The 62307-nt window shown below is 41.5% G+C and overlaps 1 protein-coding gene and 1 long non-coding RNA gene across 3 annotated transcripts; one reads left to right on the top strand and one right to left on the bottom strand.

The window, feature by feature from the left end:
* Window positions 1–1960: 1960 nt before the first annotated feature.
* CTNNB1 (catenin beta 1) lies at window positions 1961–34753 on the bottom strand. Of its 2 annotated transcripts, XM_030551181.1 has the most exons (16): window positions 34567–34751; window positions 12731–12790; window positions 11971–12198; window positions 11502–11755; window positions 11169–11407; window positions 10881–11082; window positions 10428–10572; window positions 9719–9822; window positions 9303–9641; window positions 8650–8808; window positions 7810–7929; window positions 7119–7269; window positions 6920–7041; window positions 3962–4022; window positions 2991–3210; window positions 1961–2714 (listed from the first exon to the last, which is right to left on the bottom strand). In XM_030551181.1, exons 2-15 carry the CDS (start codon window positions 12741–12743, stop codon window positions 3002–3004), a joined length of 2346 nt encoding a protein of 781 aa, XP_030407041.1. In that variant the 5' UTR covers window positions 12744–12790; window positions 34567–34751; the 3' UTR covers window positions 1961–2714; window positions 2991–3001. The 2 variants fall into 2 exon arrangements, with proteins under 2 accessions (XP_030407041.1, XP_030407043.1); XM_030551183.1 differs by lacking the exon at window positions 2991–3210 and having other exon boundaries at window positions 34567–34753.
* Window positions 34754–36607: 1854 nt separating this feature from the next.
* On the top strand, window positions 36608–43164 carry LOC115645922. Its single transcript, XR_003998866.1, has 3 exons — window positions 36608–36741; window positions 38552–38613; window positions 43071–43164. It is a non-coding gene; the product is annotated as an uncharacterized LOC115645922 (long non-coding RNA).
* Window positions 43165–62307: the final 19143 nt, after the last annotated feature.

Genomic DNA, 62307 nt, shown 5'->3' with positions numbered 1-62307 from the left:
ACATAGTGTTGGGTTGCTTTAAAACAAAAAAAAATAAAAATAAAAACCACATGTAAATTGGCATTGGGAGCTGGCAAGAGATGTCTTATGAGTATATTAGCAGTAAGGGGCTAAGACTCCTACATTCCTTCCCGTATTTCCATAGTTTTGGAGCAAGTCCTGCTGCAACCTTAAATGCACCTAGCTAGCTGGATGCCCCAGCTCCTTTTTTTTTTTTTAAATACACCTTTAGCATAGCAGAGGCTGGCTTGCCACCCTCAGGGCAACTGTAGTTACCAGGAATCAGAAATTGTGACACTGAAGCATAGCCTGACCCCCTGCAGGGGGTAAATGGTAGTAACAATCTTCAGTAAGTTGTCTAATGTTTTACCTCTGCTTAAAAGTTGCCAACAGCACCCCTCCATATTTCATTGCAGTCAACTGGAGGAAATCTTTTCAAAATAGTCCTGCAATACCAGCATTCCATCAGCAAGTCTGCCTACTAGTGTGTCCTTTTCCTGAGAGTGGATAAATTATACATCTCAACCTACCAGTAGGTGATAGCTGCTCTCTTGTCTAAGTCTAGCTCTTTAAGTCCTTCTCAAACAAAAAGTGGTCACAAACATCCCCTTTGTTTAACACCTCCTTGGTATGTTACCCCTGGAAAAAAAAAAGTTGACATTTCTTTCTAAAGTTAGGACTTTTTTTTTTAAGCCATTCCTCAGTTTAGGTCAGTGGCAGACTAGGGGTTGAAACCATGCAAACCCTTTATCTTAGACTTGGCCCTGAGGTATGGGATTGCTAATCCCTTGTCATTTTACATGCTTTTAGGGGCTAGTAATTAACTGCACCCATCCAATCAAAAGCAGGCTTACTACCAGTACAACTCTAGCTTTATTTAAAGCAAAAAGAGTAGAGCATGCAGCAGTTTACACTTAACTCATTTGTAGGGGAGGATGCACACCCTTAGTCAACACTAAGAAACTGACAAATGGGTTTATGAACACTGGTGCTAAAGTAAAATCTGATCCATCTTGCTCAAGCTACACAGTTAAGAGGGGTATTTAGGTGTAAAATGTTTTGCGGACTCCACAGTGGGAAGGGGGAAAAAAATGTACATATTTGGAGGGGGGGTATCTTCATGTATGTGCTGTAAATGGGAGTGGTGCCTGATTGTGAGAATTGCCACAATAGCAAAGCTGTGGGCTGATGCATCAGCTATGAAAATATTTCAGAAAAGATGTTTTAACTCACCATCTTTGTTTGAAAAATTTTACAGACAGGTTTAAGTTAAAGTTTTTATTAGGAAAAAAAAGTTTAGTGAAGCAAGCTCCACCATAAGGGGAAGCAAATATCTAAATTCAGATCAAGGCAGAGGCATAATTAGGACACATCTCTTCCCTCTTAGATGATACTTGCTTCTTGGTGTAGGTAGTCTATATTTCTCTGAAAACAGTGCAAAAAAGTGGCAGCGCTAGCTTTTAGTCACAGACCAAAATGTTTGTGGGGCTGGTCCTTAAATTTAGGCGATGAATGCTGGCTCAGTTCACTTAGCAGCATTGTGTCTTTGTAACACACAGCACATGAAGAATTGCAGATTCCATTTGCCAGAGCAAAGCAATTAAAAAGCCAGACTAAAGCCAGGGGTGACTGAATACGGAGCATCAACCCTGAAACAAGTATCAAGTGTTACAGCATATACAGGTATCAAGATCTGATGCAATTGTGCAGTGGTAGGTTAAAAACTTTCAGGGGAGTACTGCAAATAGTTTGCTTAGTCACCCTATGCTAATTCAGTTAGCAGCACACAGATTTCCTCTAAACTGAGCAGACTATTGAAGTTATTTTATATAGTAAGGGTAACATGGCATAAATCAGTCAAAAATAAAGTAGTCAAATTGCTGCATTAAGTTAGTTTTGTAGGGAAAAACCATGCAGCTATAAGTTATGTATTTCCCATTTCAAATAAATGGAGACAGGTGAGTGAATTAAAAGTTTACTTTAATTCTTAACCATTTTATAACTGCTTTTGCTCATGAAGCATCTGTATCACAGCAGGCTACAATAATTTTGGGATAAAAGGCAACTGGTAAACTGTCCAATACATGGTTCCAAATAAACAGTTCTTACTGGCCCCTACCCAGACACATCCCAGATAAAGTTTTTGATCAAAAACATGAAATAGATCCACCTGCTTATTTTAAGCATATTAAAAAGGAAACTAATTGGACCATTTCTATTTCTCTATTTTATACAAAAAGGCTACACAGTTACATTTTATTCAGAATACAATTAGTGATTATGAATTAGTGTTCTACACCATTACTCAATTCTTAAAAGTTAGAAACTGCTGTAGCATATTCACTATAACTTAACACTACAAGAGACTTAAAAAACCCTACCAGTTACAGCAAAAAGAAAGAAGTCTACTTTCAAAGCAAGCAAGGTCAGTACCATTACAGAAGTTAAAAAAATTTAACAAGCAAGGCTAAGGTTTGATAAATTCCATCTTGATTCTTTCTTGTGCATTCTTCGTTTGAGTCACTCCCAAAATCCATTTGAATTATTACTCCTCGACCAAAAAGGACCAGAACAAAAAGTTTACTTCAATTGTTCCCATAGGAAACTCAGCTTGGTTAGTGTGTCAGGCACTTTCTGAGATACCAGCCCACCCCTCGAGCCCTCTCAGCAACTCTACAGGCCAATCACAATGCAAGTTCATTCAGACGAAACAGCTGTGTAGGAAGAAAAACAAAGAACTGTCAGTGCAATAGAGTTATTTGCCCACATGTTAAGACCGCATAAAAGCTGGAGAACAAGACACTGAAGTTAGTCACTTCCACACTTCACAGCAGGAGTCAGTTCAAGTGCACAGAAAGTATGAGCTTCAAGATACTCAAAGTTCAGTATTTTAAGAAGAGCTGGACCCATTTAAGCCATTCCCTCCCTGCCAACCAAGTCCTCAGTTCAGAAGGTTGTTTTATTCTAAGTTTTGAGTTTGAGCTTCTTACCTAAGGATGATTTACAGGTCAGTATCGAACCAGGCCAACTGATTACTGTCACCTGGAGGCAGCCCATCCATAAGATCCTGGGCATGTCCCAGATCTGGCAGCCCATCAACTGGGTAGTCAGCACCAGGGTGGTGGCCACCCATTTCATGCTCCATCATAGGGTCCATACCCAAGGCATCCTGACCATATCCGCCAGAGTGGAAAGAACGGTAGCTAGGATCTAAGAGTTAAGGGTGGCAGAGGGGAGGGAAAAAAAGCAGAATGTTAACAGATGTTAGATGCATCAAAAGCTGCAAATATCAGGGTGAGAGAAGATAGTTGTAGCCTTCTAGTTCAGCCAAACTGAACACAATTTATTGCTTGGTCTAATAGCTATCTGACTGTATGAAACAGCCTTTCAGTATGGCTCTGCAGATCAAGCTTACTGCAGTCAAAAGCATGAGCAAAATTCCAGCCAAGCCATTAGTCAGCATAAACAGTACTGAAACCCAACACAGCAATACTGCAAGAGAACAAGCCTGCTAACTGCAGATTTGCTTCTTATGTGGCTAGTCAAAATGATTTATAATCCTTAAAACAGACATGATAGTGTTCTGATAGTCTCTACAGATTTGGAGTACAAGCACACTTCGTTTTAAAGGAAAACTGCAGTTTAATTCATATTTAGAATAAATGGGAAAGTTCAGAAATATTCTTCATTGAGAAGAAGCTCATTGAGACTTTGCAGCACAAGGACCACCAATTTCTGTTTAAGAGAACACAACTCCCAATGAATCAGACCTAGAATGTTGCAGAGCTAATTACTTGCTATTTAGGATGGCAGTTTCCCGTCTTACTGCCAATTTGAAGTATTGAAGCCAGTTGAGAAAAGCAAATCGCATCTCCTGTATTACTTGCAGTTCTCCTTTAAGGGCACTGAATTTAGCCAGGCTTACGTTTATTAGGAAGTGAGAGAAATGGAACAGACATACCATCTGGACGGTATCCAAGAGGCTCTCCCTGGGCACCAATATCAAGTCCAAGATCTGCAGTCTAAAAGGTGGTGTGGAGAGCAAGAAAGGCAGGCAAGTTTGAATTATTTTTTTTTAGTGACAGGCTTTCATCCATCAGTTGTACCACATGAAGGCATTTATTTTAGACCCAATATTTAGGTTTTCTAGAGTTTTCCAAAATTGACATCACTGTAAGCTGGATTTCAGACACTCTGTGTTTACCACAAATCCTACAGCAAAGCTTTGCTTAGAACCAGAAAACAAGCCCTATAATTTGAGGGCCATCTAAGGGCTTGTCTGTGCTATGGAGTTAGTGGCATAACAGCAACTCCCATAGCATAGATGCACACTACAGCAATAGAAGAAAAAAAAAAAAAAAAAGATTCTTCCATTCTATAGCAACTTCATCTCCCTGAGGAACAGTGGCTAGGTCAAAACACAAGAAAGCCAAGGTTGATGGAAGCAAGGTCTACACTGGGATTTAGGCTGGCATAATTGTTTTACATCCCATAGCAACACAGCTAAATCAACTTAAGTACAGACCATGCTGAAGATAAACCTTTAACAGTCAAAATGTGACCACCTATGAATAATACACACGATAGCAGAATGCAAGACCTGCAGATTTGATAGTATTTGGTTACAGAAGGCTTACAAACAAGAGATTTACTACTTTAATGAACAAGTAGTAATTTAGTGGTCAAAGCCAGAGGCTCTCAAACAGTGGTCTGTGGACCACCATTGGTCACTGAGCTCCATTCAGGTGGTCTGTGGATAGTTCCCTCTAAGTATGCACCTAGGTGTCTGCACATGAGGGAATGAAAGGCCACCCACCTAATTAGTGGAGCCATGCAGGTGTCACTCCACGAATTAGGTGCCTGGACCCTGGAGAAGATGCACATGCAAGAGGAGGGTGGTGGCCGGGGGGGGAGGGGAGGGGAGTAGGGGGCAGTGGAGGAATTAAAGACATGAAGAGCGATGGTGGCCAGAGAAAGTTGACTTCCTCAGCTCCACGGCTGCAGCTGCTGGAGAGAGCAAGAGCAAGACACACACACCCTCCTTCCCAACCCCAGCCCAGGGGGGAAGGAGGGCATATCCATTGCATTAGAAAGGTAAGACTACCGATATTAAAAAAAGATATGAGTTGTAGGCTTATTTGTATAAACAAGAATTTTTTTATAGCGCTTTTATCCAAAGCTCTTTACAATCATTAGCTAGCAGTATAAACAGCATTTGGAAAGATCATTAAGTGGTCTGCTGAGACCCTCAGAAATTTTCAAGTGGGCCCGGGGGGGGGGGGGGGGCAGGAGGGGCATGCAGCAGCACTTGAGAACCATTGGTCTAAGCCATAATAAAAAGAAGAGAAAGTCTTCTTTTGGGCAGAACCATCTAGAGAACTGTTGAACTTCTTCAGGACCACCCATGCTCCCCTATCCTTGAACAGTCAAGGCTGCTTCAGAGTGTGTGCTATATACATACACACCCCCGCCCCCACCCCCCTTGGGGCCAGGTATCAAAAATCATTGGAATTATATCTAGAAAACTACTCATTTGAAACCCCAGATATGCAAGTAGATCACGAAATGTCTAAGACGATGCGATCAGGTTTCTCTATTTCTTTATGGCTTGTGGACTCCTGTGCCAATCCGAGATGCTTTTGTTTTGCTTATAACCTTTAAGCTGGACCTCAAGAAACTATTATTGATGCTTAACTGTTGATCTTTTTAAATCTAGCAATAGCTTAAATTCCCAGAAGTATTTAAACAAAATTAATTTTTTTATAAGAACAAAATTGGATGTCCCCCCCCAAGAAGTTTGTGCACGTTTAATTAGCTGGTGGCAACAGCTGATTGCCTTTTTCTTCTGAGCTCTTCCCCAGAAGGGGGGTGAAAGGGCTTGAGGGTACCCCACAGGAAGGAATTCCGAAGTGTGCCACCCTGGGTTCTCAATGGGGTTTTGCAGTTGGGTGGTGGCAGCATCTACCAATCCAAGGTCAGAGAAAAGCTGTAACCTTGAACGTTTAATACAAGCCTGTAGTGGCAAGTACTAATTTTTAAGAGTCCTTGCAGGCCCCCACCTTCTGCACATGAAGTGCTACAGTGGGAAAAATCAGCCTTAGCAGCAGCAAAAGCCATGAAGAACCTCAAAATAGGGAACTTTAACTTGCCACCTCACTTGTTCTGAACAGGCCTTTAAAATAGAGAAGGTGTGGGTGATACTATTCTATTTGAAAAACAATATTCATGTGAAATGTGGTACTGAGACAGCACTCATCTCAGTCCTCTGAAAGTGAATAATCCAGAGGAACTAAAGCCACCAGTTTTAAGACAAGAACTACGCTACACTGCACAATTTAGATCTGGTAATTAATGTAACTAAAATGCCCTGCCCCTAAGAAGAGGAAATTAAAAAAAAAGTATGCCCAGCATGGCCAAATTGTTGTAGTTTGTACAGTTGGCAGCAGCAGTTTTTGCCAAGAAGTTACTTGACCTAAACCACAAAGTAGAATAGACCAAGAAAGGAATTATATAACTGGTAAAGATTTTTTACAAAAATCTACCGAGGCCTTTAGAATCATCTGGCCTGACAATATCCCTTCAAGGTATACCTAGGGAAGCAAAGACTGAGTCAGTTGTTTCATTAGTGTTTCTCAAAAGAAACAGACAAGGGAGTGATAATTTCAGCTGTGGGGGAGCAGGGGTGAACCACCACACACACAGGGTCACCATAGTATACATATGTAAGCCTTTCCTCTTTGGGAAAGAAAAAACCTGCTCTTGGATGTGCTGTGCTCAGACAGGGGAAATGAAGCCTGGTCCTGAACAGTCTAGACGCCTCTCCAGTAGTGAAAGGGAGAAAAAAAGATCTTCCTGATGCCATCAGATCACATAGGAGTGAAGCTTTTATAGGATTAGGAACAAAATGACACTAACTCACCTCATTCCAAGCCATTGGTTCAGTTCTGAAGAGAGAGCTCGTCAACTCAACTGAAAGCCGTTTCTTGTAATCTTGTGGTTTGTCCTCAGACATTCTGAACAGCACTGCAGCTGCATATGTTGCTATTGAAAGCAAGCAATAGATTTTAGTGAGCCCTTGTCATCGCAGTGATTAAGCTTTCCTATTTTTCTTCACTTACCAACACCTTCATTTCTAGAGTGAAGCAGTTCTGTTAGAGGAGCAGTTGCTCCCTCGGCTTCAATGGCTTCAGCTGCCTCCTTATCTTGAGCCAGTTCACAGAGTACTCCTGCAGCTACTCTCTGGATATTCTCAATGGGAGAATACAGCAACTATAAGCCACACAAGAATGTCAAAGTAAGTGTTTGGGCTTTGATGATCATGCCATTTTGAGGACAGCTACAGAACTAGAGAGACTAGATGTAGCTACTTATTAGTGCTACTAATCAAAGGGGTCTAACAAATTTGATAAGCCAGTCTCCTTTCCCCAGCAGTAAGTAGTTAGTTTAATATCAATACTGAGCTAAATCTTGACAAGGATGAGGTACAAGCTGTCTTTAGCAGACTGCAAGAGGGAGCAAGTTCCAGAGCCAAAGTTCACTTCGAGGCGGTGAGCCAGGCAACAGAACAAAGTGAGTATTCTGGCAGAAGGCAGCCACCATGCCACCCTAATTGAAGGCCTCATGATGTATCTGGTTCCCTGTTAGGAAATGATCCCAGGACTCCTGACTGAGTCACCCAGGCAACTGATTTGGGCTCATTCAGTATAATGCTGAACTGATAGGACATTTTTAATGTTGGATCTGGCCCAAGGTTTTTTCAAGCCAGGAAGACAACTCTCAAATGCAGGCATTTCAAAAGATATCACTTACCTGCACAAATAGTGGAATGGTATTTAGACCCCTGATTACAATTCGATTGTGAACATCTCGTGCAAGAATATGAAGGGCTCCAGTACAGCCTTCAACTATCTCCTCCATACGCACACCCTCCTATAGGGAAATATACAAAGGCATAGTACTGCACTTTTGAGAGGGACACCATTTTAAACGGTTAGGATATTGAGCTTGTGCATTAATTCCCTTATCTTGGTAGATAGTGACAGAGGGCAGGGGGAAGAGAATAGGCATATACAAAACCTCTAACTTGAAGATTCTCTGACCATTAGAAGTGTTTTTGTGCACTCAAGTCATACACAAGTCAGTTATTCAATGTTTCAGATTCACTTTGGTGCATGGTGTGTGCATAGTTCTGGTAAGACAAGATTGTTGAGTAGCAGGTGGTATCCCTAATTCTGGTTTGTTGGAAGAGAATCTCTACTCTTCCCCCAATTAGGGAACAGGTGCATTGTCTACTCCTAATAACCTTACACTAAGGTCTCTTGTTCAGTAAAAATGAATTAAACTGGCTCTCCCAGACTCCCCATGGATCCAATATTGGAGAGCCTCAGCTTTAGGGTAGACTGTCTGGACAGGGGGTGTGAGCACGTACATGGACACTTATCCAGATTTGTCCAAAATGCTAATTGGACTGCAGAAATTAGGTGCTCATAACAGACTAATAGTGAATGTTAAGATTAATTTACAGCGAGTCATTAAAATAGCAGAAAATGGGTTTTCTGCAATGCCTAGACATTTAAGCAGCATGCCTTGACTTCTAAGAGGGAAGCATCCCCAACAGTGTCTTATTTTGCAACTCTCTCAACAACATACCACAAACTGCTGTTGTGTTCCACCCATAGATGTGCGACGCTGGGTGTCCTGATGTGCTCTAACCAGCAACTGAACTAGCCTTGGAATGGCACCTTGTTCACGCAGGGGTGCATGATTGGCTGGACAGAGAGCAAGATTGCGGATCAGACCAACAGTAGCCTGCAATTGGAAAGAAAAAATTTACTGCAGTTAGTCTTAATTCTGACATTGCAGGGATTTGCTTGCTACAAGAGCTAGCTTCAAGCTGTTAAAGGCCTTGTCTACACTGCCACTTACAGCACTGAAACTTTGCTCAGGGGGTGTTAGACACCTGAGCAATGCAAGTTTCAGCACTGTAAAGTGGCAGTGTAGATAGTGCTCCAGCCCTGGCAGTTATTCCCCTCGCAGAAGTGGTTTTATTACAGCACTGGGAGAGCTCTCCCAGCACTGGAGCAGTGATGTCATCTGTGTAGACATTCCCTAAGGTTAGTCTTCGCACCCATCCTAGACATGGGTTACTTGGATGTTCTACTGTAGCTTACCTTGAAGGCATAATATTCAAAGCAATCTCAAAACTCAAGTGTCAATTACACCACATTTTACTAATATATTGTTCATTTCACTAAACATGTTACTAGAGATTCAACAAGTGCCATCTTAAAATTTATGTTTACCTTGATCAGGGGCCAGTGAGATGGTGGGTGTAAGAGTTTAACCACCACTGGAAGTCCATAGTGAAGACGTACTGCATTTTGTGCCATCTCAGCTTCCTGATGTCTGCTAGTGAGGTGACGAAGTGCACAAATAGCAGGTTCTGTGATGTCTTCCCTGTCACCAGCCCGAAGAACAGTGCGCACAAGAGCCTCAATACCACCAACTTGGCATACCATCATCTTGTTCTTATAGTTGTTGCAGGTGAGGTTAGAAAGGATGCCGGCTGCACAGGTTACAACATTGATATCATCTGACCCCAGAAGCTGAACAAGGGTTCCAAGAAGACCTTCCATGCCCTCCTGTACAGAGGGAAAAGAGTGTTGTAAATCAACAGCAAGTGTTGCTTATGTTCTTGATCCCCAGCAAAACCACTTACCTGTTTAGTTGCAGCATCTGAAAGATTTCTGAGAGTCCAAAGACAGTTCTGAACAAGCCGTTGGCTTGGATCTGTAAGGTGGAGTCCCAAAGCCTGCATCCCACCTAGAACAAGATGCAAGTTAATGCTTCAGTGTTAAGCCTGCAGCCTTTCAGAGGCAGTAATTCTCTAGATCCTGATCTTGCAAAGGGCTGAGATGGAAAGCACCTTCAAATCCACCTGAATTTAAGGAGGTTATGGAAGGCACTCAGACTTTTCAAAGTATCTTCTACCTCCAGTGTTGTCATAATAAAGACTCCTATACTGCAACAGTGAAGAGTTTGCAACAAGTCTTCAGTCTCTCTAAGCAGTGTCCATATACTTAACTGTAAGTCTTCAGCCACTTTAATTCTGGCAAATGAACTCTTAGCATATAGTACGTTATGACAACTGCTCAGTCATTTAATTGTATGACATTTGTCTTGTGAACGTGGGGAAAATCAAAGCTATACAGTGGTCTACTAGTATTCAACTATGTTGGTGGCTCTTACAAGAGAGCTACATCTCTAGTCTAAGCCACTAATTTCTAGGGAGACGTATTTACACATTTAGTTTGTATAATTCTTTCTAAAACATCAATTCATAATCCTGTGGGGTGGCATGTATTGGTACTAGAGTACGATACACACATGCAGCCATTAGCATGGATACAGCTAATCTTGACACTTACCAGCTTCAACAATAGCAGGTTTGTTACTAGAGCAGACTGAGAGCACCTTCAGCACTCTACTTGTGGTCCACAGTAGTTTCTCATATGTGTAGGTCCTCATTATGTTTACTAGAGCCTGGGGTCCACCACTAGCCAGAATGATCAACTGCAAAGGAAGTTTTATTTAAAATGAAAGTAGTGACCACTTCTTTCCATTGTCATTCATTCAGTCTCCACATGCATGGGCAATAACCTGGAGGGCTAGTGGCCGTTCGATGGCCTCAAAATGTTTGTCACCCTTGCTGAAGCAATCTCATTGTTACCTGGCCTCTTTTCAACTCTAGATGTGGTTGGTTCCTACATGTGAAGGGAGATGTATCCTCCATAATGACATTAGTGTCATATGTCTGACAGCCCAGAGACTGACCATTAATAGTGAATCTGCTCATGAAAGAGTTGGATGCATTCATTTACCTTGCTTTCTTGATTGCCATAAGCTAAAATCTGAAGACAATCTGTTGTGATGGCCAAGAATTTAACATTTGTCTTGTTGAGCAAGGCAACCATTTTCTGCAGCCCACCAGCTAGACGGACAGCCATTTTGGCACCTTCTTGATGCAACAGGAGGTTGTGCAGAGTAGTTATAGCATAGAACAGCACGGAGTCCACTGGGGAACTAAAAAAAAACCAACACAAAGGAAGTGAGCACCTACACCTATCAGTATTAAATACAGGTGAGTGTTGCAATGATACATCACATACCCAAGCATTTTAACTAGAGCAGGAATGCCTCCCGATTTGAAGATGGCCAACAATCCTTCACGGTGATGCGAGAGGTTGTGTAGTGTGCCTGCAGTGCAACGGGCTGTTTCCACATCATTTGTATTTTGCATGGTACGCACAATAGCGGATACCATTTGAGGAGAGCGCATGATTGCATGGCGGGAGGCTTCCTTTTTGGACAACTGATGAACCATAACTGCAGCCTTGTTCACTACCACCTATATGAAGTATGAAGCAAGCTTTTAGTTTTAGCTAGTCATTTTAAGGACACCTTGCAAATTGGCTACATTACACTAGAGCACACACATATACCTGGTCCTCATCATTCAACAATTTGGTCAGTTCTGGGATGGCACGAGTTGCAAGTTCTGCATCATCTTGATAATTTATCAAGTTAACGACAGCATGTTTTAACATCTGGGATGGCTCAGCCAGGCGCTGCACATTAGTTGGATGAGCAGCATCAAACTGTGTGGAAGGGATCTGCATGCCTTCATCCAGTGTTTCAGGGAACATGGCTGCACGCACTCTCTGTGCTCTAGTCATTGCATACTGTCCATCAATGTCTGAAACAGAGGTAAGATTTGATTTAATGGACTTTGCTTAATTCTATAAACTTAAATATTAAGTTGGCTAATTGATGTCCCTTGTCTTGTTAGACTTCCTCCTCTTTATATGCTAGTTATCTGTCCAGTCTTAAGCAATCTTGATTTCACTAGATGAGCGTCAGTTTGCAAGTCATTCAAACAAGTTAATGTAACAGAATGGAAAGTTTCCTTACCAGCTACTTGTTCTTGGGTAAAGGACTGAGAGAAACCCTGCTCCCACTCATACAAAACTTGGGTGGTGTCAACATCGTCCTCTTCAGGATTCCCCTTGCCACTCAGAGAGGGAGCTGTTGTTGTGGCACCAGAGTGGATACCAGAGTCAAGATAGGATTGCTGCTGCCAGTGGCTGACTGCTGCTTTTCTATCTGGCTCCATTGCCATATCCAATTCCATCAAGTCCGCTGCAAGAAGTAAGTGTTGAATATGTAGATTACTTGTTTATTAGGCAATTTTAGTCCTAATAAGATGCAGCATGAATTGTAACAACTTTGAATTTATTAGAAAAAGCTGAAACAGTTGCTTCAAACTATGAGGTTTTAAACTTTGCCAGTTCAGTTACCTGGAGACCCAAGCAGAACATTAAGCAGAAAAATGCAATCCCAACAGAACTGGGCAATAAAACTCTTGTTGATGCATCCAGGACATATAGGGATTCATTCACCAGTCTTGTGCTTTTTTGGTGGTGGTGGGTGGGGGGGAACCTTGTTAGCACTTCTTAGACTGAGAGGAAAGCATGTCTACAGGTTTGTGCTCTTTCTAAAGAGAAATCTTCCATATACAAAATATTTAGCAGTAGATGGAACAGTTACAGTCCCAGAGTGATAAAATGGGGAGGAAAAAAGAGCTAAAGGGCTAGGACACCACCCCCCCCCCGCCCCAAATATTTGTCAGAGCCAAGCAAAGTTCAGTCTGAGTGTGATATGTTAGATATACCTTGGGTTGCCATGTTCCTTGCTGGGCTCCCAGAACTGTAGCCTGCAGAACTTCAGAGACCTTAACCAGAACAAAACAAAACCAAACCACACAAGAATTACAAACTTGCTAGCTTTAGTTAGTTTCTAGTAAGAGAAAGGAGTTTATGTTATGGGATCAGCGTAGGATGTTAATACTGTATCTCAGTCTACAGGTTAGGAGACACATCAGGACTGTACACAATGCACTCAATTACTCATTAGCAATCCTGCTTATCTAGAAATGGAAACATCAAGGACTACACATCCAGGCTTCTGCTAGCAACCTCAGAATATTTACTCTTAAAAATCCAAGAGGAAAAGCATGGAGCACAGGGTTGAAACCATTTTTTGGATTTCTCTATTTCTTAGCTATAAACTGGAACCAGATTATCATCATCTTTGGAGAAGGGGGGTAGAAAGAAGAAGAGTACTTTGGCACCTGCAGCTCTGGACCTAGAGCCACTATGTAAGCCTTAACCCCTGGTAAGGCTGTAGACCTGAAAAATGCATAGACCCAATGTAAGCCATCATTATGCAAGGCTACTAGTGGCCCACTGGCCAGCCTTCACCACTATTCCACAGGTGGAGAAAAGCCATTAACTGCATCCCTAGGACACCCAGAGACTTCTGCACTCCAGAATACCCAACTGATCATTTAAGACAAGTCTGAGTCTGCTGTGTGCCACGGAGTAGCACACAGATTTATGATTTAATCTGTTCCTACTGCTCACTCCCCACCTCAATTTGGTTTGCTAGGAAAACTAGTTTGATAGTGGACAACCAGAAGAAACTTGCATGAAAATTAAATGCTGAAGAATCACAAACTAATGTTTAACTTCAGAAATGAGAATTTAATCAAGACAATTCTTGATCTAGACCTCACAATTCTAACAAGGCTTGAAACATTAAAGCCCATCTATTCCCAATGTCATGGAGAGTTGACTGAAGATAAACTAGACATGCAGCTAAAGTCCTCACTGGTTGAGTTTAATTAACATAGTAAGATTTACTCACCCAATAGCTGCTTTCACTGCTCCATAATCCCCATCTGCCAGTTTACATTAGCTTCCCCACTTGACAGGCAGCCATCTATTCCTGAAGTGTAGACAAACTTATTTGGCAATCACTGAACTGTTTTTTCCAAGCTTATTCTGTGGGTAAAGCTTCTAAGAACACCTCTGTTTGCCACAAGAGATTAGAGGAGACTATTTCACTCTTCAATTTGCACCACTGTCTAATAAGAGATTAACATGAATGGGTCTGGCTATGCTTTAAATTCAGTTTTAAAAAAAGTTTAACCCACTAAGCCAGTTTTGTCTAAAACATTTTATAGACTATACAAATTGAAGAAACTTTACCTTATGACCTCCTTTTATTAAAAAGCCACTTAAATTAGCTCTTAGAAGTAATCCTATCCTTACTTCAGGAGCAGATGGTCACCAAAAGTGATTACCCTGAATATGGCACCAACTTTTCAAAAGAGTAATGCAATTCACAGGAACCAAAAAATGGTAAAAAGGCTGAGAACCCCTGACTAACTCTGAGGTCCTCCCACCAGTATGCTATAAAAAAATCTACAGCCCACCTGCAGCATAAATGACTGGTTTTCTGCATATAAAAGCCAAGGCCTCTGTTAGGGGGTAACAAGTAGGGCAATTGCCTGGGGCCATAGGGGCCCCAAGGAATCTAAGCTGCTCAAGTTTTGGCTTCAGCCCCATGGGGTGGGGCTTCAGATTTCTGACCTGGGTCCCAGCAAGTCTAATGCTAGCACTGCTTGGCAGGCCCCCTGGAACCTGCTTGTGGTCCCACAGAGGGCCCTGGACCCCTAGTTGGTCTACACTACTCCTAAATTATTCAAACACAACACTGGCTCCTGGAATTCAACCCTATTAACTGTGATGCAAGTTGACCATATTTAGAACTTCATTTTATACACTCTTGAAAGCACTGCACTTCAATATATTTGTTACAGCTAAGCAGTGTTATGTAAGTATCACCAATGGCATAAACAAACCTGAGCACTAAACCACCCTACATTTTGCTTTCCTCTGATCAACTGCTACACAAACCTCTGTTTTGCATTTGGTGAAAATAGTATTTTCAAACTTCCCTGGACAACTAATGCTTAAGTATTTTACAAAGATTGATTAAAGATGAAGTTCCTTCAACTGCATGCAAGAAAGCTCCTACAAAAAGGGAGCTTCACAGCCTCTGCCTTGGGCCAGATTCCCTCAGCCAAAGTAAAGCTTCTATGTTACAGGAAATCCACCATTCTGATGTTGCATAGCATTTTGGTATGTGCTCAGACTGTTATTTCCAAAAGACAAGAATAGAAACTAAAATACAAGTTAAGCCAGAATGACTAGCCCAGCAACAGTCTCATTTTCCATCTAATCTAGTTTAGTGTTGAAGCTTCAGAAATATGAGAAGCTATATATTAAAGTAGTATCTGGAAAATTGACAAGGCTAACAAAATATGTTCAACATAGATCAGAGGTTCAAGTCAAACCATCTACAAGTAAACAATCAGGAAATATGTTCAAGATTTTAAAAAAACTGCTGGCAAATGTACTTAACCAGTCAAGAACACTAGTGGTGAGCAGCTGCAGCATGTTGGGCCTGTTTTATTGAGGCAACTTATTACCTCAAAGCCTTTGACTACCAGGCAATGTGTTCCTACAATTTCATTTAATAAGGAGTTGAGAAAGATTCAGGAAAGCAAAAGCAAGACAGGTGGCTGCAGTGTAGAGTGCATGCTTACGCATGCTAGAATTTTATATTGCATAAGCCTAGATAATGTATAGTATAATTAAGTTAGTACATTGGTATGTATTTTGCTGATCACTTCTAAAGTTTAACTGGCTCTGATTTGCTCCAGTTAGGACTAGTTTTCTAGGATGTGCCAGCACCCAAGATGTTCTGCCCAAGATCTTTAAGTTACTTTGTTGCAGATCTGTCCCAACTTCCTCCTACTAAAACATCTTTATCAGGAGATATTTTCACCTACTAAATTAGTTTATCACATATTTGAAACTGGTACAGAATGGAGTTTCTTCTGCAAAAATCAGATAGTTATAGCCTGGGCAGACTGTCCCCCCTTCATTAGTTTAATTACAGTTAGAGTCAACAATAGGTTAGGCAAAAAGCCTTCTTTCCCCCTCCAATTCTATTAAATGTCCATGAATCATTACTGGTAGTAAGTAGCTGCAGCAGTTAGCATGAAGTGCTGAACCTGTTATAAAAAGACAGCGTTGGCAGTCTTGGCTACCCAAATGAACAATCCTCTGCTGACAGCCTGGTTACCACCCTGGGTTCTGCAAATGAGTCCTTATTTCACACTATTGGATAGGACACAAGAGTTCACCACCTCATGTACTGCTTTGCATTGATTAACCTCCAGGCTCTTTCCCCTGCAGAAGCACAGAAATGCTATTGTCCATCTTTGCCCAGAATGCAAACCACTTAGCATTTGGTAGGAGCTGGTTGCCTAAGGGCACAGCCCAGTTGAGTTATCCCTCTTGAAAATCCCTTGATTTTACTACATTGTGCTGTTCATGCAGCAGTGCCCTAAGAGCGCTTATTAAATAGCCAAATCAGTATTATGAACTAGTTACAGGTTTTGCTTTTTCATATAGCTAGGGCCTTGAAAGTTTGGCAACATGCTACTGCTCAGAGGCAATCAGCAAGAAAGTTTTGAACTAGAAGCCCATCTTCCAAGAATCAGGATGGATTAACCTTTACCATTGCAAATCTGATATGCATAAACATGGAATCTTCCCCCTACCCTGTGTCTTGTCCATTTAGATGAACAGCTCTGTGGCAGTTTGTAGTGTCTAGCACAAAAATTCATCTTTGTTGTTTGCCCCAGGCACTACTGTAAAAACCATCTCATTTAAAAAAAGGCAAACAGCAGCTGAATTAAAGCAGCAAGTGTTGATCATTAGTGAGCTAACATTACCATTCATTTTTGTATCTAGAATTTTGAAGTCTTTTGTACTACACCCCCTTTTAATTGTTGTGTTAAAAGTGAAACCAGGTAGTTTAACAGATTTTTAAACAAGGTATTTAGGCATTGTTACCCACAGCACTGCAACACCCAACTGATTTGAGACGTAAATCCCTAGGAAGAGGGCTTAAGCTCCTAAATCAGTTACACACTGCAATAGCAGCAATGCCTAAAAATCTAGGCCTTTGTCCATCTCAAGAGGACACAGAGGGTTACTGCGTTTAGAGTTAAGTTGAACTAGCAAGGGTACTCAGAGTTTGAGCATAAAGGTAAGGAAGATCAGACCTGCAGTTTGAATAGTTAAATGCTTGAGTTTTAGCTATATCCATCCTTACAGCCTAGGCAGTGATTTAGTCTTTTCTGTTTTAGTTGGTGCGCAGTTTTAGGAAAAAAACTTCAAGTCATTGCAAACTACTACATTGCATGACGTTTTTGCTCTATTTTGACTGCTCTACAAGACAGCCATTTCAACTATGGAAGTTCCCTCCACTCTTAAGAATCATTAATACAGCTCTACACACTAACACATTGCTATTAAATAGTCTTTCCTTCCAAGTTTCAGCCATATGGGACCAAAAATTGGTCTTGGGACAGTGGGTTGAACTAGTTACTGGGCATTCTTTATACAGTAACTCCTCACTTAAAGTTATCCCAATTAATGTTATGTTGCTGATCAATTAGGGAACATGCTCATTTAAAGTTGTGCAATGCTCCCTCCTAACATCATTTGGCAGCCACCTGCTTTGTCCACTGCTTGCAGGAAGAGCAGCCTGTTGCAGCTAGCTGGTGGGGGCTTGGAACCAGTGTGGACCAGGAGCCTCCCTATCAGCTCCTCACTCTCCCAAGTTCCCTGTGCTGCAGCTGCCTAGCAGGCTATGAATCAGCAGTTCAGCTGTCCCTCCCCCCACTGCCATGTGCTGTTCCCAGAGACTCCTGCTTGCTGTGCAGGAGAAAAGGGGGGTTAATGTCAGGGTTTCCCCCTGCCCCTGCTTACCCCTTCGCTATATAGAGCAGGGAGAGAGGAGACACACACACACACACAGCTTGGGGCAGCAACTCCTGTCTCAACTTCCTGATCCACTTAGACAATGCACTTGAGTGGTTACTGGTCAGCTTATTTAAAGGGGCAGTGTGCATTTCTCCCCCACACACACACACAAGGTGGGAGTCTGTCTGCTATGCCGTCTCCCCTCCCTCCTGTTTGTGCTGCCATGATGAGAGGCTACATTAACAATGTGTTAACCTTTGAGGGCTCAGCCAAAAGGCTAGTTCATCATTTAGCAGCAAGGCATTCCCTGGGAAATATCCCCCCCCCCCTCCACCCTCTAACTCAGGGGTAGGCAACCCATGGCACAGGTGCTGAAGGCAGCACACGAGCTGATTTTCAGTGGCACTCACACTGCCTGAGTCCTGGCCACTGGTCCAGGGGGCTCTGCATTTTAGTTTAGTTTTAAATGAAGCTCCTTAAACATTTGAAAACCCTTATTTACTTTACATAAAATAGTTTAGCTATATATTATAGACTTGTAGAAAGATCTTCTAAAAATGTTAAAATGTATTACTGGCACGCGGAACCTGAAATCAGAGTGAATAAATGAAGACTCAGCACACCGCTGCTGAAAGGTTGCCGATCCCTGCTCTAACTTCACCATGTCAACCAAGCTGCACGCTCATTGTAGCTGTGAGGAGTATTACATTGTTTAAAAACACACTGTGTATATCTACATATATAGTTTGTCTAGTGAAAAAAATTCCCTGGAACCTAGGGGAAACTGGGTTCGCTTAACAGTTTTGCTTAAAGTCACATTTTTCAGGAATATAACTACAACGTTAAGCAAGGAGTTACTGTACATCCAATTCTAAAGATATTTTATATTAATTTGGGTTGCTATGTAAAATTTGGAGGGAAGTGGCATGCACTCCTATGCCGAGTGCAGAGGATCACCACACAACCAAAGCTGAATGAGTCAATCTTGTTTTGAATGCTTCCAAAGGTAACAAGTTATCCCTGGTTAGTTCTTCCCTTATTTTCCTCAGGAATTTTAGCAAGCAGTGAAGCAATCCTACAAGTTGCCATTCTACATCAAGAGATCCTGTTTGGACAGCAGATGTTCCCACCAGCTACTTCAAACCTAGTGTCACTGAGGACAGACAGCTTCTGTCAATGAAGCTCAGTGGTATGAGTGATGAAATGTTTCTCAATACAAACTTAAGTCATTTCCTACTAATAGCTAGTGTCATATTAAACTAGCATACAGGCAAGCTCTTTAGTAAGACTTCCCAATAATCTTATTGTATTCCAAGTGCTGGATATTCACAAGTTCTAGTTTTTCAAGTGTGATGTTCTGTACTCTATTTCTCTGTTGGTTGTCCACCAAAGTAGTATGTTCCACCAGGAATTACAGGACATGGATTCAAAGGCTTTTTTGCAAAAAGTTTGTCACTACCCTAATGTTAATCAGTCTTCAGTTTCATTTTTTTCCCTGCTGAATATTTCTCAGTCTGAGCAATGAAAGGACCAGTCAGTTTTACTTTGTGACTACAGGAGAGATATGCATACCATTCTCACACTATAGGGTTTCCTAGGATGTAGCACACCTTGAAAGCTTCAAGCTTGCCTGCCCTTGTGCAACATCCCTCTTTAGACTACAGCAATTGCTTACGTGGAATATAGAGTATTCAGTGTACTTGTAGCTGTCCTTAATACCCTGCAGTGTGTAAAGGCATTTTCAAGCTTACAATTAGTTAGTAATTCAAGGTCTACCTAGCCTCAAAAACTACAATTAGAGAGCTAGTTTGATACTATGTAAATTTTAAAAAAGGAATTTTAGTCAGAAGATTTTTGTACCTACTTAGTCCCCCTGCCTTTTCAATTCCAGCCTGAGACCACCTCCCAAGTTTTCCAGCATCAATATTCCAAAAGGTACAGAATTCAAGGACAATCTCTTGATTTTTTTTCAAGCCTTAAATGTCAAGATAGCAGAGGGACACACACAAGTATTTTCTTCCACCTTTAGCAGATCACCTTTTAAACAAAGAAAGTTTTTCATCTGTGTACAGGAAGTATGACAAGTGTTTTATTCAGAAAGTTGAGACTTTCCCCAAAAAAGTCATTCCCTTTTTACTTGAAGTCAAACCTACTAACTCAGAGAGCCATGGAGTTTTACATGCAAGATACTGGATACGTCCAGATTTCTAATGCAAGAAGTAGTTTTATTAACCTTGCATCATGAACATTAAGGATACAAGCCTTGTTCCTTTATGGCAGGGGTAGTCTTTTTTGGGGTCAATGAGTGGGGAGAAAATAAAAGACAGCAAGATTTCAGGGTCAGATCTAAAACATCTGGGGTGGGGTCTGACTGCCTACCTATTATTGACTACCCCTGCTTTAGGGTCTGACCACTTCGCAGCTGGGAACAAGCCTCCCAGCCTAGGTAGACAGACTCTTGCTTGCTCAGTTCCAGCTAGTGTGCTAAAAGATAATCATGTGGACATTAGAGCTGGGTCTCCTGGGTCTAAGTAACCTCTACACTACTACTTTAACATGCTAGCTCGATATGAGCTAGCATGTTGTCTATCCATACTTGAGAGCCTCACTGCCAGCTGCAGCATACCTGTAGAGCCAAAAGGTTTTTTTTCCTTAAGTGGGAACAAGTCTATTAGCTTTAAGGTTTTGGAAAAGCTCTTATCAAACTGTCAAACCCCTTACATTTGTAATGAGCATCCTTTCTAGATAGTGAGATCAAGGAACTGAAAGGCACTACCACTCATAATGCACAAAGAAAAATGTAGCCCCACACTGACCAGTCAACAGCAGTTTGTCACAGTGAAGTTGCATTTAGGAAGAAAAAGCAACTTAGATTTGAATTAGCAAAATTAAGCCTACTTACTGTTTATTACAGCTACCAAGGCTTTATTCCCCCTGTATAAATCAGGTATGCACACAAAAAATGCAACACTGAATTATGGTGGGTCACTGACATGTTTCTAGTTGATCTGTTTTCTGGCTGCAGGAGAAGAGAGCACCTGCTACCAGAAAGCAGTCTCTGGACCCTACTTGGTGTTTCATTTTTGGATCAACCTCTGGATAAGATATTCCACCTCCATTTATGAGAAGCTTGGTTTCTTCTGTTTCCAGAGCCTTCCTGCTCTGAAGTTGGGGTTTAAGAGGGTAGAAGTCTACTGTTAATTTTTTTGGCCCTTCCACTAAGGACCCAGTTATTTGCCTCCAGTGCTTAGATGGTTGAGCAACTGCAGTGAAACTGACTGATCTTGTTTCATACTGCTGCTACTAGCAGCTTGCAAAGCAGTGAGTAATGTCTCAAGGCACCAGAGCAGCTCTATTTAGAGTGCCCTCCTTGCAACCATAAGGGATCACCACTCTTTGAAAGATTAAATATGGTAGAAACTGTTAGTTTTGCAACTCCCATTTTCCCTATTTACCAGGGAACATCCTGCTGCTCTTTGATAATTTTGAGTTCTGTAGATGTGCACTACCTTCTTTACAGGACCCAAGTATAAACCCCAACTGGAAATAAAAGTAATACTTGGCTCAGAAGTGTCTGACTTGCTACATTTCTCAAATACAAGAGAAAAGTATGATCCCTTATTGACTGATGAATGGGTTAGTTTATTAATGCAAAATATTAAGTCCCAAGATTTATCACTGACCCTCATATTGTCCCAAAATAGAGGACCTCCAGAAACCACTGGTTCTTCATAAGTTAGCAGCAATGCTGATTAATAGCCCCCATATCAGGCAGGTAAAGCTCCAAGGTTATATGCAAACTAAGTCTCTCCATATTATCAAACAATCCCAGAACACTTATCCACATAACAGCTGACTATATGTAGTCAAATAATTCTTTAGTCATGTCTATCTATAAAACATATAGATGCAGAAACACTACTAGGAGCCTGAAGTTAGATTTTAAAAAAAATATGGCTGCCACATCCTTAAATGGTTAATTAAGACTGCCAGAAAGCAAGCAGCAGTAGAACAAGCCCAGCTGCAGAAGCCTTGTCCACAGTATAGATCGGGGTGGCAAACTTTTTGGCCCAAGGGCCACATCGGGGAATAGAAGTTGTATGGCAAATGCTTACAAAATTGGAATGGGTGCAGAAGGGAATGAGGGCTCAGGTTGGGGGTGCAGGCTCCAGAGTGATGCCAGAAGTGAGGAGTTCAGGGTGTGGGGCTCTGGACTGGGGAGTGGGATGCAGGAGGGGTGAGGGCTCCAGCTGGGGGTGCAGGAGGGTGCTCCAGGCTGGGAGTGAGGGGTTTGGAGGACAGGAAGGGGATCAGGGTTGGGGCGGGGGGAGAGGCTCAGGCGTGCAGGCTCTGGGTAGCACTTACCTCAAGCTGCTCCCAGAAGTAGTGGCATGTCCTCTCTCTGGCTTCTATGCAGAGGGACGGCCAGGTGGCTTTGCACACTGCTGCATCCACAAGCACCACCCCTGCAGCTCCCATTGGAGCCCTGGAAGGGGGCCCCCCTACCACTGTTTCCAGGAGCCCTGTGTAGCAGCCCCCAACCCTACTCCCTGGCTGAAGTGCTTGGGGAGGGGGGCACAGAAGAGGAGGAGGAAGAAGATACCATGCTGTGGCTTCTGGGAGCTGCATGGAACAGCCCTGACCCTGAGCAGGGCAAGCCCAAACCCTGCTCCCCAGTGGGAGCTTGAGGACTGGCTTAAAACAGCTGGTGGGCGAGATCTGGCCCATGGGCTATAGTTTGCCCACTCCAGTATAGATCCTACCCATGCTAGAAGAGCTAGGAGCTCTGTAGATTTCCCTAGTACAGACAAGGTTGGGAGGAAGCAAGGAGCCACAATAAATGAAGAATCAAGGTTAAAGTCAGAGCAAGTAGTGAATTCTAGCCAAATGGCTGAAGTACACAAAGCCATTTGATCCAAGACAGTAACCAAGTCAAATTTTGAATTACTTGCCATTCTTTGCCAGTTCCGGGTGCTTAAATATCTAAAACATAATTCCATAAAGTTTCTGGTTGTTAAGATGGAGCCCCTTCACTGAAACTGCAAAGCTCACCCACAACTCAGTTGAGCAAATGTTTGCTTTTTTGGTTCAATCAGAACCCTTAATTAAAATGGTCGAGTATTCTGTTCTCCAGCAAGGAATTTCAGGCTGGAGTTATTTTGCAATTAGTTTCAGTAGTTATTACTGACAGCCTCTCCTTTTGCATTGTAAACCCAGTAAGACAAACTAGTGTTTGAGATACGCCCATGTTAAATACAGACATCTTTAAGGGAGCAGTAGCACCAACCCATCTCAGCTACTAAGATTTGGAAGAAGTGTACTTCGAATTAGGATAAACTCAGTTACCAAAAGCCAAATATAGGAGAAATAATAAAACCTGCAGGGTTGTTTGTGGTACTCTCCCAAGTATCCTTAGTTGAAGTTTTGTTCTGAACCAAAATACAAAAACAATTACTGCTCTAGATTAGCAGTCCTATAGACACTTGCTCAATAGTGCATTGCCTACAAATGGCTGGCTCCAAGATACAGGGCAATACTTTAAACACTGCTACTTAGGCTAGTACACTGAAGTCATTTCAGTAGCCTCTATAAACTTAATACTTTTTAAAGATTAAGATGAGCAGTTTCTTCACTCACAAAACCAGCTATCTGAAGTGTTCCTGTTGCAACTAGAACTGCAGGTGCTTCCATAAGCATGAGAGACTATGACAAACTAGGGTGGATAAAAGTCAAAGACTATAAAATGGGAAGTACAAGACATTTTAGTTTCCCAATTAGTGTTTCAGATTTTAAAGATTTTTTACTAAGTTTCACTTAATACTTATCTATGTCTGAAGATAATTCCAGGGCCTCAGTATGCTTATTGGGAGATCACTACAAACTCCAACACCATGCAAAGCCACCTTCTGAAGTACTCAATTTCCAGAAAAAAAAAAAAACATTGACTAGCTACATAAAGTTTGCTGTTTGAGGAGCACAAGTCCCATTGCCTTAAGTCACTCAGGTGTCTGAAAATCCCATCTGAGCCTAAAAGTTAAGCTCCTATTTTTGAAAATTATGGCCTAAGTACTGAAAGTCTAAATATCTTTTAATTACCACCACTGAAACAAGTTTAAAAAAAAACGAACAACTGACAGTTGCCTCTATGCAAAAAGTTTTAAACAAAAACACAGTTTTAGCCATCACTGCTGCACACGATTATTCCCTTTTAAGTCAGTAGGACCCTTGATTCAAGTTATTCCTACTGAAATGTGTCCACTATCAGGACCTTCATTATCAACTGTTTTGCCTTCTCAGTTTTTAAAATTCAAATAAGATATTCCAACAGTGGTGGCATTTAAAAATACAGGGTTTTACAGTTTAATTCATTATAATTGTAATCTAAAGTCACAATAGCATGTTTACACCTGTTGGCTTTAACCCCATCCAGTTTCTGTCAGTGTGAATTGTCCGAAATTATGCATTGTACACTAACTCAGGAGTTGATGACCATTAAGCTTTCAGAGGCTGAAGATGCTAGCAATCCGATATTATTTTCAAGTTTACCTAAGCAACATTCATTTAGATATCCCCTATGAAGACTCAGGATTGAGAGGTTTGAACACTACACACAGTTAATACAATAATATAGCTAGGGACCTACCAAATTGACAGCCATGAAAAACGCATCATGGACCGGGAAATCAGATCTCCCACCCTGACATCTGGTTTTATGTGCTTTTACCCAATACTATACAGATTTCACAGGGGAGACCAGCATTTCTGAAATTGGGAGGTCCTGACACAAAAGGGAATTGCATGGGGCCACAAGGTTATTTTAAGGGGGTAATGGTACTGCTACCCGTACTTCTACACTGACTTCAGAGTTGGGCAGCTGAAAAGCAGTGGCTGTTGGTTGGGTGCCAAGCTCTGAGGGCAGCACCCTGCCAGCAGCACTGCAGAAGTAAGGTGGCAATACCATATTATGCCATCCTTACTGCTGTGCTGCTGCTGGTGGTGCTATTGCCTTCAGAACTGGAGTTCTGGCCAGCAGCTGCTTCTCTCCAGCTGCTCAGTTCTGAAGGCAGTGCCACCAGAGCAGCAGCACAGAAGGAGTGTTGCAGTACTTATACCCTCCCCCACAATAATCTTGTGATAACCAACCCATCCACCCACCCACGCAGCCCCAACACTGAAATTTAGGATTTTTAAAATCTTATGACTGAAATGGTCCATTTTGGTCAAGGAGTTTGGTAGGGACCTAAATATTACTAAATGAAGCCCATTTTAATAAAAAATTTTAGTTAATATTTGATAGCAGTTGACTTAATTCAGAAGATAACCACTTGTGAGGAAAATTCCAACTTCATTGACCCTTACATTCCTTCAGATGTTTTGTACAAGAAACCACAGCAGGATTGACACATTTATATATAATATATGTTTCAGTCTAGTGTCAGAAGTGATGAAAGGCTACAGATAAAACATTACTCCAGCTCAGAAAAAAAATTGCTATGACATCCTTTACCCCATTTTAGACAAATGAGGTTATTTAAACCTGATGCTTTTAGTTTAAGAATTTAAGCTGACATTTAAAGCTAACAGCCACTATTAGTCAATTGGAGATACAAGATAGGTGAGGTAATCTTTCATTGGACCAGCTTCTGTTGGCGAGAGAAGCTTTTGAACTTCCACAGAGCTCCTTTGAAGATACCCCTAAAATCCTGGGACTGACCTACCTACAATACTGTATACTACTGTATTAGTCAGTAACAGATTTCCATCCAATTTGAAAGGATGGAAGTGCAAACCAACATTTAACTCCCATTCTTGCATCCAATATGCATAGGAACATGTGAAGTCCAGTTCTGTGCTACTCAAGCTAGGCTACTGATTTTAAAGTGAAATTGAAGAGTTTGTTGTGTTGCTTGCTTGCAAAATTTCAAGTAGTAAGAAAGACCAGTCTTCCGCCACTACAGCTGTTATCCTACAGGAGACTTGTACATCTGGGATAGCTGTGAAGTAGCAGTGTCACCACATGACCATTTTACACTATTTCATAAAGTTGGAAAAGTACTTTCAGTTTAAAGTCAGCAGGATAGATTCCAAGGGCTTTTGATACCAGTGACTGAGGGAAAGCCATTAAGACAGCTAATGCATGAAAATTCTGATCCCTTCAATGCAGCATCAAATTTGGTTGCTAGGTTACTCATGTAGTATTTAGAGGCAGCTATTCAAAAACTGACTTGGTACAAGCTAGTCAATATATAGTGCAAGAGCAGACATCATCAAGTTTATGTAGAACATTTGTACGGAAAGCAGTTTTCTACCAGTAATATCTAGTTTTAATTTTGCAGATTAACATCTTCTGTCATTCTAGGTTCACACTGAATTTGATGCCTTGAGGTCAATACCAACTAAAAAAAATAAAACCACACAGGCTTGAGAAAACCCAGTCTGAAGCTTTGCAAGAGAAGGGGGCATTGATAGTGATGCTACATTCTCTCTAGAACTTTTAACCTCAAATGTATAAAGCAACCTTCCAATTATGCAAAGAGCTCAATTTCCAGTTCTGAATCTGTATTAACAGAAGTCAGATAGTCATTCTAGTGGTTTCTCCCATGATTACAATTCTCAGTCTGCCCAAAGAATTCAGTTTGATAAAATGCAGTTATTTTAATTAGTATACTTTGCATTTAACAGAAACATTTCACAGAAACATTTCACTGCTATTTGAAGCCACTAAGAAAGGACTTTTCCACACTGCAGGGAATTGAACACCCAATGAAAAATGACTTGCTATCACACTAACAGTTCAGGCTTCCAAGTCCTTGCTTCTCCTCCATATATGTGGAAGGAATCTATTAATGGAGAACTTCAGAGACAAAACTCTCCTTCCTACCCCAAAAAAAGATTTGGATGCCTTGTCCACAACATTGCAAATAAGACTGGTTTAAAGCTGCCATCATTCCAGCAATCTAAGAACTAAAATTGTAAAATCAGATTTTACAATTAATGCAATTCCAATTCTTGTTCACATGCTTTTGTTACCTAATCTTAGCAAATACAGCAACAGCACAAGAGTGCTTTGAATCTTCAAGAAAACAGAGTCCTGTGGCACCTTATAGATTAACAGACGTTTTGGAGCATGAGCTTTCATGAGTGAATACCCACTTCATCAGATGCATGTAGTGGAAATCTCCAGGGGCAAGTATATATATGCAGGCAAGCTAGAGATAATGAGGTAGTTCAATCAGGGAGGATGAGGCCCTGTTCTAGCAGTTGAGGTGTGAAAACCAAGGGAGGAGAAACTGGTTCTGTAATTGGCAAGCCATTCACAGTCTGTTTAATCCTGAGCTGATGGTGTCAAGTTTGCAATGAACTGAAGCTCAGCAGTTTCTCTTTGAAATCTGGTCCTGAAGTTTAGATATTAGGAATGGCAATATACAAAAACCTGTAGGAAAACACTTCAGCCTCCTGGGCCACACTATAGCAGACCTTAAGGTGGCCATCCTGCAGCAAAAACACTTCAGGACCAGACTTCAAAGAGAAACTGCTGAGCTTCAGTTCATCTGTAAATTTGACATCACCACCTCAGGATTAAACAGACTGAATGGCTTGCCAATTACAGAACTAGTTTCTCCTCCCTTGGTTTTCACACCTCAACTGCTAGAACAGGGCCTCATCCTCCCTGACTGAACTACCTCATTATCTCTAGCTTGCCTGCATGCATACACACACACACACACACCCCTACCTGCCCCTGGAGATTTCCACAACATGCATCTGACGAAGTGGGTATTCACCCACGAAAGCTCATGCTCCAAAACGTCTGTTAGTCTATAAGGTGCCACAGGACTCTTTGCTGCTTTTACAGATCCAGATTAACACGGCTACCCCCCTGATACAAGAAAACTGAGTTACTCTCATCCACAAAACAGCGATTGAAAGCCATAATTAAATCCTGCTAAGTAGTCTTGACTACATTTTCTAGAACTGGATTAGCTGTACTAAGACTTAGAGGGTCTTCCCAAGCAAATCATTTTAGGTTTTTAAAAAAAAAAGTATGATTACCTTGCATCAATTCTATATACAGCAAAAAAAATATATAGCCCACAAAGAGGTGAGAACAGACAACAACTATGCTGTGGTCAAGATGCACCTCTTCTGCCCCTCCTTCAATTATGCTTAAAATTTTCCAATCAAGATAAAATATTTGACAAGCAGAGGACAAGGGATTCTGTAGGTTGCCTTTAGAGTGGTGTTATACTGTGTCTAGAAACTGCATCATGGTAGTTACGTGTTTGTCTTGGTAAATCCTAGAGAAAATGTGTTCAGTTTACACAAAGATTGACCACACCTATACTATATAACATCACACTTGTTATATGCCATTCAACCAAATCAGTAATAAAGGCCCAGAAGATGTCTGCCAGATGTTTTATCTACCTTTGGTTAGTAAGCAAGTAAAGGTGGCATCCTTCCAGTGCAGCAAGGTCCAGAGACAACATCTTGGTAATGAAGGCAGACCCACCCTCAGCTACTGAGATTGCCACCAAGAAGTTATTCCTGGATTGCCCTTTCACATCAGCCTCTAGCTCCAAAGATACAAAACTCCCTCTATCGCCTCCCCAGCTGTCACTAAGTAGTTGTCTTTTACCCCACTTGTCTTGCCACTAAGCAGGTGGCTGTGAAAAGAGGCAGATACTCTACCACTTTGTCAGCCTCCTCTTTTGGCTCCTCCTCCCAGCATGGAACAATCATGGCCACAGCCTGGAGAAAGCTACAGGCAGCACCAAGAGCAGACAATAAACATGTAATTTTGGGGTGCATGAACAGTCTTGTTAACTTGCCGTTGTTTGCCAAAGTGATAAGCAGCAGCACTGAGTGTTCAGATGCCAAGAAAACACTGTACCAGTTCTCATTTGGGAGAATGATACCCATGAGGGACAGCTTTTCACTTTCAAGGGGATTTTTACCAGCACTGCAATACTGGAACTGTAAAAATAGTAACAGATTTTACAATCTACATGTGGACATCTAAATGCCAGCCCTAAATAACAGTTGCCTAGAACTTGTGACCAGCTATTGAGGCAGATTCTAATCTGAAGTGTAAAGATTAGTTGCTATTTCCAGATACATCATAGTAATGTGCATGAAGAAGCCAGAAGCCAGAATCAGGTTAGGGGTGCTTCATCATTGCAGAGTTTGCTTCTTAGTTTATGAAAAAGAATTTAGTAACAGTGCTTTCTGAAATGACTGTACTTTAGCAACTTGAATAAATTGCTTTATCAGCAACCAAACACACTATGGGCTTGTCTTCACTACCAGGGATATCTATGCTGCTGCAATTGATGCAGTGGGTGATGATTTAGTGGGTCTAGCGAAGACCTGCTAAATCAACAGCAGAATGCTTTCCAGTTGATTCCAGCTCTCAGAGAAGAGTAAAATAGTCGACTAGAGGGCACCTCCTGACACAGAGCAGTGAAGACTCCAGGATAAACTGACCTAAGCCAGGGGGTCGGCAACCTTTCAGAAGTGATGTGCCAAGTCTTAATTTATTCACTCTGATTTAAGGTTTCACATGCCAGTAATACATTTTAATGTTTTTAGAAGGTCTTTCTATAAGTCTGATATATAACCAAACTATTGTATGTAAAGTAAATAGTTTTTCAAATGTTTAAGAAGCTTCATTTAAAAATTAAATTAAAATGCAGGTCTCCCCAGACTGGTGGCCAGGGGACTGAAAAAAATCAGCTTGCGGGCCACCTTCGGCACATGTGCCATAGGTTGCCTACCCCTGACCTAAGCTATGTCAACTCAGGCTACAACAGTCAGATAGCTAGAATAGTGTAACTTAGGTCAATTTATCCCAAAAAGTGAAGACAAGCCCTATATGGTTGTACCCCCACTGTTATAACACGTTCACAGTTCAAGCTACTTTAACTATGCTGGCATAAACCATTCCCATAATGTTAAGCCTTTGTTTATATGCCCACCTTTCAAAAACCCTCAACCAAGAAATTAGTAACTTTGAGATTACATGTAATTTTGCTTACTGTTGTAAAGGTCTCAGTACTGAGCAGTAATCCCTTAAAGTCTGAATTATCAATTTAAGTTTTGATACTCAAGTCACTGCAGTATCACCACATACACAAAGACCAAATTTAAGACATTCCAGACCCAAGACTAGACATCCATGCCAACAGTTGTGCCTAAATTGCCATGTATAGGAGAAGAAAACATTTTTTAACAAGGCTTTGTATGCTGAACTCTACACTTTATAAAGAAATGTGTAGAGAGAGAAAAAAGTAGACCTTGATACCTAGGTCTCCATCCATATAGCAGCGTGACAACACTTTAATACCTTGCACCAAAGTCCTGCTGCAGCACTTCTGCATAACGAAGTCTATGACCCGACTCAATCCTGTGAGTTAGTGCAAAGAGAGATGTGAGAAACTCCAAGACAGAACTGAACTACATTAAAAGTAGTTATGTTTCCCGTTAGTCTCAGCAGCTTAAAATAGAAGAAGTTAACCCATTATAAAGTTACAACTAGACTAAATAAAACACCAGAACACTGATAAGTTGTACAGTTAGGGCACCAACTGTCCGATTCCATGAATGGAATAATTTGGAAATATAAGCACTCCTATAAAACTTACTCCAGTACTTTGCCTCCCTGTGACTTTACAATCTGTATGTTAGTGAAATTTGACACTACAGTACCCAAAGAAAATTTATCAACACCTTTTGTTTAACCTAGACAGTTTGCTTTTAGTATTTGCAAGTCTCAATGTGGGACGTTTAGATTTTTGGCCACTTGAGGGCACCTGTATTGTTCCTAAACCAATGAGAAATATGAAGGTATTTACTACAAGAACGAGAGTTCAAAGATCCCCTTAGAAATCTATGTTATGGGACAATACTCCAATTTTGTGAACAACCTTTTCTTGTAAGATCTAGCTATATTTTATCTTCTGTTGACAAGTGTGCTCCGAATGTATATGATGGGTACATTTAATAATTCATGCTAAATGTAATAGGATCATCATGCAGATTGACAAATATATTCTTCCATTCTGATTCACATTTCACCATGAATATATAGTTACTGTTAAAGTCTACCTAGACAGACCTGTTCTAATGTTTGTTTGGTCAGGGACCTGCCAACTATTCAGTTCAGTATGACAGAGATTGCAGTGACAGTGCTCCAGCTGAACTAGTAAGTACTTAGTCTCATTTTATTCATAATTTCCTGAAACAGACTCAAGACGTTTTAGAATTAAGTTGTGTGTCAGTGACACTGTGCATTGCAGCCTGTGCCCAGTCAGAAGCAATAGTGTCTAGACTACCTGGATGTTATTCAATTATTTTACTTCCTTCTCTTGCTTTGCTGAGGAGACATTAATGCAGACTCAAAGACAAAAACAAACAGTTTTACCAAGCTACCATGGATTTTTCATCTATTCACACTGTACTATGTTAAATAAGTTTAATATATCACACAAGACAAGTATCCCTATCAACTTCTAAATCAGAGTCACATTTTTGTTATGATCAGTGTTATAACCACTATTCCCTTTTAAGTGCATCTATTTTTCTAGCCAGTGTATCACCGGGGACAAAAAGTGCTGAACCTCTCTGACATGGAAGTTAATTTCATTGGGAGTTTATTTTGAAAAAAGTCTAGCGTAGAATGCCTAGCAAGCACTGGAAATACTGATTTTGCAGGCATTGATAATGCTGTGAATTATTGAAGAATAGCAGTACTGTATCAGGATGTGGCAAGTTTATAAAAGTCTAAATCTTTTGGGAGTAACAGTATACTAAGAATTTGGTTTTTAATGGCAATGTCTAGCTAGATAAGCATTGCAAGAAATGCACACAAGTTTAAAAAGGAGAAGCCATTTGCCTCACCCACTCTTTATTATGACAATTGTTTCACTTGATAAAACTGTGCACTAGTCCAGGGCAGCAGGTAATTAGATTTTTGTAAGACTGACTTTAGTTTGATAGATGCTGTCATTTGCAAATTAAAGTTTACAAATCCTAGATTTTCAGTTATACACTAATAAGTTTAAAAAAATTAAAACTAGAACACCAGAACTAAATGCAAATCTTGAATTTGTAAAAGCTGCCACCTGCAAAACAAAAAAAAACAAACTTATTTTACATGCCTTAATAAAGCAGAAATCATTCAAGACCAGCTTAAGACACTGAGGCCATGAGAAATTGTAGTCAGGAAATCAGGAATAACTTCTTGACTACAGTATGTAGATTCCTATTAAGTCACAAAGCACAAGTTATTAGTTTACTACAGTGTCACAGCAACCCCTGTATTAACTTAAACTATCAGCATGGACAACTTTATAGTTATTGCTATGTCTCCACACGCATTATGATTTTTTCTGGCTTTAGTGACCATATTAAGAATTTGTTGTTGGATAAAACTTGGTAGAGCCCTACCAGTGAATTTTATCAGATGAACAGTCAGACACCTAGTTATAACATTGAAAAAGTATAAGCTTATAGTTTTTGTAGGTAGAAATTGGTGTAAGTTACCACACATGGGCATCCGCCTTACATGTGAATGGACAGTACCTAATTCTAAAATGTCAATGTCCATATTCTCCCCTCATGCCCCCCCTCCCCCGACCACACACTATCTTGAACTCTTTAATGAAAGGAAGAGCAAACAAACAATCATCAATTTGGATCATTTCACGCAGTCAATCCTATGTTTAAATGAAACCTGTTAGTCCTGAAGCTTAAATTTCAGCAAATCTAACCCAGAAAGCCTGTTATATGTAATCACTTTAGCATTATGCTAGTACATGCTAAGCAGAAAGCCTAGCCCAGTCTTTATTGCACAAGAGTTGAAGGCATGAGTTGTATGAAGTTTAGAATTTGAGTTAGGTGAAACATATGAGTTATGATTAAACTGACAGGGTGCTTTTAATTTGTGACACAAGACCTAACACAAGGTAAGGCTTGACCTACATCTTTACTTAAGATTTCTCTCATTCTAGAGGCCATTCTCTATCCCACCCTTTCCTGTGAGCAATTTCACATGATTTTCACCCTCTACCTGACCATTTACACTAAGTGAGACACAAGTGGATCAACTTAAAGATTCAAGCCTCTTCACTACTAAATTTTGAAGACTGCTGTTTTTATTTATTCTAGCAAAGTCAAACACCGGCCTCCTACTCTTACAGTAATAATTTGTATTTAGTACATACACAATTGTATACAACGGTGAGCCACATTTAGGCACCTAAACAAATTTTTATTTTCAACCGTGCCAAGTATCCAGAAGCTGCCATTAATGTTAAAGGAATCTGCAGATTAGTACTTTTGGAAGTTAAGTCACTTGTATTAGACGCTTGTTTTTGAAAATCTTGGCCTATTAATTTAAAATGACAACTAGTAATGTGATAAAATATGCTAACAAAGTTTAAGACAGGTAACCTGGCCAAATAACCATCTTAATTTTATGCAATCTTAAATTCAGTCAAGGCTTTTGGAAGTCTCTTGGACTTTGAATGCCAAGTCATATACAGGTGATAAACCCTAACACGGAAGGGTACACATCTTGCAACAACATTTAAGATCAGAGGAAGTTCTCCTGTTCATTCTGGTCACTTTCTAATCTGAGTCTACTACACTCTCCTAAACGAAGTTCCTATTTTACTAAAACCCCGCCTTGATTTCCTTCTACTGACCTCAGCATACCAGCCCAGCCTCTTTCCATTCACAACTTGCATGCATACTTTGGGGGAGGGGAAAGACCACAGATGTCTGGAAGATATAGAGTATCAGAACAAGAGTCCTTCCATACAGGAGAGAAGAAAATACAGCCAACAGATTCAAAGTATTGTTATCTTCCACCCGCCCCCCCCCCAAAAAAAAAAGCACTTGAATTTTTAGAAGTTTCATATAAGCCAATGGGAACTACAGCAGAATTGGTCCACAGACTGCCTCCCCTCGGAGGGATCAGCCCTGGAGACTAACCCCCACAACACACTACATAATCCGAAGTGGTCTAGTGCAAAACCAGCAAGTCTCCTTCCCCCGGTAGGACAGCCCCAAGCAGCTTGGTACGCTCTTTAAATGAGACTCTAGCTACTTGGGGTGTTTTAAACTCGCTTTGATTACACCCAGCTCCGGAGCAGCTTGAACTCAAGACACCCAGCAGCGGCATGGATACGAACAGGAGCCTCTCCTGCAAACACACATGCAGCTGAGACAAAAGCCCACAATGCAACAGATAACAGCCCCTGCAGTCAAGCAGCGGCTTAGTTATTGGATAATTACACAGTACAAACAAACCCGAACCCGCTTCCCTTTCCCCCCCTTCCTGCTATCGGAGCCGTGCTCGAAAGCCCGTCGGCGCCCCCCAAATCAGCCCGACGCTGCTCCAAGCCCGGCTGCAGCCCACAGGCTCTGCTACGAGCCTCCCATCCCAGAGCCCGGGAGCAGAAAACTCGCTTCGCCCCGCCGCAGGCAGGGGCCCGCCAGCCTCCCACAGCCCGGCACCCGCCTCCAGCCTCCCCAGCCACTCAACGGTCCGGACCGCCCCAGTCAAGAGCCCTCGCGTCCGAGCCGCTCCCTACCCGGGTCCGGCATCCCCCTCCCGCCCCAGGGCCGGGCCCAGCGGGGACCTCCCGGCGCCGAGCCCTCCCAGCCCCAACCCTCCGCCACCGGCCGCCGCTCTCCCTGGAGCGACACCCCCCGCCCCCGGTTTCCGCACTCCGGGGGCGCCCCCGCCGGGCTGGGAACAACCCGAGCGCCGCCGGCCGAAGGGAGGAAGTGGGAATTAACAGAAAGCGCCACTGACACTGCGGGCAGGCAGGAGCGCAGGGTTCCCCCAGCCCCGGTCTCCGGCCGCCGCCGCCGCCTGGCTCCGGCTCTTGTCCGTCCGCGCCGGACACTGAGCCGCCGCCGAACCGAGCGAGAGGCTTAAAATGGCGTCGCTCGCAAGGAGGTTCTTATAGGGAGCGGCAGCCTCGGCTGTATCCTGCCGCCGCTGCCGGGCTCGGCGCGCAGCATTCCACAGGCACCCAGCGCCAGGGCAGGGGGAGGAGAAATAGTGCCCGGCTCCCAGGGCGGAGGGAGACAAAGAGCAGCTGTGCGCCGCCCGCGGTGGGTCGCTCGCCCCTATGGAGCGCGCTGGGGGAGGCGAATGGAGTTGCAGGGCAGAGGGGGTGGGGGGGTCTGGAAACACTGCGGGGGGGGGTCGCTGTGGAGAACAAGGCAGGATGGGAGCAGTGATCCAGCAGAGAGGGAGGTGTGATGAGGCCGGGATGGGGAGGGGGGCGGCGGAGACACCTTATTCTGGAGGTTGGGAGAGAGGTTGGTTCCTTCCTGCCTGGGAGAGAAGTTGCTGCCGGGGAGGGGAGGGGGCAGCAGTGTGGTATTGTTCTTAAAGGGGCAGTAACTACTTGGCAAGCGATCAGCCTTTGGGTCCCCTCACTCCCCCCCATAACAAATTATAATCTGCGAGCTGAGGTGGGGGGGGGTTTACATGCAACTAGCTACAGAAACCGGTGTACAGAAACCGGTGTAGTGTTTCCCAAATGCTTCCCAATAATAATCCCGCCGCTCCTTTGCGTTTCCGGCAGCTGTGAAAACTTTTTGATTTACAACAGAAAAAACAATACAATTTTAGAGCTCGGCTTGCAAAAAAAAGCAGTCCACGCCCCTCGCACACTCTTCTCCCTGCTGGATGCGCACGGTGCCCTGCTTTCCTGTCCGCGACTCCTTTAAACAATTAGTGGCAGTGAGCCTGGGGAAGGTGGGTATGAGACTCATTCACGTAGGCGGAAACGCGTTCTGCAATTCCTTTATAAATATTTGTCAGGAAGCAGTCGCCAAAGAAAGTATCTAGTTATGAAATGGTTTTTATGGGAGAAAACTCGGCTTTTTCGCCTTCTGAAGGAGTTTTAAAAACAGGAAAATATGAATTACACAAGTTTTTCCACTGCATGCACGATCTTGCACATGTATTTCAGCCTCTTCGTGCACGTTCGTGTATCGTAAACTGTTTTACACACTTTTGCATGTACCATCTTGCACTGGCAAAATATGCTTAACATATTAAAAAAATATGAGGCATACTCCAGTACAAGATCACGGTTACAAATAAAGAGTTGATGGTAAAAACACCACCACCACCATCGTACTTGGCTAGAACAAGGCGTGCTTTTATTTTAATCCATGATTTTGTATTAGCATAGTATGTTTCACCTATGTGGGTTATGTTTGTTTTTGTATATACCCACGGTGTTGCATTGGGGGTGTTTCATATAGGGTTTTTTTTGTTTTTCGTACATCATATTGCACGACCAACAATTCTTTTATAGGGCCTCTTTCTTGTATCTTTAACTGGATATAATGCACATAGGCTCTTTCTGCTCCTACCTGATCGTGTACCAGCAAAGAATATTTTTACACATAGGCGGCTCTTTCTTTGTATGCGAAATCTTGCAGTAGCTGGATGTTTTAAATAGGCAGTTGATTTTGCACTGGCAAGACTTATGGTGCGATCTCTCCGAACGTACGATTTTGCACCAACAAAGTATATTTCGGGCAAACAAAACTGCCTAAATATGGACTGTGTTTGCAGTGTCGCCTCGCGGAGCGCTCAGACTTGTTGGTGTCGGAAGGGAAGATACTTTAAAGACTTCTCCTTGGGAAGGAACGAAAGTGGATCGCCACTGCGCCCGCTCTCGCGTTTCCTGTGCCAGGGCGTCTGGATCATTAGGGGCGCGTTGTCCTGACTCCGCTCGGCCCCGTGTTTTCCTTGGGTCCTGTTGCAGCCGCCCAGGCTCCGCCTCACTCATCCCAAGGGGTGGGGTTCGGGGCTGGAATGGCGAGCAGCGCTTGGGTGCCAGGAGGCCACGTGGGGAAGCAAAGGCGCCTCCTTTCTCCCTCGACTTCCCTTTTTTCATCGCACGCCTCGCACGCTTTTGCCCGGGCAGGTGACGCCGGGCACCCGCAGGATAGAGCCAGGGTAGGACGAGAGCAGAGGCTTTCTCAACTGGGGGCGACTTACGTTACTGTTATAAGTTAATGGGCTTTCAAGGTATTGGCTCTTTAAGGGCCTGTTTTTACTTTCCATTTTAGGGCATACAACAATCTTCAGCCTGGTGCTGTGAGCCATTGCCCTGTTGGGGCCATTCTCCCACAAGCTGTCCAAGTCCCAAAATAAACCCTTATAGCCTCTGTGTGTGTGCATAATCCTGCAGTTAGGAGCTTTATGCCTCCTATTTTAAGGAAGTACTGGGGACCCACTTTCATTAGCTAATATATAGCTCCTATTGCACAGCAAAGATGCTTTGAATACCCAGACTGAAAGATCCACCCCAATAACTTCATAAGAAACAAAATACAAGAATCAGGCAAAATACATTGTTCTTGGATCATAACCTGAAGGTTTGAGACTCAGACTCTGGCTGACTTCCAGCAGGAGGAAGCCTTTATTGTTCATAAGACTATTCTACATTAGTGGCATTGCAGTTTGTATCAGGCCTTTTCATTCTGCTTTACGGTAGCTCTCCAAGACAGCATGGTTTTGGGGGGGTAGGTTGGAGCTAGCAGCAAAAGAGCTTGGTTCTTTGTGAAACTCTTTTTTCCCTCAACTACTTTGCTGCATGACCTTGGGAAAAGCCTGTATTGATCATGTATGCCTTGGCCTCACCATCTGTAAAATGGGGATAATATTACTGACTGACCCATCTTTTCAATTCTTAGATGAAAGATGCTATTTCAGTGGAAAGTGTTACTGGCAAATTCACTATAAGCTATTCCTTTGGGTCCTTGATAACAACAGTAAAATCAGTCAAATGCCCTTGATGCACTGCATGGTCCCAGATATCTTTCAGAGTCTCTTTGTGTGCTATCCTACCCCCTGAGGTCTGAGGGGACAGGGCTGCTGAAGCCTGGATTTTCGAGGAAGGGTAGTCTTTTTGCTTCTGGCCTCAAGGCTGTGGACTGCTCTTCTTTTTGACATGAGATGGACCATTGGAATGATCCTCTTTTAAAGGAGGTTTAAAAACTTCTTAAAATTATAAATCTCAGAAGGCCTTCAGCAGGTTGTGTTGCCTTATAGTGAGTTGAAGAGGAGTTATAATATTGTATATTTTTAGTCATTTGATCTGTACTTGATTTATTGCAGAGTTGTTACATTTTGTATCTAGGCACTAGGCAATTAAAATCTTAATTTGGTGTGGTTTTGCAGTATTTAGTTAGTGAGCAGTTAACTATTTACTAGATATTTTCTGTTTTGTGGAGCTAGCTGAGAAGAGCCGTTGCTTTAATAGCTATATGTAAGTCTTACAATTGCAATTTACTTTAACTTGTAATATCACTTTGTTTAATTACAAATGTTTCTAAAATACAATGTAATTCAGATATGGTACAGTATAGCAAAAGGGAAACATTTTGTCTTGGCTATTAGATTGCAGGGCTTCAGTTAATGAATTCACAATTAGCAATGGAATATATACAATCAGTCTATTTATTGTCTTCCTAGCCCCCAAGCATTCATTATATATATATATATATATATATATATATATATATAGCTTATAAGTTTCTTAAGAGCTGATTAATACTTTAATAGATTTGTTTTGGTAACTGTTTGTTAGTTGACTATACTGCAGAGTTCTTTAAAAAAATGTCAAACAGCCTTCTAGCAAGACCATTGTGTATTTCTGCAATGAGAAATCTTCTCTGCAAAGGAGAATGTCTTGGTTAAATTTTAAAAGATAATGATTCAAATCTCTTAGCCTTTTTTTACATCCTTGGCATTGTTTTTGCAGAGTCAACTTTTAACTCCACACCACAGTAGGAAGCAGCTAAACAGAAAAAAAATGGGATAAAGGTAAATTTAGTTGGTCACCTTTCTTGCTAGAATATAGCTATGTCTTCTTAAAGCACATAGTAAAGAATAAGTAGCAATGGTACTAATATGCACTTAAAGGAGAATGAACAATTAAAAATATACTTAAATCACTGGGCCTAAATCTTTGATTTCCATTACAGATGTTAAAAAGCAATTGGCTTCTAACCATGCATGTTTTAGGTGCAGATTACAGACTCAGTTATAATCTTGTTAAAATGCTAAGTGTTTTATATGTTTATTTTAGCAACACAAAAATGCAGCATGTTGGACATTTAAAAAAAATTCTTCCACTGAAATTAAATGTGCGGCGTATAAAAACATATTTGCACTTCTCATGGAACACACGGTAGGGCAGAAAAAAATAAAACAAATGCTTGTAGCGTTCAAACATTCTTCTTGAGACACAAGATTAAGGAATGTAATGCTTGATGCATAGTTGGGAAGTATCTTTTATTAATACAAGTCAAAAACTTTGCTGTAGTAAAACAAAGTGCTCTCTCAGCCAGACCTAACTTTGGTAAAATACTACTGTTAGCAGACACTTTAAACAAGAAAGAAAAATAAAGAATTAGCCATGCTTGAGCTCTTGGTTCGGTTTGCTTTTCTCGTAAAATAATGAGACAAAAAATGTTGCCAATATCATAGTTGTGATCATCTTCTTGAAATGAAGGCAGACCGTAAAACATTAATAAATTAGTGTGAAACCGATAGGTCAAAACAGCTGGTTAGTTGGTTGAAATGAATAAAATAGAACACTCTGTAAGTGTTGTTCCAAATATTAAAAATATTATTAATGACCAGAAATAGTCATTAATGACCAATATACTTTGTTGCAGAAAAAAAGACTATTCTTTCATTTTTACGTTTTTCTTCTAGAGACATGCAGCATTTCTGTTATCCGCCTTAATTTGTCTGAAAGCCAACACCAGTTTAACTTTATATTTCAGGTGTGTTTCAGAAACTGAAAAAGTCTTTAACTGATTTAGCAGCTGAGGCATTCCTCATCACAATATCCGAGTATTAGCATATTAAACAGTAGATAGAGCAAAACTAAACAAACCAAAATAGAAGTTTTGCCCTTACCAAATACATATATTTTAACTACTAACCAAATTAATAAACAGATTGCTTTGCATTTATAATATTAATGAATAGTTATGATAATTATGGATAATTATGATCAAGGCCAACAGAAATCCACAAGTCTGTTCTCTTTTTGAAATTTGTTATATCTAGTTTCCCACAGAAACCAAGTTTTCATTTAAAAATGTATATAAATATATATCTGACTCTTACTGATTGTTACCTTGCCTTCCTAGTTTAAAGGAATGTGTGATTGCTGTGTTCAGCCAGCCTTGGAGAAAAACTACTGCAAACAAACTAAAACAATAGACACAAAGGTGCAATACCTACCTCCTTTCCCCCACTCCGCTCCATCTACAAGAAGCCATTTATATTTCATATGGGTAACCCTTTAAATGTCAGTACTGTAGAAAGAAGAGTGCTATATGTGATTAGAAAGAAAAACACTTTAAAACTGAGTTGGTATTTTTAAAAAAATGTTCAGTTTCAGTCCTGTTTTTTTAAGAGTGATTAGGACAGATTTTCCTATTCAGACTGACCTTTCCTAATTAATATATAATCTGAAAATATTAGCCATCAGGATAAGAGTTTCATTTAACAGACTTCCAAATAGGCTATTTTTGGACCAGGAGTTCAGATTTGCAATATATCTCATAGCTCAGTTTAATCTTTTGATTTCTTTCCAGCTGCAAAGGCTAAGTAGTTGTAAATACCTCTTGTCAATCGAGAAAGTTGGCTACTCTCACACAAGCAAGTAACTATGAATCCACTGGGCAAATTCAATGGGAGTTGTTCTGAAAACTTTCATTTGGGTCAACAGTGTGGTAATAGTAGTTCATGGCAGGTCTGTAGTTATACAAAAGAAATAATATATATCTTGGACCTTGATTCTGAATTTCTTTGCAGAATGAAATATGGTCATCACCATACTCTAGAAGTAAGTATTTGTGGTCATCATTGAAAGAGTATGAGTAATGGAGACAACAACTACATACTCAAATGACACAAAGTGCTTACAGTATGTTTTCCTTTCAGTGTTCTTTCAATGCAAAGTAAATATCATTCCAGTTCTTAGAAATCATCATTCTTTCCCCCTTTTTATTTCAAAATGGTTGCAGATTTTTCATTCACGAAAAGGTTAAAGGCGTTCCCCATCGCAAGAGGGATTATCTTACCGGAGGATTCTGGGACTGCAGATGTATACTGCGGCAAAATCCTAAATTCATCGGAAAAAAATCATTTCCAGACTCCAGCTGCTAAAAATAATAGAATTATAGTAAATCATTGATAAGATTAAAACATAAACCCATTTTTACATTCCAAAGTTTTTTAAAACATGAGTCTTTTCTCTTAATTCATTTCTTAAATAATGCAAATTTTAAAGTAGCTTTCCTATCCCGAGCACGTAGTGCCATGAAATCGATAATTTTTGATCTTTTGGTTAGTAGGCAACATGGTGAGCTATTGCAGTGACTGCCAGCAGCAGACATGTTCTTGTCAGCTAAAAATTTTCATATTGTTTTTGAGCCATTGAGATTTGTAAATGGGATATAGCCAGTTATACCTTCAGCTCGCACTTTGCTTTAAGGATGTAAAACAGCAGAGTTTTAGACATACATATAAATATAGATATATATTTTAAAAACAAGAAGCATTACTGGATTTTAAACAAAAAATTATGTAAAAAGAGTGGCTGGTGTGATTATAATCACATCATGCAGGGTCCACGGTTTCCATTTAGTGAAATTTCGCAGAGGGCAAGTTCTTAAGAACATCCCTGCTGTGCAGAGTGAAAAGCATGAACAAACCAAAGACAGAATTCATCTGTGTTTATATTTTACAGACAATGAAAAACCTACTCTTTGTATGCCTTTTTTTCCACCTTATTATTTCATGAAAACTGCAGCATTTTCCCCACCCCCACCCGAACTCTCACCACCCAGCACTGCGGTGTGTGGTGTTTCTTTCTCTCTTTTTTCCCCCTCCCCTTCTTCTTTTTTGCTTTCACAAATTCTACACGCGCCATCTTTGTCTATTGTTACTCTTCTCTAATTTCAGTTACCCATTCTCTTTCAAATCAGTTAATAAATAGAACACTAAATGCCCAATGGATGCCTGTGTGTTTAATTTTGTTCCCCATTTTGCTCTGAAAAATAATAATAAAAACCCCCATGCCCCACCCAAAGAATTTTCTAGTATTACTGTAACCTGTTGTGCATAGTGGTTATAAAAATATTATTAACATAATAGCAACAGCTGCAGCCTAAATAGAAGCTAGGAGATAATTAATGTGCTACAACAAATTAATTTGCTGCAGGTGCTTGTGCTCTGAACTGCGTAACCCAAACCATTTCAAGTCTGAATACAATTACTATTCTCCCCACACGCTAAAACAAAATGCAGAGTGAAATATCTTGTTGTTATAAATATCTTGTGTGCGTGTCGTCAAAGACCATCCTCTCCCCTGAACATTTTAGCCATCAGTAGAGAAGTGGAACAGACAATTTTAAAACCTTAATAGAAATGTATATATATTTAAAGATGCTTCTGTGATATATCCAGGCTTGAAGATGTAATTTCTGCCTATATATTAAATTATACCAATCATCTCTAACCTTCTGTATTCCAGAGCTTTGTAGGTAAAGGCACACTAAGGTATTGCATATGTATAATTGGGAAGGTGTGGGTTGTAAACATCTCAGTAGTAACTGATGCAAAATTGTATATTTTCCATTTACTTTATAGTAGATAAAAGCAATTGTATTTGCTGTTCAGGTTATAGAATCTCCAGTGAATTAGATGAAGAATCTCCTCTCTGATAAACAGTGTTAATGGGAGCGGGTTACTAGTTTACCTTTCAGAAATATGCCAAGTAACACACTGCAGCACGCTAAGACTACGAAGACAGGAGGCTGAGTGAAGCCAAATTACCCAGAAGCAACTGTCCTTTTGCATTCTTACACCACAGTGCGATGATTAACTTTGGGCATGTAAAAAGAAGAACATACAGATGTAATTGCCGGAAACATTGTGAAGAAGCTGAACTAAGACTGAAGTTTAGAACTAAATTGTGCCGATTTTTCTTCATTAACATTCTACTCGTGGCACCTTAGAGACTAACAAATTTATTCGAGCATAAGCTTTCGTGGGCTTAAACCTACTTCATGCATGCATCCGATGAAGTAGGTTTTAGCCCACAAAAGCTTATGCTCAGATAAATTTGTTAGTCTCTAAGGCCTAGTCTACACTGGGGGGAGTCTATCTAAGATATGCAACTTCCGTTACAAGAATACCGTACCTGAAGTCAACGTATCTTAGATGGACTTAGAATCACTTACTTCATGTCCTTGCAGCTCAGGATCAACGGCCGCTGTTCCCCCGTCGACTTTGCTTCTGCCTCTCGCTGAGCTGGCGTTCAACAGTTGACGGGAGAGTGCGATAAATCGATCCCTGATAAATTGATCACTACCCGCTGATCCGGCTGGAAGTGTAGATGTACCCTAAGGTGCCACAGGTACTCCTCGTTCTTTTTGCTGATACAGACTAACATAGCAACCACTCTGAAACCATTCTACTAATGGAAATTAGTTTTCTGTCTTCATTACCGCAATGTACACCGCACTCTTTTGAAAATGTAATTAAAGCAGAGTTGTAAATTGTGTATTTTAATGGATTGCTTATTCGCCGCCCAAACTTAAAAAAACAATTCTGTAATCTAACAAAAGTAATAGTGTGTGTATCCTAACAGGAACTATAAAACTAATCTATTGGAGACTGCATAGATTTTATATATATTTTTGTTCAACTTACCAGTGAGTACTTGGAGAGAACCTTGATGCTGAAACGCCACTTGCACAGCACTCTGGCTGCGAGATTTGATGCATAAAAGATATTCTTAAAAGGCTGGATGAGCTGTCCTTACTCATATTGGTAAATGCTTACTGACGTGAGTAGTCCTACTGAAGTCAATTGGATTACTCGTGAACAAGAGTAAGGGTTGCATAAATAAGGCCTAAATTAGAGTTTGTATGCCTGGAATATCTCATACCTTAATGAGAAATACCTACAACCATCAGTTATTCTGAGATCTATGTACTCCACCATGGAAATGTTCTTGGTTTATATGAAAACTTTGGTGTCAGAATCTGTTTTATTTCTGCTGATTTTTCTCATCCATTTTAAGGACCTGATTGTTAAGTCCTTACATATGCCAAGTTTCTGTTGATGTCAATAGTTATTTTGCTATGGTAACAACTGCAGGATCAGTCCCTATATTTTAGATATTCCAGTAATATCCATAGCAGTTTATTATAATATTCCACCTCCCAAAAATTATCCAGTTTATTAAAATGTACCACTGATTTGCATGTGTAGCTCCATAAAACAAAAACCAAGATACTTTTTCTCAAACCTCTGCACAAAATATATATTTCTATAATCCAAGTCCAAAATTTTTCTGCTCCCACAGTAAGTTTGGTACTATAACATGGGCAATATTAGGCTTCATCCTTGGAGCACCACCAAAAAAATCCCGTCTAATTTGGAGGTAATTCGGAATCAAGCTCTTAGACAGAAAAATAAATCTTGTTCCAAATAGGGGGCCATGTTTTGCTTTCGTTTGATTTCAGTAGGACTTCTGATTAAAAACTGACAGTACAATATGACTGAAGGAATAAAAGATAACAATGTTATTCAAGAATAGGAATTATACTATAATTATTCTAGAGCAGAAATAGTTACCTTGTCAACAATTTGTAACTTTGTTTTCTATCTAAAGTACGTAGATAGAAAACATAGTATCTGAGCACCTCACAATGTATAAATTATCACCACAACATCCTAGGAAGTAGTAGTATCCCAAATTTACAAATAGGGAACTAAGGGAGATTAAAGGCCAGATTTTCAAAGGCATTTAGGTGTCTAAAGATGCAGATAGGCGCCTACTGGGATTTTCTGAAGGGCCTAGAGCCTAACTCCCATTGAAGGGAGCAAGATGCTTTTGAAAAATCCCACTAGATGTCTATGTGCATCTTTAGGCATCTAAATACCTTTGAAAACTCTGTCCCCAAATCACTTGCTCAGTCACAGAAGAAGAGTGGGGCATAACGGCATTGAACCAAAGTCTTTTGAGTCTTAGGCTAGACCCCAATCAATAGATCATCCTTTCTCCCTATTCCTAGTCACTATAAAGAAAAATATAGTACATGTTAGTGGCAACAGCCATACATGTGGTGAGTATTTATTTGAGGGGAAAGGTGTGTGTGTGTATAGTTTCTTTATTTCAAGAGAAGCTATATTTATAGGAGTTCTTTCCTACTAATTCCAAGAAGAAATAGTAGTAGACATGTTTACCGGCCCTCTTATTAATGTTCCCTCCTCCTGCTCCCTCCTACCCCAAAACCCAAGAACAAAATAAAAGGGAAGGGAGATTTGATAGCTGTATGTGAAGAAGAGAACAAATGGATGGATGCAAGATGATATGACAGTCATGTTGTATTGCTGTGTGAATGTATGTAACTAATGGGCTAGATCAGAGATTCTCAAACATCATTGCAGTGTGACCCCCTTTTGACAACAAAGTTACTACGTGACCCTGGGAAGGGGGCGGAGCCCAAACCCGGCCACCCTGGGTGGTGGGGAGAGGGGACCGCAGCTCAAGCCCCGCCGCCCCTGGTGTGGTGGAGAGGGGGCCACAGCCTGAGCCCTGCTGCCCAGGTGTTTGAGAACCGCCGGACTAGAGTGTTTAAATATTCAATTTTATTATGACTATTGACCCTAGGCCCAGTCCTGCCAGATCCTGAGCATCACCTACAACATGCCTTCCCCTAGGAAGCGAGGGAAATCAATGAGACTACTCACATACTTACAGTTAAGCTCATATGTGAGTGCTTTGCTGGATGAAGGCTTATGGTACCTGTACTTCTGCAGGATTAAAAAGCCTTTATTTGAATTTCATCCATCACAATTTATGTAAATCCCACCTACACAGAATACATTTATGTGATTTCTCTCTTTAAAGGGGCACTGTCAAGTGGAAATCTAGTCAACATTAAAAAATGAGTTAAATGCACTTTCATATGGTACATCTATCCTTGAGTCTCCTGCTATTTTTTATGGGATTTACAGTTGCATTTTTTTTTTAATTGTCTCCACACTGGCACTCACCTGTAGTCTTTAGTGGAGTCACCAAGAATTAAAGATGAAGTCATGTGATGAAACCTCCAGGAATACATCCAACCAATATTGGCAACCCTATCTAGTCTCCATCCCCCTACCTCCCTGGGGAACCTGGTTCCACAGATCCATGCCAAGAGATACACCCACCTGACCTCAGCAGCCTTGTATGTGCTTTTCCAGGTAAAGTCCACAGGGCTCAAGGAGTGACAGTATGCACCCAGCACACCCACCTCAACCTACTCAGTTACATCCCTCTCCTTCACTGCAGACCATGGTGAGAGGGCTCTGCCAGGTCTAGAAGTGTGGGGGTTGTGACTTATAGATGTCTTTATATATGAAACAGTACTATGTTAAAGTGCACTAGGGAACATTACAAAGAGATTACTTATAGAGATTACTTACTTTCTTCCCTCTTGACTTTGCCCCCCTTCCCTTCAGAGTCAGGTGAGCATTACCTCATCGCAGTCCCAAACCGACCAAAGGAAGGGGGGGTGACTCACTCAAGAGTCCAACAGAGCCTTTTGTTGCAGCCTAGGCCAGCATCCTTTGTTCCTGTGAGGCTGGACTGGGTTTGTTCCACACATGCCTTGATGAGGTGTGAACTGCTCCTCTGCTCTTAGAAGGTTTTTGCCTGGGTTTATTTTAATCTGTGAGGATACATTTTCAACCTCATAACTATATTCTTGAAATTATAATCTATAACATTACTGTAACATTACTGTAACAACAATTACTGTAACATCACTATAACAACAATGCTCAGAGCATCATGAGCCTTCCCAAGACACCCAACATGACAAACTTTGCATTGGATACCACACAATCATTGTATAAGGATGAACATGAGGGTGTAGGGTGTTCCCACGAGGTACAGAACATCACAGGGGCATTGCTGCAAAAGTTGCTGCCCTCCTACAAAAGGGGGGAATGTGGGCAGGAAGGACCCCTCCACACATGGATCAGGCAGGGAATAATTTGGCCCCTGGTAATGGCTAAAAATTTCTGTCAGCAACAAAGCTGAATCTGGTGGGGGGCTTGGATTCAAGATTTTTGAGTTCTACTCTCACCTCTTCTGCTGACTCAATGTGTGACCCTGGACAGGTCAACCTCTCTGTGCCTCACATCACCCACCTCCAAGTGCATTGTAAGGCTTAAGGAACTAATATTTGCAAAGGGTTGTAATATCCTCTAATTAAAGGTGCTATAGAAGTGCTCTTGTCAGCTCTGAATTTTGAGACTGTAGCCTGGTTCACCTCAGTGTTCATTTCAGTTTTGCTAAACTGACAAATATTTATTTTTGCACAGGACTCCTCTGCATTGGGGGTGTCATAGGGCAAGCCTCCTTGCTTAGGAGCTTTGGATGGCAGCCATTTCCTTCTACAAGCTGCTTCCTTAATTCCTCCCAGCTTTGCTGCTTTTGCCACTGCCTGACCACCACCATCACCCCACCAGCCCCAGTTCTGGTGTAGGAGTGCACAGCTTATCAAATGATTTTTGTAATCAATTAACGTTGCTGCATTATGGTGCAGAATTTAGTACAGCTCTGCTGCATGAATTATGCAGTGAGGCCTCCCAATTTAAGTCTGATGTGGCACACAGTACAAGGAGCCTTGAATGTGACTGAGCTCATGCTACAGAAGGAAGAGGGAGCTAATTAGGAGGTCTGGCAGGGGTAGGGATCCTCAGTGCAAATACGGAAAATCCTAATAGTAGAAGGGGGGTGTTAGCTGCCAACAGACTCTCCTTTGAAGATCTCAGAAACCTGATCCTTTTTCCAGCTGCAAGCAGCCCTCTTCCCATAACATCCTGCCCCTACAAAGGGAGAAATGGAGAACAAGTTGTCAATGACCTCCTCACCTTCCCCCTCTCTCCCACTCCACCCTGAAGATCACTGTTCTTGGAGGGAGTCCCCCTGCTGATCCTGTAGTACCAGAGATGAGTGGCACACACTTCTCCATTGTAACGTGTTAACCAATTGCATTTATCAGTAAAGAGCAGCTAAACATTTCTTGTGGTACTGGAAATAATATCTGGGACTCTTATTTGCTTTCAGGTCCATTTAATTTCCAAATATTCAGAGCTATAAGCATCTAACAATTCTCCCTGAGAACTAAATCCTGCATCTTGGCAGGGGGTTAGACTAGATGACCTTAGCAGTCCCTTCTAACCTATGGTTCTATGATAACACTTACAATAAAAATACAGATAGACTCCAATGTTTCCTTACCTCAACTCTCTGAGTCCACATTGTATCTGAAATTTGTATCTGATCCTGTGCCTAAAATTTGAAAACTGCCCCCTCAAGGCCTTTTCAAAAATCAGTATTACCTACATGATGGCTAGATGACACTTTTCCTTGCCCCCCACCCCATCAATCTGTATTCACCCTTTTTACTCTTACTGTCTGATAATTTGAGAGCTAGTATTCTTTAGAACTAGTTAAATAATTTTACAACATTGTTCTTGGATATTTTCTTGAATAAAAGTGATGAACCAGGTTTGCTGTGATTTCTGGGCTCATACCATTGCAAGTGTTGAAGGACTCTTGTGTATTCAGAGGCAATGATTGTGAGACCCAAAACCTATACATATTTTTACTCAGACCTTCATTCATTTTAAAAATTGTACCATAAATTCATTTTTTGTTGTTCTTTCTTACTCATTATTCAGCCGTTTAAAAAGCGTTCATCAAACAGAAGCAATACCATATGATCACTCACTAACTAGTCAAAGCAAACTGTTCATAAAAAAGCACATGGGGTGAAAATTATTCAATAAACTAATTTAAAATTAGTCTCTAGCCAAAAAAGGGCTAAATTCATAACACATATTTGAATCAAATAATTCAACCCGCTCTAATCTGAAAGATTTCTAGCTAGGCATCTGCTTCAGCCCAATAATAAAAACGCTATCTGGAGTGTTAGCTAGTTCAGGATTATAGGATGTTGTTACAGAAAAGGTGACAATAATAGATTGTATTGGAGCTGAGATCCGAAGTAAAGCAGCTGTACATCAGAGAGAAAATCGGAGCAAGAGACTGATAATGAGTATGGTGAGTATTTTTTCTGCTTATGGGTGGAAAAGCCAGAGAAGTCTCTTTTTGAAGACAAAGCACATAGTAATGTGATTATAAAAGTCTCCTAATGGGTACTATGTGATGTAGAGTAAATGTATTCATTTCAATATATTATTCCTATACCTCTACATTCTTTTCAGAGTGCTACACAGTGTAGTGTGCATGTTATTGCAATGATCTCACTAAATGTAGGCAGAGCTAATTCACCTGTTTTATTATTACTATTATTTTTGTTATTCATATTTATATTGCAGCAGCTCCCAGATATTTCAATTAGAGTTGGGAGCCTGTTTTGTTAGGCAATGTACAGACACATGCAAAGGCACTATCCCTGTCCTGAAGAGGTTATATAATCTCAGATGACAAGTGACATACAAAAGGCAGGGGAGGAATATAATAATTATAGGCAGGGTAGGTAGCACCATATATTGTTAAGGTTGCCTGACTCTTTTATAAGATCTATAAGTTCCTGGTTTCAGTTGCTTATCATTTTGCCAAACTTTACCATTTGTCAGTATCTCGGGTTTCTGTTATTCAGGGTTTATTAATTTCGTGTTTCAGGACTGATTTCTTTTAGCAATTTTTGAGATTTATGTAGATGTCCAAAAATCAGGGGATTTGGTCGCTCTCTCTTTGTGTCTGTTGCAATGAGTAATGTATATTACATACATTACTCATTAGAGTAGTATAGACTGCAATAAGTAATCTCTTTGTAATGTTCCCTAGTGCACTTTAACATAGTAGTGTTTCAAATAGAACTACATTAAAGCTCACTAGGGACCTTTAGTGCACACCAACAGGATCTACATGGACCAATTAATGTGCAACACAGTGCGTTTTAGAAATCATACTCTTGTTATCTGCATTATTGCTTTGTGTACACAAGCCCTTAAATACAAGTAACCATTTCCAGTGTTTATTGGATAAATACCAATGTATTTTCTTTTTTAATCAAGGGGGTTTTATTACTGTTTAATCAATTTAAACCTAAAATCAGAAGCCCTATCTATACTTCTATCAGCAATCCCTGTCTGCCTCAGTACTTAGCCATTATTAATTTGTTGATTTATCATTTAGGCATCACAGCAGAAATGGGTCTGGATGAGGGGTTTGAAGGAGAAGAAGACAGTGGCCTTAACTAAAACAAATTCATGTAACTGCATTTCATTGCTTATCCAAAGCAGGGGCAGAAATCTTGAATTGTTTCCTTGTACTTCCTGATCTACAGCCTTACAAGATTCTGTTGTCTCTTGCCTTATATCTAGATTGTAAGCTCTTTGGGACAGACATCTTCTCTTTGTTCTGTGTTTATACCATCTAGCACAGGGGTGGGCAAACTATGGCCTGTGGGCTGCATCCGGCCTGTCAGACCCTTTAATCTAGCCCTTGAGTTCCCACCAGGGAATGGGGTTGGGGCTTGTCCTGCTCCACACGTGCCGTGGCTCTGCATGGCTCCCGGAAGCAGCGGCATGTCTCCCCTACGGCTCCTATGTGTAGGGGCTGTCAGGGGTCTCTGCATGCTGCCCCAGCCCCAAATGCCAGCTGTGCAGCTCCCATTGGCCAGGAACCGCAGCCAATGGGAACTGCAGGGGCGATGCCTGCAGACGGGGCAGCACACAGAGCCACCTAAGCAGCACCGCGCCTCCACAAAGGAGCTAGAGGGGGACATGCCGCTGCTTCTGGGAGCTGCTTGAGGTAAGCTGCCTGGAGCCTGCACCCCTGACCTTTTTCTGCACCTCAACCCCCTGTCCCAGCCCTGATCCCCCTGCCACCCTCCGAACCCCTCATCCCCAGCCCCAACCCAGAGCATGCATCCCCAACCAGAGCCCTCACCCCCTTGTACACCAACCCTGTGGCCCAGCCCAGAGGCCCCCCGCATTCTGAACCCCGTAGCCCTAGTCTGGCGCCCCCTCCCATACTCCAGACCCCTATGCTCCACCCCTAGCCCACAGCTCCCTCCTGTACCCCAAACACCTCACCTCTGGCCCCACCCCAGAGCCTGCACCTCCAGCCGGAGCCCTCACTCCCTCCTGCATCCTAACCCCCAGCCCAGAGCCCTCCTCCCATACCCTGAACTCCTCATTTCTGGCCCCACCCCAGAGCCCACACCCCCAGCCAGAACCCTCACCCACTCCTGCACCCCAACACCCAATTTCTTGAGCATTCATGGCCTGCCATACAATTTCCATACCCAGATGTGGCCTTCAGAACAAAAAGTTTGCTCACCCCTGATCTAGCACAATGCGGTCCTTCTCTGTGACTGAAACTTCTAGGCACTATGATAATATAAATAACAAACAACAATAAATATGTTCTGGATTTTCCGCAGGAAAAAATACTTTTGGAACAAGAGGAAATGTTTTCTGTCCAGAAATCCTCTATGTTCTCTTCCTTATTAAGAGAGACTCCAACCTTAGCAGGAGTCATCTGCCTTTCCCCTTCCATTAGCATGTTGGAAATGTTTCCTGTTGAAATATGAATCTTAATTTTCAACCATTCATTTTAGAAAATGCTCAATTACTGAAATGAAGTCCATATTTCAAGATGTGCTATTTAAAGAGAGGCATACTGTTCAGTGATCGGTTTGTCTCCATCCCTTTAAACACAGCACTGGCTCAGTTTGTCCCTTAGATACATGGACACAAGTCCCTAGGAAGTCAATGGGATTTATCTGAGGGCATAAATGAGCCCGAAATCTCAAACACAAGGAGGAAGATCCATCCCTGCATTGGTACCATGGCAGAGGAGTGGTAGCTCACACTTTTATCTATCCAGGGCTGCCCTAACTCAAGCCCCTGCAGCAATCGCCCTTACTGGCTACTACAGTGTTGCAGAATTCTGTGGGAATCAGACCACACTGGCCTCTCCCTCTCTCAACCCAGAGTGGGACACCCTTTGTACTGAGGGAAGCTGTTTGGGGAGAGAGGCCATAGAGTTGGCAGAGTCAGCTCTGTGGTTCTCACAGAGGGCCACCTGTCCAGAAGTCCTTATAGACCCTTTGTGCTGGCAGAAAGGAGTCACAGTGCAATGATGAATTTTATTCCCCTATAACATCTAGGTCCTTCGAAAAGTTGGGATTCTTATATATCAACCACAAATTCCCCCAGAAGGCAGGTTGCCTAGAAAATAATTCCTATCAGTGTCCCACTGGTATTCCACAACTATGATTGCTCAGGGAGAAGAGATTTACACATATTGAATTCACTGTTATTACTCTGATAAATAGTATAATCCCTCAGAGCTAGTTCCTGCTTAATCACTTCTCTATGTTTTTAATGACCTTAGAACTAGAGATAAGAGTAGCTGAGAAGATGGAGGGCTGCTAACAAGACCTTCCTTTGCTATACACTGACAGGCAGCTCTTAGGAAACTCTAGAACCAATGTACCAAATCCTGTTGTTTACTTCAGTTTATAGTGACCAGGACACACGCTTAAGGGGGAAGAAGCAGTAGGAGTGTATTTTGCGAGGATGCAGAGGAAGAAAATAATATTTTCTTTTTGTGTAACAGATACAACTAATTTTTAATCATGTCTTAGTCAGCATCTGACTCTGAATCATGTCTGATGCGTGAAAGCACCACAAAGCGAGGCAGGCAGGGTAAGAAGCCTGAATTCAAATTGTGACTGCTCAGTGCTGACTGCTCTTGTAGCATCTAGCATTACATTATTCATGTTGTGTTAAAGTATACTGAAGTAACTGTGACATTTGTCCCCATGGGATGTTTGCAAGAAAAAGATGTCTATGTTTTTATAACACTCTGATCACTAGGCTCTCTAAATACCTTGCAAGAGAAAGTTTCCAAAAGTATCCTATTAAGTTTCCTTACCTCACTTCTACACATGATTTTGTTGTTTTACTGATTGTGGGAAAACACAATCAACCAGAAGAATTTTATATTTTCCTCTACAGGTGGTGAGATTCAGGGTCATTCATTTTGTTGTGTCTCACAAGGCTATCCCAACAAGCAAAGTTTTCATGAAATTGTGATGCAGTGACATATATTTCTTGAAATAAGGAAATGAGATGTAACAGATTGGATCATAAGCTCCTCTGAAGTTAAGCCAGTTCATTTGTTAGCATTAGGCAGAAGAGGCTGTTAGTGAAGACCTTGTGGGTTAAAGCAGAGAACTAAGGCTCAGGAGGTCTAGCTGCTGCTTCTGGCTCTGCCACTGACTTACTAGGCTACATTTACACACCAAAAAGAAAACCACCAAACCCTGACTGAGTGTCAGACCCCAGGTCAACTGACACAGGCCCATGCTGTGGGGCTAAAACCAGACAGAATTTTACCCCAGTTCCCTAAATGGTCCTCTCAAAGACTGAATTTACAACCCTGGGTTTAGCAGGCCAATGCTGAAACCACTAAGCTATCCCTCCCCCCATTGCAGATCTAGGCTTGGAAAAGTTTTTGTAACACTGTAGCATGTTATAAAGCTTTTGTAACACTGTAGAGGCTGTAGCATGAAGAAATCGGAGCAATTGTTTATTCCAGACTCTGTCATCATATGAGCTGAAAACAAGAACTAGGTTCTCTGACTGGTTTATTTATTGTCACAACATATTCTACCATGGGGCACACATAGCCAAATGATTTCCTTTAAAAAAGAAATTCAGTCAAGTCCAAAACCTTATCCTTCTCTTTCCAACACACATACATACCTTTTAGAATGCACATATCTTGGTACAACATGCAATTTCCTTGGCTCAAAACCCTCCTCTCCCCCTCAAACTAGATAAGATGTTTGATTGTATTTTATGTTCTGAAATGTCTATTTGTTTTTTCACCAGCATGAGTATTATCTCATATCTGTGCTAATATTTATCTGTTAGAAAAGGTGTCAAGGCTTCATGAACCAGCTGAAATGTCTTGTATGTTTCACAGCAGAACCTTACTAATCAGCACTCCCTTAATCTGCACACTTTATAGCCCTCCCAAGGCACTGCTGGAGTGAGGCCCTATTACTAAAATGTTCTTATTTTTACAAAGTACTTACTGACACATTAAGAATTCTTATATAATAAAACTGAACTATATAATTATCAAAAGTAAAAGGCACAGTGTACATTTGATTATGTGCTATCCTTGTTTTCTTTTGTGTTTATTCATTTAATGCCAATCCCAGCCAGACTAGCCAGTAATTTAAATGGGCTCCCTATGATTAGTGCAAATGAGTTAGGTTCTACTGTAATTTAATTTATTATAAGCAATGTTACGTTATCAGTAGTGTGCCATATATTGTATGGTCAGCACATTTTCTTAAAGTATAATTAAACCTTCAACATCCGTTAGTATTGAATGTTTGGGTTGTTGGGGTTGTTTTGGCTTTTGTTTCTTTAATACTGACCTTTTCAAATTCCTACCCAGATAATGGGATCCGACTTTTAAGTGGGAGACAGACTTTTCCAAATGTTTCAACATAATAAGAGGTAAAACAAGAGAAACTGAAAAAGGCAGTGACTTTGACTTAAAAGGAAAAGAGCTCTCTTAAAAACCATTAAAATGACCCTTGCTGTTGTTTAATGTGGAAACATTTAAAAAAAGATCTGACTTCAAAAAATCTTGAGTTTAATGACATTGCTAAAACATTGCATCCTTTCTTCCAAGCTTTATTGTAGAGCCATCAATTGAGTCCCTAAAATACCTTTTAAAAAACTGTACAGTACTTTAAGTATGTTTAAAATACTGTTCAAATGTATTGGAATTACAAGAAGTAGTGAATTAACATGTTTATCCAGCATATGAGGAACAAGACTCATAGCTATGGAAAGAGAAAAAATTGTAGTGATTTTTCTCTTTCCATAGCTATGAGCTTTGTATGATAGGTCTGTATGAATTATTCTGTATAGGTTTGTGGAACATATCCTGCAGTGGGAGCCATGTAGGAGGGTCCTTATGTTGCCAGAAGTCCTCTTTGCAAGATCATAGCCTTATGTATGCTCTCCCCTTACTGACCATGCTTTCCTCCAGCATTATTAACAATGGAAGGAACTGGCATGTATTAAGGGGAGAATAGTTCCTTCAATCACAAAGAAAGCTGGATCGAACCATGTATTTTTAATTTCCATATTATGTTGCATAGGCCAAGTAGTTCAAGCCACACATGAGGAACCAACACTCCCGAGGTATAGTTTCAGCTCCGTCACTGAGTTGTGTGGTCTTGGACAAATCCCAGATGGCCTGGTTTTTGGAGCCACTGAATGCTCATCAATCCGATTGAAGTCACTGGGAGCTGCTGGTGCTGAATATAAGGCCCATTTTCCATAGGTGAAGAAATCAATTTTCTCCACTAAAATATTAAACGTGTGCCTGATATAACTATGTTCTTAGCACAGTGTTGTCTGCCCTGGTGATTTTTCTTGGGAGTCTTGCAATATTTGATGTTTTTCTTAAAGCTCCATATCATGAAACTATGAGACTCTTGGCTTTCATTTTAAAAAATGAACTATGCTTCTAGCCTGTATGGTTGCAAAGAAAAGCTGAAAAAAATGACCATAATTTACCCTAAAGGCTCAGATACCAGAAGACAAAGAAAAAGAACCAAGATTTATTATTTGGGGAACAAAATCTAATAAACTTTAAGCTAATCTCATGATTGTTTGAAGCCTGACTCATGATTTTTGAATGCTTGAGCCTGGCAATACACTGAAGGGTTTCAGATGAAAAAGTTGCTGCTTGCATCTTGTAGTCTCTCTCAGAGGCACAGTCAGACTTAGGAGAGAAAGTCTGTGTTCATTTAGTTCGTGTGACCTTAGACAGATCACTTGAACTGTCTGTTCTTTGTTTCTCCAACTGTAAAATGGAGAGAATGATTCTTTACATTTTTGTAAAGTGCTTTGAAATCTATGGATGAAAGTATTATTTATTTATATTCAGGAAGGTCCTAGACATAGAAAGTGACTGATTTCCATAAGCACATTATATTTCTTTTCCAGTTCATTCAATTCTGGAATGTTATGACTAGTTTTTGGCTTTCAAATGCTACGATGATGGGTATGAGAAAGAATATATGTATATATGCATGCGCATGTATATATAGAATGCAATGAATATATACTGAAAACCATTTGAAGCTGGTGTAGCTCTCAGATTTGTAGAGCTGGCTGCTTTTGTTGCATTCTCAGATAACAAAGCTGGTAAATATTCTGTGTCACTTTAAAAGGTCAAAAATTCTAGCAGTCTGTTGCCTAGTGAAATATATACATTGAAAACATTACTGATTAAAATGACAACCTAACGTTTGTCACAGGATGAACTAATGCCAAGGCATATACCTAAAATGAGATGTTAAACTAAGTCCATTCAGCCTAATTCTGGTATCTGTCCAGATGGAAATTAAAGATCTCTGTGGCATCTGAGGGACTGATCCAATGCCCATTGAACTCCCTGGGAAAAAAAACATTTTCGAGGAGTAACCTGAACAACATTCTCTCTGAGATAGTAAGAGAGTTACTGCTGTCTGCAAAATGACTCTAAGCCCTGGTCTACACTATGAATTTAGGTTGAATTTAGCAGCGTTAGATCAATTTAACCCCGCACCCGTCCACACAACAAAGCCATTTTTGTCAACTTAAAGGGCTCTTAAAATTGATTTCTGTACTCCTCCCCGATGAGGGGATTAGAACTGAAATTGACATTGCCAGGTCGAATTTGAGGTAGTGTGGACGCAAATCAACACTATTGGCCTCCACGAGCTATCCCAGAGTGCTCCATTGTGACCGCTCTGGACATCACTTTGAACTCAGATGCGCTAGACAGGAACACAGGAAAAGCCCCAGGAACTTTTGAATTTCATTTCCTCTTTGGCCAGCATGGTGAACTCAGCAGCACAGGTGACTCATAGACTCATAGACTTTAGGGTCAGAAGGGACCAGTGTGATCATCTAGTCTGACCTCCTGCACAAAGCAGGCCACAGAACCCTACCCATCCACTTCTATAACAAACCCCTAACCTATGTCCGAGTTATTGAAGTCTTCAAATTGTGGTTTGAAGACCTCAAGCTGCAGAGAATCCACCAGCAAGTGACCCATGCCCCATGCTGCAGAGGAAGGCAAAAAACCTCCAGGGCCTCTGCCAATCTGCCCTGGAGGAAAATTCCTTCCCGACCCCAAATATGGCGATCAGCTAAACCCTGAGCGTGTGGGCAAGACTCACCAGCCAGCACTCAGGAAAGAATTCTCTGCAGTAACTCAGATCCCATCCCATCCAACATCCCATCACCGACCACTGGGCATACTTATCTGCTGATAATCAAAGATCAATTGCCAAAATTAAGCTATCCTATCATACCATCCCTTCCATAAACTTATCAAGCTTAGTCTTAAAGCCAGATATGTCTTTTGCCCCCACTACTCCCCTTGGAAGGCTGTTCCAGAACTTCACTCCTCTAATGGTTAGAAACCTTTATCTAATTTCAAGTCTAAACTTCCTAGTGTCCAGTTTATACCCATTTGTTCTTGTGTCTACATTGATACTCAGCTTAAATAATTCCTCTCCCCTCCCTAATATTAATTCCTCTGATATATTTATAAAGAGCAAGCATATCCCCCCTCAGCCTTCTTTTGGCTAGACTAAACAAGCCAAGCTCTTTGAGTCTCCTTTCATATGACAGGTTTTCCATTCCTTGGATCATCCTAGTAGCCCGTCTCTGAACTTGTTCCAGTTTGAATTCATCCTTCTTAAACATGGGAAACCAGAACTGCACACAGTATTCCAGGTGAGGTCTCGCCAGTGCCTTATATAACGGTGCTAACACCTCCTTATCTTTGCTGGAAATACCTCGCCTGATGCATCCTAAAACCGCATTAGCTTTTTTAACGGCCATATCACATTGGCGGCTCATAGTCATCCTGCGATCAACTAATACTCCAAGGTCCTTCACCTCCTCTGTTGCTTCCAACTGATACGTCCCCAATGTATATCTAAAATTCTTATTATTAATCCCTAAGTGCATGACCTTGCACTTTTCACTATTAAATTTCATCCTATTACTATTACTCCAGTTTACAAGGTCATCCAGATCTTCCTGTATGATATCCCGGTCCTTCTTTGTGTTAGCAATACCCCCCAGCTTTGTGTCATCCGCAAACTTTATTAGCACATTCCTGCTTTTTGTGCCAAGGTCAGTAATAAAAAGGTTAAATAAGATTGGTCCCCAAACCGATCCTTGAGGAACTCCACTAGTAACCTCCTTCCAGCCTGACAGTTCACCCTTCAGTACGACCTGTTGTAGTCTCCCCTTTAATCAGTTCCTTATCCACCTTTCAATTTTCATATTGATCCCCATCTTTTCCAATTTAACTAATAATTCCCCATGTGGAACCGTGTCAAATGCCTTACTGAAATCGAGGTAAATTAGGTCTACTGCATTTCCTTTGTCTAAATAATCTGTCACCTTCTCAAAGAAGGAGATCAGGTTGGTTTGGCACGATCTACCTATTGTAAAACCATGTTGTAATTTGTCCCAATTACCATTGACCTCAATGTCCTTAACTACTTTCTCCTTCAAAATTTTTTCCAAGACCTTACATACTACAGATGTCAAACTAACAGGCCTATAGTTACTCGGATCACTTTTTTTCCCTTTCTTAAAGATAGGAACTACGTTAGCAATTTTCCAGTCATACGGTACAACCCCTGAGTTTACTGATTCATTAAAAATTCTCGCTAATGGGCTTGCAATTTCATGCGCCAGTTCCTTTAATATTCTTGGATGAAGATTGTCTGGGCCCTCCGATTTTGTCCCATTAAGCTGTTCAAGTTTGGCTTCTACCTCAGATGTGGTAATATCCACCTCCATATCCTCATTCCCATTTGTCATCCTTCCATTATCCCTAAGCTCCTCATTAGCCTTATTAAAGACTGAGGCAAAGTACTTATTTAGATATTGGGCCATGCCTAGGTTATCCTTAACCTCCTTTCCATCCTCAGTGTTTAGCGGTCCCACTTCTTCTTTCTTTGTTTTCTTCTTATTTATATGGTTATAGAACCTTTTACTATTGGTTTTAATTCCCTTTGCAAGGTCCAACTCTACTTGGCTTTTAGCCTTTCTCACTTTATCCCTACATATTCTGACCTCACTAAGGTAGCTTTCCTTGCTAATCCCACCCTTCTTCCACTCTTTGTAGGCTTTCTGCTTTTTCTTAATCACCTCCCTGAGATGCTTGCTCATCCAGCTTGGTCTACAACTCCTGCCTATGGTTTTTTCCCCCTTTCTTGGGATGCAGGCTTCTGATAGTTTCCGCAGCTGCTACTTAAAGTAATTCCAGGCCTCCTCTGCATTTAGATCCACAAGTTCTTCAGTCCAGTCCACTTCCCTAACTAATTTCCTTAACTCTTTAAAGTTAGCCCTTTTGAAGTCAAAAACCCTAGTCCCAGATCTATTTTTGTTTATCCTTCCATCTAGTTTGAACTGAATTAGCTCATGATCACTCGAACCAAGGTTGTCCCCTACAACCATTTCTTCTATGAGGTCCTCACTACTCACCAAAACCAAATCTAAAATGGCATCCCCTCTTGTTGGTTCTTCAACTACTTGGTGAAGAAATCCATCTGCTATCACATCCAGAAAAATCTGAGCCCTATTATTCTTGCTAGCACTTGTCCTCCAGTCTATATCTGGGAAGTTAAAGTCTCCCATCATCACACATTTCCCATTAGTGTTTACTTCATTAAAAACATTAAAGAGGTCTCTATTCGTATCCAAATCAGATCCCGGCGGTCTGTAGCACACCCCAAGCACTATCTCAGGGGAGGCTCTGGTAGCTTTCTTTCCCAGTGTGATTTTTGCCCAGACAGACTCTGTCTTGTCCATTCCATCACTTCTTATTTCTTTACAGTTAACTTCCTCATTGATGTACAATGCTACTTCACCACCTTTGCCTTTATTTCTGTCTTTCATAAACAGCACATAGCCTTCAATACCTGTACTCCAGTCATGACTACAATTCCACCATGTTTCTGTTATCCCTATAATATCCGGTTTCACTTCCTGCACCAGTAGCTCTAGTTCCTCCATTTTGTTCCCTAGGCTCCTCGCATTAGTGTACAGACATCTTAATTTTTGCCGTTTGGCTTCACTGACATTCTTTATCTTGTTAGGCAAAGACATTCTACCACCAGCATCCCCTGTTAGTCTGCTATCTACACTACCCTTCCTCCTTGTCTCAATTCTTCTGTCCACAGCTGTATTCCCTCTTACTTTGTTTACTTCCCTCTCAAGGTTAAATTCCGGCGTGGAGATCTCCTGGACATCTCCCAACCATCTCCCCCAATTCCTAGTTTAAAGCTCTCTTAATCAGTTCGACGAGCCTCCATCCTAGAAGTCTATTTCCCTCCTTACTCAGGTGAAGTCCATCCCGAGAGAACAGTCTTCTGTCCGTAAATGCTTCCCAATGGCCGTACATCCCAAAGCCCTCCTTATAGCACCACTGCCTGAGCCATCTATTAACCGCCATAATCTTGTTACACCTTTGTTGCCCTTCTCTAGCAACTGGCAGAATTCCACTGAAGATCACCTGAACCTCGATTTCCTTAAGTGTCTTCCCCAGTCTTGCATAGTCTCCCTTGATACATTCCAGAGAGTATCTAGCCATATCATTCGTTCCCACATGAAGGACAATCAACGGATTCTTTCCCGCTCCCGCTAGGATCCTTTTCAGCCTCAGGTCCACATCCTGTATCTTAGCACCCGGCAGACAGCACACCCTTCTTTTCTCCTGATCAGCTCTAGTTACAGGCCTGTCTATTCTTCTCAGTAAGGAGTCTCCAATCACGTAGACCTGCCTTTTCCTGGTGACAGTGTGATTCTCCGGTCTATCCCCCGCACCCGCTGGCTGCAAGTCCTCTCGATTCCTATTCACCCTTGCAATCCTCCTGGGGCTTATATTTGGTGTTGCCTCCATTGACTCCTCCCCTCCTCTTGTAGGACTATCAGCTCTTCTCTTTTTCCTTGCCCTCTCTCTTTCAGCGACCACCTGCTGTGCCCCTTCTTCATTTTCCAACTCTGCAAATCTGTTCCTGAGTTCTATTTCTCCTTCACTGGCCCATCTTTTCCTCTGCCTGGTTCTCTTAGTCACATGCTTCCACCGTCCACTTTCCTCCCCCAGCAGTCTCTCCTCTGAATTCTTTGGTCCTGCTTCCATCTGCACGTCTGAGCTTATCCCTTCAGCCCCCTCGTGTCTGTGCTCCATCATCTGCTCAAACCCCCTTCTAAACTCAACCAGAGTTCCCACCTGCATCTCCAGTCCTCTGATCTTTTCTTCCATCAGCTATATCAGGCGGCACTTCATGCAGACAAAACTCTTTTCAGGTAGCCCTTCCAGGATCATGTACATGCCGCAGCTTCCACATCCAGTCATCCTCATTTTGTCTTTCACTGCTACCTCTGTATCAGTCATAGCCTTCCCACCTAAAGCCTGGTAGTGCACGGACCATGCAGTCCCCCCCGAATGTTTCTACAGTCCCCCATCAGCTCCATCCCTGAGGTTATCACAGATTAGAAGGTGAAAAAAATGCACTCGTGATGACATATTTTCTAAGCTCATGCAGTCCTTCCACACTGATAGGGCACAGTGTAATGCATAGAGGCATTCAGGAGCAGATCCCAGGAAAGAATTGCTGTGTTTGCTTAATGGAAAAAGGATCGTGCCTTGCTAGCGATCCTGCCCAAGCCAGGTCACTGTGTCATATGCACTCTGCACTGTGTCAGCCTTGGGCAGGAGCATGACCGCTTTGTGAGCAGGGAGGCCATAGATTTAGACATTGCATTAGGTAGCTTCTGTACCTAGAGAAAACATTCCTGTGCATTTGGCAAAGTCTGGGGCAAAAAAAGAGAAGCCCAATAGTGTAGTGGTTATCACATTCACCTAACCCAGGAAAGCCCTGTAGTGTAGTGGCTATCATATTCACCTAACACACAAAACAGCCATGGTGTGGAAACAGGTCACTGTTCCTTTTTCTGATTCCCCTCCTGCATTTTTAGTCTTAGAACAGACCACGCTGTGAAATTTTACTTTGCATTATATCAATTATGAGTTAAATAATAGGGGTAGGTGTGACTGCGCGGTGCTGCCGGCTGGGAGAGCAGCCTGAGGCAGAAGCCTCCAGCTCTCATGATATTCCAGGCAGGACTGAATCTCCATGAGATGAAACTTAAAGAAGAGAATGACCTGGAGTCACTCCCATTCGGTGCTCTAAGAGGAGGATAGCCAGGCACCCCTGATTGACCTCACTGAGGTCTGCCAGCTGAGTGGGGCTGAGCAGGACCTTGGGTGGCAGAAGGCAGCGGACAGAGCCCAAAACCAGTTCTGATCATCCAGGCAGAGAGCGGGCTGAG

This window comes from Gopherus evgoodei, chromosome 2 (genome assembly GCF_007399415.2).
Source record: "Gopherus evgoodei ecotype Sinaloan lineage chromosome 2, rGopEvg1_v1.p, whole genome shotgun sequence".
In the NCBI taxonomy this organism is placed as follows: domain Eukaryota; kingdom Metazoa; phylum Chordata; order Testudines; family Testudinidae; genus Gopherus; species Gopherus evgoodei.
This window is presented reverse-complemented; position numbering and strand designations above follow the sequence as displayed.

What these genes read in the sequence shown, in the direction of transcription:
- CTNNB1 (XM_030551181.1), bottom strand. An exon ending in TGTTGAATGATGAGGACCAG is followed by an intron (nt 11,408 to 11,501) that starts GTATATGTGTGT and finishes TACTTCATATAG; the next exon opens with GTGGTAGTGAACAAGGCTGC. An exon ending in GAACACAACAGCAGTTTGTG is followed by an intron (nt 7,930 to 8,649) that starts GTATGTTGTTGA and finishes ATTTCCCTATAG; the next exon opens with GAGGGTGTGCGTATGGAGGA.